This window comes from Silene latifolia, chromosome 6 (assembly GCF_048544455.1).
Source record: "Silene latifolia isolate original U9 population chromosome 6, ASM4854445v1, whole genome shotgun sequence".
Classification (NCBI taxonomy): Eukaryota; Viridiplantae; Streptophyta; class Magnoliopsida; order Caryophyllales; family Caryophyllaceae; genus Silene; species Silene latifolia.
Window position 1 is genome coordinate 43331391 of NC_133531.1, and position 72089 is coordinate 43403479.

The 72089-nt window shown below is 38.2% G+C and overlaps 2 protein-coding genes and 1 long non-coding RNA gene across 6 annotated transcripts; all 3 read right to left on the bottom strand.

The window, feature by feature from the left end:
* Window positions 1-21857: 21857 nt before the first annotated feature.
* Window positions 21858-31379, bottom strand: LOC141588021 (polygalacturonase-like). The gene is made up of 4 exons (XM_074409480.1): window positions 30546-31379; window positions 23271-23494; window positions 22751-22976; window positions 21858-22100 (listed from the first exon to the last, which is right to left on the bottom strand). Exons 1-4 carry the CDS (start codon window positions 30819-30821, stop codon window positions 21858-21860), a joined length of 969 nt encoding a protein of 322 aa, XP_074265581.1. The 5' UTR covers window positions 30822-31379.
* A 22984-nt stretch (window positions 31380-54363) lies between these two features.
* Window positions 54364-56608, bottom strand: LOC141658731 (uncharacterized). 4 transcript variants are annotated; one of them, XM_074465589.1, is made up of 5 exons: window positions 56204-56608; window positions 55885-56087; window positions 55197-55389; window positions 54572-54646; window positions 54364-54484 (listed from the first exon to the last, which is right to left on the bottom strand). In XM_074465589.1, exons 1-3 carry the CDS (start codon window positions 56329-56331, stop codon window positions 55349-55351), a joined length of 372 nt encoding a protein of 123 aa, XP_074321690.1. In that variant the 5' UTR covers window positions 56332-56608; the 3' UTR covers window positions 54364-54484; window positions 54572-54646; window positions 55197-55348. The 4 variants fall into 4 exon arrangements, with proteins under 4 accessions (XP_074321690.1, XP_074321691.1, XP_074321689.1 ...); XM_074465590.1 differs by having other exon boundaries at window positions 54581-54723; XM_074465588.1 differs by having other exon boundaries at window positions 54572-54723.
* Window positions 56606-57932, bottom strand: LOC141658732 (uncharacterized). Its single transcript, XR_012549381.1, has 3 exons — window positions 57873-57932; window positions 57508-57776; window positions 56606-56651 (listed from the first exon to the last, which is right to left on the bottom strand). It is a non-coding gene; the product is annotated as an uncharacterized LOC141658732 (long non-coding RNA).
* Window positions 57933-72089: the final 14157 nt, after the last annotated feature.

Below are 72089 nucleotides of genomic sequence, written 5' to 3' on the forward strand. Positions count from 1 at the left end.
TTGCTAGTTCTCCGGGCATAGAACCCGATACATGTGGGTGGCATGATCACCCGAATTGCCCGCAACATGGACCGTCCGGTTGACCTTTCCACGATGAATTGGATACCCGGGGACACTTACTTGACAAAGCACTACTTGACTACAAAGCTTGAGTGGCTCAAAGAGAACCCCAACGACGGCCTTGAATATTGGCAAATCAATCACAAAAACTCCATCCGGCTTCCAAATGTTACCGCGGTAAAAATTGAAAAGGACAAGGAGTCCTATCTCCTTGATATTGAAGAAGACCCTCCCGCCGACCAACCTCCTCCCAATATTCCACGGGTTTATTCTAGGGACCGTAGACGCGACACTCCCTCCTCCTTACGATACGCCGCGCCGCAAACTCATCAACCTCCACCGTGGCAATTTCAACAAGGTGAGGGGTCCTCCTCGAACCCTCCTTCCTACCCTCCCTTACCACCATCTCTCACCGAGTGGATGGAGAGGATGGACATTGCCACGGCGAAAGCCGCTAGTGAGAGGGACATTTTGGGGCGAAAGTTGGACCGGATATATTATGATCAAGCTACCGGTACTTATCCCATCTATGATGATTTTTGTCGACGGGAATACGTGGGTTATGAGCACCCTCACCCCTCCTACTTCACTTGGCCCGATGGGAACTACTCGAGAGAGGATGGGAGTATGGTCCGCGGAGGTCTTAACCTCCAACCGGACTACTTTGCGCGACCCGTTTTCCCGCCTATGCCCGAGTCTAGACCGGAGGGGCATGAGGCCCAATGGTTTGGGGGAGTTCGGCCCTATTTTGCTAGTGATGCGGGTGCGTCGGGATCCGGTGGTGGTTTCACGGGAGGAGATAGCGGCGTGATGAATATGAGCGGAGATTTCACGGATGGTTTCCCGGGTGTCGGCGGTAGTGGAGGTAATTTCACCTTCAACCCCGATGATTTGATTCAAGGCTCCGACATTAATACCGGAGATAACAATGATGAAGATGATGATGATGAGATGGGGTCTTAGTCCCCGAGTTGATGGTCTTTATCCTCCCTTTTCAATCCAAAGCCTTTGGTATGCTCCTCAAAATCAATCCAAATGACAAGTACGATCCCTCTCTTTTATCCAAATTCTCTCCTTCACGTTTAATTTTCGCATGCATTTAGTCGATAAATCATTTAGTTGCATCATATAGGATTGCATTAGATTTCAATTTTGTAATATATTGTCACATTTAGTAATTGCATTCACTTAGCATAATTTGCATTGTCATTTCAATTATGCATATAGAATAGAGCATGCATTGCATTTTCAAAATAAAAAACCAACTAAAAAATTGAAAAATGACAAAAACCACCAAAAACATGTTATTTTCTTTCACTAAAATGCCCTCCCATGTCTATAAATAAGTGTGGGGAGGGCCTAAAAAAAAAACAACAAAAACATGCTTTTAATTTGAATTCCCTCCACACATTTATTTCCATTTGGAAGTATGTAAATAAATAAGTGTGGGGAGGGAGTTCTCATATCAAAAACCCAAAAATATGTCTTTTTAATTTTTTTCAAAACCAAAAATCACAAAAATATGTTATTTTCCCTTTGAAAAATCAAAAATCAAGAAATATGTTCCCTTTTTTTCTCTTCACTCCCCATGCTTTTGTCCATTGAGGACAATGTACATCTCAAGTGTGGGGAGGGAAATATCACTCTTGTGAATATTTGTTTATAATTGTAAATGTTTATTAAATTAGATAAAACGCCTAAAAATTGAAAAATTTCTGAAAATTCAAAAAATTGCATTGTATATATATGTTTTGTCTAACCTTTTGGCTTGGCACATTGACCACTTGAGGCAAAAAGGAGCTAGAAGACCGCTCGGTATAATCCTTCCTATCTATTGCTCCTTTTACTATTCTTTCTTTTTGGTATCTTTGATATTTTGAAGGAGGATGGGAATTTTGTTGCTTTGGGTGTCTCCTTGGGAGACCGTTTGGAATTTTGGTGTTGATGTGCTGCTAGGTTTAGCCAATTTGTTGCACGTTTCATTTCATGTTTATTTAAATTTCCGCATGCATTTGTTCACATGTAAATACTTGTTGCATTTCTTTCTTTTGCATTGAGTTTGTAAATAAGTTTTTAAGGAAGAACATGGTCAAAGGAAGGGAACCAAGTACCCCCATGATGAACTAACGTGCCCAATAGTGCCTTTCCCCTCCTCGTGACTCGCACCCGTGGCCTCTTAGTTAGCCGAGGAAGGAGGGCTTGACCAATGAGTTTAGACCGATCTTGTGAGACCTAGGGCCGTAGACTAGACCTTTGGCTCGACTTAGCTACTCAAAGGTAAGGGTAGAGCCTCCTAGGGCGGGTACATTCATACCCCGCCCTCATCTAGGTTTGAGAGTAGGTCTCCTCGCGAGGCGTGTCACATCATTACGCATAAGTGTGTCGCATCGTCCTTAGACCATGAAATTGCATTACATTTTTTGTGCATATGACATGAAGCAAAAATCAGTTTTTATGAGCCTCACATAGCCAAATAGCCTTGTTTTCTCCCCTACATTGTTTCCCTTTTTGATTCGCCCCTTTGAGCTTAGCCTTTTCATTTGGCAAACCCACCTAAATAGCTACATTCCCATAACCACCCTTCCTTAATCAAGAATTGGTCGGTTTTTGTAGTTGTGTTGTAGGAGGTGATTTGGGGCATAGTGATGGATAGTGCACATATCCATTTGGGTCGGAATTTGGTATGATTTGGCATTATACATAAATAAGAGGTCCTAAAAAAAAAGAAAAAAAAAAAAAAAAAAAAAATAGAAAAGTGAAAAGTCATGAAAAATCAAAAATGAGTTGTGTTGTATATATTTGTTTGTTGTCAAGAAAAAGAAAAAGGCAAGCAACACCCCTACTCATCATTTAAAGGGGTAGAAAAAGCCGTTGCTAAATAAAAAGGGGCAAATTGATGTTTTTCCAAAATGAGTCGGGTTTACACAATTTTTGCATAACTCGGGAAACCGGGTTTTTGTTAGGGTGTAGACGTTGCCATTTGTTGAAATAAAAGGAGTTTTATCAATTTTTTTCCTACTTGAGTTGAGTTTATGCAATTTTTGCATAGTTTTGGTCATCATAGCTATGTTAGGGCATAGACGTGTCTCATGTGTTGCAATAAGAGTTGGGATGTGATGTGTCGACGATTCTTGATTTGAGCCCCACATGTCCAAGCGGTGCTTGCACCAATCCCGTTTCGACCTTCTCCTTAGCCCCATTGTAACCCTTGCTTCATGTTTTGTGCATCTTTCCCTTTGTTTGCATTTCATTGGACATAGGACGATTTTACACATTAGATTGCGGGCACGTTTTCGCTAGTCGAGTTAGTTGAGTGATTTTGGTTACTCTTTGTCACAAAAATCATCCTGTTCTTTCATTGAGTGACGAGTGAAAACCGTGAGGATGTCGATGCCTTGGTCCCCTTAGTCATGGGTCCTATGGTTGAATCTTGTGTCGGTTTTGTAATTCTCGGCGGACTCGCCTCTCTTCCCTTTCCCCGCTCTTGAATTTGTTTCTTGAGCATTGGTCACACAAGGGTTGCTTTTGTCACATTTAGGGGGTTGGCACCTCAATTGGCACTTCTGAGACGGTACTCCCGACCGAGACCATGTTTTGTTGTTTGAAAAATCCGACCACTTAGATGAGGAAAGTGGGTCATTTTGTTAGATGCATTCTACTTGTTGATTACGTGCTTTCATGATGAATGTGTCGAAAGTTTTGTAGCAAGACCCAACTTGCCTTGCAATAGGGCACTCTCCCCTCATGGGTGTCAAATTGTGAGTTGAAGGGGCGTTGAGTGCGCTAATACTCGATCGGCTTAAGTAGTAGTTTAGTTGAGTGATGCTTATATTGTGCATCCACTCCCTCTATCTATCATAATAATGCTTTGTACATTTGGTTTTGTGACTTACTCGGGGACGAGTAAGGCTTAAGTGTGGGGAGGTTTGATATACGATTAATTTACTTCTAATTCCCTCTTTCTTTTATGCATACCGACTCATAACGAGTCGGTTTCGGGTGTTTTTCCTTGCTTTTTGTGCCCAATGCCCGTACTTGTTACCTTGTGCATCCTTTTGTAGGAAACGACCCGAGTATGGAGAATTTGGGGCAAGAAAGGCACCCCATTGGCTTGACATGAAGAAGAGGTGAAGAAATGCTGAAGAGTGTGTTTTGCCGGCGGACCGGCAGCCGGTCTAGCCACCGGCAAAACACACCCCAGAGAATCACTTAAGGTTTTGAAGAAAAGTTGAGGAATGTGCTTTGCCGGCAGGCCGGCAACCGGCCCACCGGTAAAGCACAACAAATGGAATTAATTGAAGAATTTGGTGAAAAACAAGCTTGACCTCGCTGCCGGTAGGAGCACCGGCAGCCGGTCAACCGGCATTACCCACCATAAAGAAGAAGAAGAAGTCCTGAAGAAGGTGTTTTGCCGGCAGGCCGGCAACCGGCCCACCGGTAAAACACAGATGCCAGACATTTTAAATCTTTGCACGGTTTTGCCGGTAGGAGCACCATTTTGCCGGTGCACTGCAAGAAAAGCAAAAACGAGACGGGATTTGGGCTTTTCTTCCTCTTTTCTTCCTAATCTTGTACAAGCCTATAAATACCCCCTCTTAAACCCTTTTGTACACACAACCCTAGATCCAGAATTTTTACCCTTTCAAGCTTTAAACTTTCTTAATCTCTTTGTTAATCTTTCTTTAATTAGAGAAGTTCTTCAATCAATTAGTGATTGAATTTGGGTTTGTAAGAAGATTGAAGGATTTCCTTCTTTATTAATTCTATCCAAATTCCTCTTTCACTACTTTGTTGGTATTAATTCTCTCCCTATTTTCATTTGTTTACATTTTGTTCTTCTTTTATGTTTGTTAGATTGTTTATGTTAAGATTGTTGGTGTTGTTTGTTTGTTGTTGTTAATTTCATCATTGTTCACCTTTTCATTGTTCATCTTTCCTTTGTTTCTCTTTCATTTGTTCATCCTTGGGTAGTTGTCCTCAAAGACTTAATCTTTGAGTTGATTTGGTTAAAGATTGTGTCTTTAAGTTTAATCACCCTTGTTATTAGATTAAATCATCTTTCCTTACACCTATTGTTAGATTGTTGCATGTTTAGTAGTGAATTTCATCTTCCCACCATGTTTGTGACCAAAGTTTCCATCTTTATTGTCTATTTTGCAATTAGGACCATGATTAGTGAGTAGTCTCCCACTAGGGCTCGGTTTGACCCAACATGAGTAATTTCACTAATTGAATTTCATAAAGGCTAATTAATTGGGGAAATCGGTGAGGGTAGGTTAGAGGAATGACTTGGTTTATGGGTTGACTTTTGGGTAGTGTTGACTTACGACCCTTGACCACCAACGAGAGTTGGTTAGGTTGTGATTTGGATACCCGTGATTTGACCCTATTGTTGACCTTGGTTGAGACCGAAAGGGAGAACCGGGGTAGGACACCTCTAATCTAGCGTTTGAAATCGACCCTCGAGAGAGGGAGTGGGACGACCCGGGAATTGACGGGGCTTAATGACCTTAGCAAATATTGGACTACCTTGGGAATAATGCATGTTTTTGGGGTAGTCGGGTATTGAGTTAGGGATTCCGACCTTCGAACCCGAGAGGGGGGTTGGTGGGTAGCACTAGTGTCCTATTTCGAACCCGAGAGGGGGGTCTTAGGCGAATTAGAGTCGTCACCTCCTCACCTAGCTACCCTTGTAATTAGCCTAGAGATTTGATTGTGTGGAATTACGATCTGTTTGGGAAGAACCGAGTCTTAGGTTTTTAATCATTTGATTTACATCTATTTATTCTATCTTGCTATTTCTCCTATTTCTTCATTTGTTTGTTTTACCTTGTTGTTAGTAGCTCTAGTATAACTTTCCCTCTTTATTGTCGACTTAGCTAAACCATAGAGTTAAAACGATTAGAAGTCTTCCTAGCTCCTTGTGGGATCGACCCTTAATAGTGTACAACGATAAAATCGTGCACTTGCGAGGTATAGCTTGATACCATCACTTATAACAACCTAACTAACTAATTCTATATCTCATAGTAACAATAAAGTCTCTCTTAAGAAATGACTGGTAGAATAGATCTAAAAATATATTCAAAGCATTAATTAAAGCTCGTAACTAACTCGGTATATAGAGTTTTAATTAAATCCATTTTATGCTTATAACCGTCTTAAATAAAAATGGGAATTTCTTCGGCCATATAAGAATGGGTTTGAACTACTTATTCAGATTATGAGCACCACCACTTATAACTTTACCCGCTAAACTAGTTGAAAGATTTTTCAACAACTATTTAAAAGCTACGGTATCCCCTTGGATTTTGATCGTGGTGGGTTGCTTGGCATGTAGTGCAACGAGTCAACGATTACATTTGATATTTTACTTCACAGATCATATTCCTTTCGTCCCGGTCAAATGGTTGTTCTTTGATTTTGGCAAAAAGATCAAAAAAAGAAGAAGGGTCAATTATTAAACGAAAAGTCGACTAAACTGAGTGTAAAGGATCAAATTGCTCATCAAATGCAATACTAAAATAGAAAGGACAATAATTAACGGAAACACCCCAAAATAAAATAGGACAACAAATAACCGGAACGGAGGGAGTAACCTGGAGTAAAGTTGGTTTAGAGTTAATAGTGTACGTATATCTCGTTTTCCTTACTTATTAGCCTGTCTTAACGTTAACGGGATTGTATAATTTGTAATGTAATAATATGTGGATTTTACCCATCTTTTCACGCTAAGATTGTGTACTTGTTTAGTTTTAATTACTCCCTAGTCGCTAATTTTTAAATGTACTAAAAAAAGTAGTACTCCGTAGAAATATTAAAAATTTACTCATATAATATAACATTGTTCATTTTGCTAGTTTTTAAATGTATTAAAAATGATTTAAACTTCCTTTCTGGTTACAAAATTATTTGATTGTCATTATAAATTTTGTTTTTAAAAGGGTAACTGTGTGGTAAACTAAAATGATATAATCAATAATCACCACTTCGTCCATTTGTGCAAACTAATAATATAGTTTAAAACGATATAAAATAAATGCTTCATTATATTATATTACATTATAGTTTGGCAGTAAGGATTATTTGTCCCGCTTTTGTGTCTCATTGTGTGTACCACTTCACTTACCTTTTGACACATCACTTATGGCTAAATAAAATATTGCAACAAATGTATAAACTTGTTGATGTGTTAGAAGGTAAGTGGTGTGGCATATATAATGGGACACCAAATGGGACAGAGGATCCTCACTTATAGTTTGGTTGTTGTAAAAAAGGAAAAGAAGATACCTAATAAAATAATCTTTTATACAAGGAAGTAAAATGAAATTAGATGGTTATATGCCATATATGAGTATATGACGAGTCCATCTTATGTTGTACTCTGTACATGTTACTTAACAATAAAAATAAACGTCGTTATAATTGATTAGTAGCACCAATAATCTAAATGGAAAATGAGATAGCATCGTTAAATTAAAGATTATTAAAACCCCTCCAACGTATTGACAGCTGATTCGTTTTGATCACATTGACCTCGGTAACTTCGCTACGAGTCAGTTGCTTGCAGAAGCCGGTGAACACGGGCGAAATATTCCGGCAACTTCTAATTACATTGTGATTGTTTCTAACAAATTCAAGAAAGTCAACTATGGCGGGGGTATACGTGACGGAATCGCTTTATATAACTAAAGAAATAGCTCAAATAAGATGATTACATGTCGTACAATAAATAATAATAATAATAATAATAATAATAATAATAATTAATAAAATAACCACAAATTCTCATTTATGATGCGTGGTAAGCTTGTGAGTTGTGACAGCTTGTGATGTCTCACAATAGGTAAAATAACATAAAAAGAGGAGGTGATTGTGAGGGGTGAGTAGGTGACAAGATACTTTAGGTCACACAAGCAAGAATTTGCCTAGTATAAAAGCCAAGTCTTTTCTTGGCTTCTGTGGCGGTAGAATTGTAGGGAGTGAATTGGACGTAGGGCCTCCCATGATCATTAAGTAATTAATTAGTCTATCTCCTCCTTTCTCATCCTAATTACTCCCTCCTATTCTGAATAACCGTCCCATTTGCCATTTCCGTCTATTCACATAACTGTCCCATTTGCTATATTTGGACATGTTTTTTGACTTTTCTATCATTAACTCTTTTCTTTATTTACCACCCAAACCATCCCTAAAGCATCATATTCAATACTTTTCATTATTTAACTCCTATATTCTTACTCCTATACAATACTTTTCATTATTTTAACTTCATTCCTTAATTTTCGTGCCATTGTCCAAATGGGACAATTATTCGGAATAGGAGGGAGTATTAGTTAATTTTGCTTTTGTCTTTCACAAATAATTTACAAATATTAAGCTAATAAAAATTCATTCAACGTTAAAAAGTTGCAAATAATTTTTACAAATTATATTAATGATAAGTGCACATCAATTATGTGCCCATAAAAATTAAATTAAATAAAATCTAAATTTACTATGATATAATCCCATTTAAGAATTTATGGCAGTACAATAACTAAAAATAGCATTAAAATTACTGTAAAAATTATTGTGTTTGTTGTGAGAAAAATTAGTGTGTTTGTTGTGAAAAAAACCGTAAACTTTAATTGACATAATAATTAATGTAGAAATCTTTAAATATAACATTAGATTAGTGAGAAAATCTTACCAATTAATCGTGAATCATAAAAAAAAATATAAAGTTCCAATTTTTCTTTAAAATGACTAAATAAATATTGACCAAAAGATTGCATCTAGCAATTATTTAGCAAGATTTAACAACCTTTTTTCGAAAAAAAAGGAATTCTTGAATAAAAAAAATACGAATCAGACAATGCATAAATATAATGATAAAAATGATAGATCTAGCTAAAATTAATGTAAACAATATTTTAAATCATCCAAAAAAATTAAAAAGAATCATGCTTAAAACATACTTACAAATTAAAGCTCTATTTTACTTACAAAAGAATCACTAGATTGACATGCTTGGACACATTTTTTTCGTTACAAAAACAACAATTTTGATACTTGAGAACTGAATTTCAAGCCAAATATGTAAAGACGTTGAGACGGTAGACGAGTTAGAGAGAAGACGGATTGGTAAGGATGAAATAAAGGTTGAGGAAATTTAATGAGAGATGTGTGGAATGACACGATTTTTTTTGTTTCACTTTCTACAGTGCAAATGAAAGATTCCAGTGTGTTAATTAGACTTATTGGAGACTTTAGGGTTTTAATAAGGAGAGTAATAAATTGTATAGGGTAAATTAGCTTCATGTAGTTATGCAACAAGCTGAGTGTATGGGCTTGGGTTTATGCAACGAGTTGGTGAAAATGGGGAATTTTGAAAATTAATTTATATATAACATTCATATTTAATCAATATTCATTTTTTTGTGTTTATACAGAAACACCCATAAAATGTAACTTATCGTTAAATGATAGTATAAACGTCACACAAATTCTCATTTAAGACGACACTATCCGTCTTACGGGTCAAATATCATACCACTTGAGTATATATATAAGAAAAATATGTTTTTTTTTATCCTATGCATTCTTATATACACAAGTGATATGTATTAAACATGTCTTAAGTTTAAGACGTAAAGTGCCGTCTTAAGGAAGATTTATTGTAAAAGTCATATACTCTTTTCATATTACTTAAAACGTTAATTAAATTACATGTACGTTGAATCTCTAATTAAAAACTTATTTATATTGTCACGGTATTTACATTTAATAACGCACATTTATATACTCATATATCCAATAATAGCGCATGTTATTACGCCGTGCATTTTTTGCACGGGTTTAAAACTAGTAGCCGCTATAAAACAAGGACGTTATACAAGAGCAATATTCATAGCAGCGCATCAAGGAGTAGTGGGCAATGTTCGTTCATAGGGATTTTTGGAAGTATTAAAAAATTTACAAAAACTTTAATCTTCAACTAGTTTTAAACCCGTACAGAAAATGCACGGGTCATAATAATAATTAAATGTTCAAATTTCAATGCAATACATAAAAACATATTATCTCGATAATATCGGAACAAACAATCCTAATCTGCTCAAATTACAATTCGGCCGACATTCTCACTGTTATAAAAGCTCATTTGAGTATGATTTATGAAATTACTACTCATTCCGTCCCGATCACTTGTCATCTACATTTATATATTATTCATTTGTTATCTAGTCTATGTTAGCTAAGCTGGTTTTTTTTTTACTAAATAACAAGCAAGCCCACAAATTTTAGAATAAGATGGTCTTATACTGTGAGACGGTCCATTTTAAAAAAAAAAGTATTCATCGAATGCTAATAAACAATTTGTATTTTTAGACATTGAAACCGTCTCACAGGGTAAAATCATCTCGTAAATAGTAATAGCTATCGTCTTACACAAATCATCATTTCAGACGGGCAAGTATTCACTGATTAAAATACTTTTCACAAAAAATAAAAATATAAATAACTTGTGGAGTCTGAGGGAGTAACTATAAATTTAAAATATCGAGTTATTAAAATAATTGTAATTCTTACATAAGAATTTGTGATAAGTGATAACCATATGTTAACAACTGTGACTTATTATGAACGATTCTTCCCATGTTATTTTGAACTTGTTTGATTTTATAGATTGGAGATTTAAATTTTGATTTTTTTTGCAAGGAATATGATTTTATTTTTATATTTTCTATGATTTTGTCAACCAAAAAAGTTAAACTTTTTCCGATTATTTTATTTTATGTTTTCTCAAATATAGATCTAAAGAATAAATGTTGATTTGTATTTATTATGATATATTATCAAGCAAAAAATAAATAGTTCATATTGTAAATATAAATATTTAAATTCATTGATTAGTTATTCATTACATATAATTTTGTAAACCTTGTAATTTTTAGATTTTAAATGTTCTTAATTAACTACTCATCATTGTTAAGATTAAACATTTGAAGTTGATTAATTAGAATATGAATTGAGTTGAGGAGAGAGAGTAATTAATTGACATAGAAAACATGGTAGGGCCCATATGTTAATTATTCTTAAAATCAGCGGTCAATCAAAAGCTAAGAAAAAACTTGGCTTTTATAATATGTAGATTAAAATCATACTTATGATCGAGTTTTTCTTCTATTAATAATATATTTTATTTTAATAAGTTTTTCTTATTACCTTATTTAGTAGATATTTTTTAAAGGGAAAACTAGAATTTTTATTCTCTTAATAGTCATAGTAAGGGGATGTGAATGGGCTACCTGTTGAGCCATTTTTTTTTCGTATTTGCTAAATCCCGCACACCAGTTTAGTAATTCCCACACACTTTGTCTTATTATTCCAATTATACCCTTCATCTAAAACAATTGAAAAAAGTTATCTCCCTTACTTTCCCTCTCAAAACTAAAATATTTTGGTTAATAATTCGATAATTATGGATCTAATTTGCACATATCAAAAGTAATTTAGTTGTTTTATCAACAATTTTATGAATACACCCGTCTTTTAATCGATTGAATGATTTTTTTTCAAAAAGGTTTATGTTCGATTAGGGTTTTATCAAAACTAGAACAAATGCTGAAAAGACAGACAATTAAAATGCAAATTGATAATTGATGATTCAATTCCTGGGAAAGGCTAATGCCATTAGAATGCAAATTTGTCCCATCTTGGAGATAGTCGTGCAAATCAAAGTTTATACAGTTTTAGCGCATCGATATTCATCAATTCGGCATTGTGTTTATCAGAGTACTAATTACTAACAATACCAATTTCACAACCCTCCTCCACCATCCCCGACCACTAATCACCCACCCCGGACCACCCTGAGACGTCCACCAAGCAAACACTCGTGCATCGTCATCGTCATCGTCGACCCGAACAGACTCAATCCCCAGTCACCCAACGACCCATTTCCCTTCCCCCGTTGACCCTTCCTCAACATCCAACGGCCGTCGATCCCATCGCCGTCGACTGTCATTTGCTGACGTCTCATTCCCCTCTCGTCCGTCGATCGTACTTTCTAGGATTTTTTTTTTTTATTTTTTTTGGTTTTTTGGGTTGTATCTCTCTGGGTGGGAGGTGAGAAATGGGAGGGTCAAAATTGGTATAAACGAAAAAATGTGCGGGATTAAGTAAAATTGTGTGCGGGATTTAGCATATCTTTTTTTTTTTTTATCCTTCCCTTTCTTCACCTATGCTCACACAAACAAAATGGAAACGTTTTCTTTTTGAAAGATTTCATCTTTTTACCTTCTTAATCACATTTTTCCCTTTATTATGTTATTAGATTCTTAGGTACTAGAAGTAGAGTATTAATTTTGTTTACCTGGTTTTCTTTTTTTTTTTTTTTTTTTTTTCATGTTTTGCCACCACATTGTTCCTTGTTCGGTTGTTCCCACCTCTTTTCTGTTTGGCGTTGTATCTGCTAATTTGATAAATGGGCATATCCCGGAAACAACGCTGTCAGTCGACAACAATGATGTCGGCTTGGAGCTCCTCTCTGCTTAATGATGTCCATATTATTGATAAAATTGAGTATAATATATAGGAGACTATCTTGGGAAATACTCCAAGATAATATTCTACTAATAATATTATAACTATAATATTCTACTAATAATATATTTTGCTAATAATCTCAAAGATAATATCCTAACTATAATATTCTACTAATAATTGTTTAACATGCACATAGTAAAATTGGTGTATTAATTATTTCGGTATACACATTTTATGTTAATTTTAGTTTTAAGAAATATCTTAGGAAAATGTAATATAAATGATAAATGTATGAATTAGACACGTGAACACAATTATATTTCATATAATTTTTCATAAATTTAAGTTGTCCACTAGTGTTCGGGTGGGGCCGAGCAACAACGGTAGTCGGAAAGAAGATGGAATGACCGCCTTGTATAACAAAAGAAATAGCTCAAATAAGATGATTACATGTCGTACAATAAATAAATAATAAATAATAAATAACAATAATAATTAATAAAAACTACCACAAATTTTCATTTGTGATGGGTGGTAAGCTTGTGACGTCTCACAACGGGTAAAATAACATAAAAAGAGGAGGTGATTGTGAGATGTGACTTGTGAGTCATGTGACAAGATACTTTAGGTCACAGCAAGCAAGAATAGCCGCTATAAAACAAGGACGTTATGCAAGGTCATGTGCCGGAAGAGAAGCAATATTGATAGCAGCGCATCAAGGAGTAGTGGGCAATGTTCGTTGCTGGTTGCCGGGACTGTTCCAACCCCTTTGAAGTCTTGTTACTGACCAGTCTATGTCCTTTGCTACAGGCGTAGTAGTAAACGGTGGTGGTGGGCATCTTTCAGTGAACAACGGTGAAATATTTTGGCAACTGGTGTCGATATGATTACCATACTTTTTAACGAAATAAAGAAAGTCGCGAGACGAAGGTGTTGAGTGGATGAGTTGACACATACAACTGTTCTCTTTATTCTTAGATAACTCCCCCAACTTCTGGCAACAACTTACGGATCTCGGGTCGCATTTACATGATTCTTTATCCAAGCAGCAACCATTGAAAGGGTCTATCAAAGGCAGCGGTGCTTCAACCGCCAAATCACTCTCGTTCATCGGGGACTTCCGCAAGAATGGTATGCAAGTTTCAAAGTTACCTACAAGTCTAGCGACACACATGTCTCGAATCCAGCTCCCGCCCCGCAAGAAATCGTGTCTTTGAGAGAGATTACAGACGGGGCGATTATATAAGCTGCACTTGTCACGCAACGTGTCATTCACAAAGCCGAACACCTGCGTTAGGTTTGTCGATGTTTCGGCCAAAGCATTACATGAACATGACAACCTGTCCAGGTTAGAACAACAACTTTGTTTACCTCGACTCCCAAAGTCATTTTCGGCAGCTGCCTTGACCATGGGTGCACAGGCGTTCTTTGCCTCTCGTAACAACGCATCGCATGGGCTTAGTACCTGAGTATTTGCATTGCCACATAATTCTAATTATAGCATCCTATATACTCCCTCCTATTTACTATATTCTTCCCTATTTCCCTTTTCGGATTATTCGGGTTTTCTTCCCTATTTCCTTTTTTGGGTTGATTTGTGTGGTCCAAATTCAATTGCATGTGGGGTAGTGCATTTTGTGTGGTCCAAATTAACTTTCTTATTTCTTGTGCAAAAAGGAAAGGGGAAGAATATAGTGAATAGGAGGGAGTATGTATGTTCGATAATAAATATCTCTTAAATAATTTCTCACGCAGTTTTCCGGAATACTCCTCAAATCACATACTGTACATAGATATCGACATACCGTCATGAATTATAGAAACACTGCACAGGTAATTTACGAAAAGCCAAAATGCTACTCCGCCAGTTTTCCCTTAAAACCCGCAATTAATAACAAACAACTACAGAAAAATTATGAAAATATTCAGAAACAGGTCGGTCCTATACATTTTGAGATCCTAGGCAAAATTGTAAAATACGGCACTTTTAAAAAGAAAATGAAAGGGCGTCACCGGGTGACACCCAATTTGGGCGTCACCCTCTCACATGGGGTGAGTGGGGACCCCTTCAATTAAAAATGATTGTGAGAGGGTGACACCCAATTTGGGCGTCTTTCAATACAATTCAATCTTTAGTGACATTGATTAAAAAATGTGTATGTCGCACCAATCGTTTTTTATATTCAAGTGGTGATCCTACAAGACGGTTAAAACTTAAAATCTACATATGTGTTTAGTTATTCAGTAAAGTTCTTAAAAAAAAAATGAACTTACAAGACCATAACTTAAAATCTACATATGTGTTTAGTTATTCATTAACTAAAATGATGAATTTACAAGACCATAACTTAAAATCTACATATGTGTTTAGTTATTCATTAACTAAAATGATGAACTTACAAGACCATAACTTAAAATCTACATATGTGTTTAGTTATTCATTAACTAAAATGATGAACTTACAAGACCATAACTTAAAATCTACATGTGTTTAGTTATTCATTAACTTAAAGTCTTAAAATGATGAAATGTAGCCAAGGATAGAACAAAAGACCACCTACAATTTGGTAAGATGGTTACCACTAGACTACTTTCCTAATTGTGAGTTCTATATGCAATAATTCTAATTTACAAAAAGCGTCCGACTATAGCCTATACAGTGGACTTCTAGTTTCGCAATTTGGCACTATCAGATATGGGCCCTTGTCAAAAAAAAAAAACCAACAAACAGACCTCAGGGCCGGCCCTGTTCAGAAATAGTAGTCAATGAGTCAGTACAGGCATGAAATGGAACTTTTTATCGAATTGGGGTTATTTACCAAACTATTTCTCGCTTTAGGGCTCATTTGAAACTATTTCTTCCAAATGGGTCCACGTCATCACTTAATTTTTTTTCACTGTTCTCCCACAAAGCCGTTGCCCTCGGTAGCGTTTTCATATGATTTTCTTGATCTGAAGTTGAACATCCAGTACCTGCTGTAAATTTTGCCTCCCATATTTCTACAAAAGCCGTGACCCTTACCCACGGCTTTCCCTACTCAACAGAAAACCGCTACTTTTTTTAAAAAAAATAACACAACTTTAATGTGGGCAGAAGCTTCCTATTGCGCAGCTTTCTCCTGTAAGTTTTAAAAAAACAGCAATAGACGATAATTACATGACCACATTCCATCAAGGATAAACTTAATTGCCCCATTGCTGCAACAGAAACACACTTGAAGTTCCACTACACTTAAATTGGGTTACACATTTCAAGTTCCATTAAAATCCAAACTCTTACCCACTTAAATTATTCCACTCAATTATCACTAATTAAAAGAAATAAGTCTTACATTGTTCTAAATGTCATAAACATGCTTAACATCCTAGTTTCTTTCGGAACGGCCTCTTTTAGTCCTTCGTTGTGATGTCGAACTGTCGGGCATGTCTTCATCTTGGGATGGAGTTGCTTTATGCTCCAAATGCCGGAAGTCATAGTGAGGGATCACATTGTGTTGGAGAGTATTCTTCCGCTTCCTCTTCCTCTTCATTTTCGTCTTGTTGTTCTTGATGAATGAGATGCCCTTGCCTAGTGTTTTGGAGAGATTGGAGGGACATCTTTTTCATCTCATATATTATTTTGATTGAGTCATTGAAGCATCATCTGGTAAAGAGGCAAGTAATGAAGAAGCATGATTGTTGTTGAATACACTTGCTTGTGTCTGCAAAAAGTTTTCTTTGGTGAGAGAGCTTGTGAATGATAAATGTCGGTTTTTTTTTATATATATTAAGTTGTAAGGCTGTAAGCCGTGGTCAAGCCCAGCGGTTTTCTGTCGAGTAGGGAAGGCCGTGGGTAAAGGTCACGGCTTTTGTAGAAATATGGGATGCAAGTTTTACAACAGGTAAGTTTCAAGAAAATCCTATAAAACCGCTACCGAGAGCAATGGCTTTGTGAGAGAGTAGTGAAAAAAAATTAAGTGATGACGTGGACCCATTTGGAAGAAATAGTTTCAAATGAGCCCTAAAGCGAGAAATAGTTTGGTAAATAACCCCAATTCGATAAAAAGTTCCATGAAATGATAAAACAATAATGAGAGACTTACTGCTCGAAAAGCGGTGTCGCAATCCTCGTTAATACCGCATGATTTTGCAAGTTCTTTATCACTGTCTAAAGCATTTAAAACCTTTAGCAGCGGGTTCTCCTTCCAATAACTGCCACCAGCTTTACTTCCGAACAAATCTTGAGCCTTACATTTACATAAAACCAAATCACGCCCCGAGAGCGTTCTATTCGGAACAAAGTAACAATGCTCTCTCACACTGTTCCCCGGGGAAAAGGCGGTTGCGGAAACGTAAAGCTCACCTAACGCTCTACGGCACTTAGAATCCATCTCATCCGTTGAGGCAGCTTCACAATGGTGATCTTGGATCGCATTTACACGATTCATCATCCAAACAGCAACCCGAGAAAGGGTCTATTAAAGGCGACGCCAAACCACTCGCTTGTATCCCCGACTTTTCCATGAGCGGACCGCAAATATCCATGATCCGTATATCTCTAAACAAACACGCTCTTGGAAAATCCAGGCCCAACTTGAAATATTCGTCGCCTAGAGACACCTCACAGGCGGGCCCATTATCGGAGTATAACTCATCGGGCAAGCCGCACTCGTCACGCAACGTGTCGTTCACAAAGTGGAGGAACTCTTCTAGCCTGGTGGAGTTTGCAGGATTCTGCTTGTACTTAACCGTGTAGCTGCTGCATGTACATCTCCCCACATTCCCAAATTTTGGGCCGTAACGAACATTCGCCCTCTTCAGCATAGAACAGCAATATTGTCCACGTCGATTCCCCAGGTCTTTTTCGGTAGCTGCCTTTACCATGGGTGCGCATGTCTTCATTGCCTCTCGTACCTCCGCCTCGCATGGGGTCAGTACCTGTACGTGTATTTGCGACATATATAATTCAAATTATTGAATCATATATGTTCGATAATAATCATTTCGCAGTAGCGCGTTTTGGAATACGACTCACATCACAATTCACACATTAATGAACCTGGGAGTACTACATGTAAAAAATGATGTTCATTCGGTGCGTCCTAATCAATAATTTACAGTATAATATTATCCATCACAAAAAATAAAAAGGGTAAATAAATAATTTAGATGAACGGAAAGATTAAAACAAAGAAGGTGAGAGTGTGAATGACTTACAGATCGAAAAGCGGCGTCGCAATCGGTTTCATTAAAACCGCATGAGTTTGCAAATTCTTTATCAGCGTCTAACCCTTTTAAAATCTTTATGGCGGGAGTCTCCACTCTCTTACCGCCAATATTATCTTGAACCTTACATTTACATAAAAACAAATCACGCCCCGATAACTCAGTTTTCGGAACATTAAGGCAACGTTTTCGGATACTAGCCTTTGGGTTCAAAATAAACGACCCGTTTGGAGCGCGGACAAAGTTGGGTCTACCCTCTTCATTATCTATCATCTCATCTACGATCTTTAGTAGCGAACTAGCGCACTTATAATCTATCTCCTCCGACAAGGCGGCTTCACAATGGAGGTTGTTGTTGGACACCGTCATGGTGTATAACATGAATATGGCTAGCAGGTAAAACACACTAGCCATTGAATTTTATGATGATGAGTCGGGAATTATACTTGGGTGGTTTGATTTAACGTTTACGATTACTAGACTAGTTATTTATAGTGAATGTATATGTATATGTCTAGTGATCGTGCATTCGTGCCGTCCTCGACACTATTAGTCGTGCTATCCACAGACCCACTCTCTCGCCGGCACTATTTGAATATCTGATCTTCAATGTGCAATAGTATGTATGTATTATTTGATTATATGTGTTTTAATTTTTCTAATCAGTTGACTGGTTAATTATTCTGTTTTATTTTATATTATACTCCTGTGCTTGCCGTCTGAAGATTTTTAAGGGATTCTGTGGCACAAATACTATCCTACAACCAGTTGTATTATAGCATTATACAACTGCCTCAAAGTTGTTGAGCTCTTGCATAAAGTTGTTGAGTTATTTTACAAGTTATTGAGCTATTTTACGAAGTTATTGAGCGTAATAATTATTCTGTTAATCTCAATAACTTTGTATCATAGCTCGATAATTTTGTTAATAGAGCTCGACAATTTTGTAGCAATGCTCAATTACATTGACTAAGTTGTATATACAACCAGTTGTATAATACATTAATTGATTCTGTGGGTGGTAGTTGAATACGTACATTTAGTTGGTACGTAAATACATATATTCATTTGTTAACAAGAATTTGTTGGATATAACTGGTGTATTTGATAGACTCGCCATTGAATCGTAAAATTTAGTTTAGTTTAATTTAATTTATGTTTCTGATAATTTAGTTTAGTTAAGTTTAGTTATTTAAAGCGAATGTATAGGTGAAATGCTAATGATTGTGCATTCGTACCGTCCTCGATACTATCATGGCGTCCCACCCATAAACACACTCGTTCGCCTCAATCTTCTATATGATCTTTCATGTGTGATTGTATGTACGTATGTATGACAAGTATTTGATTAAATGTGCTTTTCTAAATAAATGGTTGACCGATCAACTGTGTTTTATATTCCTGTGCTTGTTGTCTGAAGATTTTTAATGGATTATGCTAATAGTAGTTGAATTGGTTTAGTTGGTTAATTGTGTTTTATACTCCATTACTTGTTCACCTAAGATTTTTAATGGAGTTCGCGGATATTAGTCGAATCAGCAGTTCTCCAAGAGACGGTTCTATAACATGGTATTAGGCCCAACAGAAGAGTAACCCAAATTACCATTTCTCTTAGATTTAATCATATTTGTTTAATGATGAATTTGAAGAATTAATGGTGAAATTGAAAGGCTTGTTAGGGATGTTTGATATTGGGGAAAACGGGAATAAATGAAAGCAGAGGAAATAGATGGAGATCAAAGAAGATGAAAATGATGTTGAGGCCAAATCGCTATTTGTCAAAGCGATTTGCCACTTTTTCCCAATTTACAATTGGGATTAATGAAAAAGTATCAAATCGCTATTTGGTATAGTGATTTAGCTTAAATCTTGTAAAAAAAATGAAAAAGGATGACGTGGATTCATTGGGGAGAAATTGTTTAAAACCGGCCCTAAAACGAGAAATACTTTGCTAAATAACCCTATTTTGAAAAAAAATTTCTCACAAAGTCACAAGTAGTGTAGCTATTTCTTTTATTTTGTTTTTCCTTTTTTCTTTTTGGTTTGTGTCCCCATACATTTATACACAAAATCTCATTTGTGACGGCACGTATCCGTCACTTTGGAGTGACGGATACCATTTTCTCTCACAAATGACCCAATTAGAGGAGAGAGGGAAGCACATGGAGATGCCCCCACCTTGTCCCCCTATTCGTTTTGTGAGTGCAATTACCCGTCACTTGCTCCGACCCGTCTTCACCAAGACTAATTGTCTCATTTATTGGTATCAATTTCTTCCCTCTCCTTTTCTTGTTGTTATTTAATTATTATTGTTATGTTTTTAAGTAGTTTAATCTCTTTAATTAGTTAAAGTTTGTCTTTATTAGTATTAGCATGCTTAGTGTTAATTTATTCTCACTAGATTAGTTAAAGTTTCAATATTTATCACTTTATTTCATTTAATACCATGTTTAGAATAATTATAAATGTATTTAGTTTTAGATTAGTAATGATTAGTGAGTAATATTTTCACTAGGGTGCGATTAGACCCTAACATGAGTAATTTATCTAATTGAGTTTCATTAAATTAGTTGTTGAGGAGGGGTTGTTGGGTTTAAACAAAGGAATTGAATTGTTGTGTCTATTTGGGAGTAATTGTCGGTTTTGACCCTTGTCCACCAACGGGAGTTGGTTAATGGTTAGGTTGGGATTGATTACATTACCCCTTTTTGGTCGTGTGCCGACTTGGGTTGAGCCCGGGAGGGAGAACCCAAGTGGGGTGCCTTTGTTTTTCGGTTTGAAGTTCACCTTCGGGAGAAGGGTAGGGATGACCGGGAGTTTATCGCGGGCTTAAGCCCTTGATCTTGATGAGAGGTGAGCTGAGTGGGCCCACTTTGGTGAGCCTTGAGTCTTGAGTCGGGGGAAATCGAGTCATGAGCCCGGGAGGGAGTTGATTCGGTATCACTAGTGTCCCACCATGAGCCCGGGAGGGAGTTGGTGGGCGAATTAGAGGCGTCTCCACCCAATACACTCCCCCCTTAACAACTAGTTGAAGGAACTCATGATTTATTACGAATGTCGGTGGTTTAGTCGTGTCCTAGGCCTTAATTAACTTGAGTAAATCGTATTTAATAGCTTGCTTTCTCGTTCTATAGTTTAATTAGTTTAATTTATTTCTTGTTATTTAGTTTAGTCCTTTAGATAATCATTCATCCTTGTTTTATCCGACTTAGCTAAGCATAAGAATTTAGACAATTAATAATCACCCTTGCTCCTTGTGGTTCGACCTCGACTACCCTTTACTAGTTGAGAATTTGTTTGATCGGGTACGACGACCTCTACCCGCATATCAGTGGACTTTCTAGTGATCGTGCATTTGCGACACCCTCGACACTATCGATCAGTCGTGCCATCCACACAACCATTCTATCGTCGGCACTATATGAAGATGATCCATATATCAGCTGTAATTGTATGTATTATTTAATAAAATGTGCTTTTTAATTCAAAGAAATAAGTTGACTGGTTGATTATTGTGTTTATTTATAATAATGTGCTTACGGTCCGAATAAGTTTACTTGGTTAATTGTGTTTTCTACTCCTATGCTTGCTGTCCTAATAAGATTTCCAGCGATTCCGCCGATGTTAGTTGAATGAGCAACTCTCTTGTAGAAAGATTCAATAGTGAGCTACATACAATTGTCAAATAAGAATTTTCAGCAACATCGCTTTTAAGCTACGCACCCTTAATGGTGAGCTACATACAATTGTGGCTTGAATTGGCCCACTTCTCATATATCGACCAATAGAAAGAAAGCTAGATATGTTCAAGCTTGTAGCTACAGTAGCTTTCAAGCGGGTTATAAATTTCATACTCCAATGGTGAACAACATGCTTAAAATGTTTTTAAAATTGCAAGCAAGTCCTTTATAAATTTCATACTCCAATGGTGAGCAACATGCTTAAAATGTTTTTAAAATTGCAAGCAAGTCCTTTTTAGAAATCATTGGAGATGCTCTTACAGGAAACGTCCATAGGACCAAAAATTTAATGTTGGTAGATTAGACATATATTAATTTTGATTATATAGTTAAGGCTTTGACGATCAAAAACAACTCTTTAGGTTGAACCATGCCAAGTGCTTGTCCTTTGACATTACTGCAAGTTGATAGAGCCTCTTGATCGAGGAAAGTTATGTTCACATTTTCAAGTTTGATTCCTGAGCATGGAGAAAGAGTGCTACAATTGAATGTCATGGCGATTTCTGTCGACGATGTTCCATGTATTTTCTTGTATGTTACATCAGTGACTTTTACTCCGGATTCCTGTAATACGCGACAAATAATATATTACAAATTAAAGACGGTGCATAATATTATGAAAAAATGAACATAAATGTCCGTAAGATACTATTTCAAGTACACTCCCCTTGAATGTAGTAACCGTTAGGCCTCAAAGTACATCGGTGTACCAAGTCATCGTAAACCAAACCAGTGAAAATGAAATATTTTATTGCATTTAGAGAAAAATTACAAGATATATCGGCTATTTATATTATGTTAAGTTGAATTGTTCTCGAGTGTCCGAGGAGTGTTCAGACTTTAAATATAGTAATAAAATATTGGACACGGTTTATGAAGTGTCTAACACGTATTTCGGGGTATTGTGCATGTGTCGGTGTCCGACACGAACATAGGAGATGATAGAAGTGTGCTTGCTACCTAAATTGGTTGGTCTATGACTCACAATTCAATAAAAAGAACAGTTAGTCTTGCTGAAGACGGGTCGGAGTAAGTGACGGGTAATGCCACTTACAAAACGAATAGAGGGGACAAGGTGGGGGCACCTCCATGTGCTTCCCTCTCTCCTCTATTTGGGTCATTTATGAGAGAAAATGGTATCCATCACTCCAAAATGACGGATACGTACCGTCTTCAATGAGATTTTGTGTAAAAAGAAATTGCATTTCCTTTACCTGACGAGGGCACTGGTTGTTAGGACAATAGTATTGGTCCACAATGATTGGGTTTTCAACATTTCGAAATGTAACATTTTGGTAAAGAATAGTTTGAACGAATCCTGTACTGGGCCTGGCCCATGACTTAATTCTCAGCCAATTTGTTGTGTTACTGATAATAACTGATTTAACCGTTACATTTTGTACTCCTGCTTCTTTTTTCTCCCACCCTAAGCTTCCTATGCTGCATACCAATCATTAACAAGAAGTTATTATGCTCATCAATGAATTACGTTTTTTTTAACGTGCGCCCTAAAGGCATACATGATATTCTCAATGATTATGATACAAATGAGTTTATACTTGAATTCCTGATGTGAGTCATGCCTTATTTATATTATTAATGTGTGCACTCTGGGTACACGTTAAAAAAATCTTTAATGTTATATTATTGTATTAACAAAAAAACTTGTTCAATGAGAATTTGTGATTGACATTACCGGATCTACTCCACTTCAGCCTATAGTAGTAGTTTTACCTGATTCCATGACCAGGGCCACATAAGACACCCTCAATGTGAACGTTCTTGACACCGGGACCAGTAGATATACAATCGTCTCCTGTCCGCATGGTGGAGTCGAGGATAGCAACTTGTGTTGATGATTGAACATGAATGCCATCGGTATTGGGACTGTCAGCTGATGCTATAATGTCCACTCCTTCAATGTGCACGTTTTGGCACCCTGTTATTGCAATGTGGAACTAGTAACGCGGGTAGAGGTCGTCGTATCCGATCAAACAATTTAACTCAACTAGTAAGGGTAGTCGAGGTCGAACCACAAGGAGATCAAGGATTAAATACTAATTTTGTCTTAAATTATGAGTTAGCTACGTGAATCAAGAAGTTGAGAGATATAGTAAACTAAATGACTAAACTAAATTAACTAACTAAGACTACTAAACTAAATAAACAAGTAAAGAAATAAAGATTTAAGCAATAAGGAAAGCCTAGGGTCCGATTTATCCACTAACATGCTCATCTACCATCATAAATCCCGTTAATTAATCGTTAGGGTAATAGTGAAGGGGAAAACGCCTCTAATTCGCCTATTAACTCCCTCCCGGGCTCATAATAGGACACTAGTAGTATCGACTCAACTCCCTCCCGGGCTCATGACTCGATTTCCCCAACTCAAATATTGGTCAAGGTCATTAAGACTACGATAGATTCCCGGTCATCCCACTCCCTCTCCCAAGGGTCGATTTCAAACCGAAAATTAAAGGCACCCTTCTCAAGTTCTCCCTCCCGGGTTCAACTCAAGTTGGCAACTAGTTTAAGTGAGGTGAGCCGACTCCCAACCTAGCCAACTCCCGTTGACGGTCAAGGATCAAAAGTCAACAACAATCCCAAATAAAACATTACAAGTCAAGTCCTTTAATTAACCCAAACTAATTACCCAACAACTAATCAAAATGGAATTTAATTATGTAAACATGGCATGTTAGGGATTAATCAAACCCTAGTGAAAATACTACTCACTAATCATTACTAATCTAACACTAAATACATTTATAATTACTCTAAACATAACATTAAACAAAATAAGGTGATAAAGATTGAAACTTTGACTAATCTACGAATTAAACATAAATAAATTAACACTAAACATACCAAGAGTAATAAAGACTAAAACTTTAACTAATTAAAGTAATTACACTAACTAAAAACATGACAATAATTAAATAACAATAAGAAAAGGAATGAGAGAAAATATTACCAACTTGAATTAAAAAGGAATTGAAAAGATAGATCTTCATACAATGTTGTGAATTAAGACGATAATCTAAATCTAGACTAAGGAACAATCAAGAAATTGTGAATGTTTGATATTTTGGAAGAACAAAATTGTAACCGTCCTAAACTATTCTACTTGCTCCTGTTTTCCTATTCTCTCGCTTTCGTCCGCCTTAACCCCGGACACAAAAAAATCAAGTCGCTTCTCCGAAATGTGATGCTCGCCCTTTCTATATGTAACACGTGACTACCCTTTTTGAATGGGGGCTGATTTATATCGACGACGTTTTAGTAAATATCGACGACGTTTTTCATAAAAAAGACGATGAATGCCCTTTTGACTTTATCTCTCTAAAAAAAATTCTCTCAAATTCAACTAAATAAAAAACAAAAAACAACAACAACAACAACAACAATTAACAATATGTCGGATCTCGATTCAACGGTATGTAAACAACTTAATCATTTGCTTAATTTTTCAATTTTTTTTTGCGCATCGTTCATTCTATTCGATAGTTGAATTAATTGACGTATTAACTTAATAGTAGCGAATGTTAGAATTTGTTGCGTAATCTCAAAAAATGTCCCCGAAAGATGAACCATGGCCAAAGTTGGAAACCAACGTTAGGACCACGGTCCAAACGTTGGAAACCAACGTTTGCCCGCGGACCAAACATTGATTTCCAACGTTTGGCCATGGTCCAACATTGGATTTCAACGTTTGGCCATGGTCCAACGTTGGATTTCAATGTTTGGCCGTGGTCAAACGTTGGAATTCAATGTTTGGCCGTGGTCAAACGTTGGATTTCGTTGTTTGGCCGTGGTCAAATGTTGATTTTCATTGTTTGGCCGCGGATTAAAGTTGGTTTTCGTTGTTCGTCCGCGGTTGATCGATGAAAAGTAATGTTTTGCCGCGGTCGTTTATTGAGTCTCGTTGGAATTCAATGTTTTAGGCATGAATTACTCGTTTTTACATGTTTTTCTTTCGTTTTACGCAACTTATGTTGTTTATTAATCCTTTTTATTGTCTTACTATAGTCCTTATTGCTTGTAACAGGAATCGTGGGAGGATTTTGGCGAGAATCCAATTGATTACAACCCGTTGTTCGAGACTAATAAAGATTTCAAACGCGTGACGATGCTTTCAATTGGGCTCGAAAAAATCGCATTCGAGAATGGGTTTGCTTTGGTTAAAGCAAATAACGGAGCTAAAAATAGGAAAAAGAACGGGTTGTTGGCAAGTTATTTTCGATGTAAAAGACATGGTAAACCAAAAGAAACGGACGATCTTGAAAAGCCAAGGAGGTCGCAGAAGTGTTCATGCAAGTTTCGTATTCGTGCCGTTCAAAATTTCGTGTCTAAAAATGATAAAGAGACGGTGGTGTGGAACATTCTAACCTCCGAGGGTGGTGGACTACACAACCACAACGTAGCCGTTTATAAGGACGGGGATCGGCACTTTGCGGGATTGGATGCGGAAGAGAAGGCATATGTTAGGCAACAAACATTGGCCGGGGTTCAACCGAGGGATATTAAAAATGGTCTTCATTTGAGATCCCCCGATAAACCTCAACCGTCAAGCACCCAACTGTATAATGAAACAAGGAAAATTAAGAAAGAAGAAATGGGTGAAAGAAACACCGCTCAAAGAAATGTTGGCTCTAGCGGTGGCGGCGAAAAAATACGTCCACTTCTACGAGATTTCTTCCGAGGAGTCAAAAGAGTTGACTCACATTTTCATGGCTCATCCTGAAGCGATTAAGTTGTTCCGGGCTTATCCTTATGTGGTCCTCATGGATTCGACTTATAAAACAAACATTTACCAGAATCCACTCATTGAGATGGTTGGTGTGACACCCACGGGATCGTCCTTCTTAATTGCATGTGCGATGATTCCTAATGAGAATGACGTGAATTACCGGTGGTCATTGAGAGAAAGTTAGGCTGCGATTTTAGATGCCACCGGAGTTGCGTCCCCCGCCGTATTTGTCACCGACCGGGAATTGGGTTTGATCGGCGCTCTTGAGCAAGTATTTCCCAGGCCGAGCATTTGTTGTGTAGATGGCATGTGAACAAAGCCGTCAATGCAAAAGCCTTGACAACATACAAAACTGAAAGTATGAGGAAATTTGTCATCTCAAATGATGAAGATGGTTGGTTTAAGGTGATCAATTCTACCACCGAGGAATCGTTTCAGCGTGCGTGGCAGTGTTTCCAACGTAAGTGGCCAAAAATGGTGGATTATGTACGGACAGCATGGGGTCCACACGCAGGGAAGTTCGTTTTATGCTATACAAACGAGGTCTTACATTTTGGTAACACGGCAACTTCCCGTGTTGAGTCGGACATTCTCTATTGAAGGCTTGGTTGAAGTCAAAGCATCTCACACTTGACTCCATGTGGTCCCGTATCCACGGCATGCTTGAAAGTCAACACTCGAAGATTAAGAAAGAACTCGAAGATGAAATGAGTAAACCTAGGAGAACATCTCGTACTTTCTCCTTATTACAAGGAAACGTGTCTACTAAGGCCATAGAGTTAATGGAGAAAGAACTTACTAGAGGCCTTGGTTTGGGTATCGGATTGAATAATCGTTGCCGACACGTGATGCGAACGACTCATGGATTACCTTGTGCATGCAATTTGGTATCTTTGCACGGAAAAGGTAGGAGGGTCCATCTCGAGGATATTCATGTCTTTTGGAAGACATTGGTGTATGATATTCCTCAACAAATGCCGAAAAATGACGGTGATTTATGGGATGAATTAGCGAATGATATGAGGCAAAGTGACCCGGTTAAACTAAGGGCGGCCATAGACTTGTTGCGTGATTTCCAGCACCCGGAGGACCAAGAGATTTTGCCACCCCCTATTAATGAGCACCCGAAAGGTCGTCCAAGAGGTTCAACCACTAGAAACAGGTCGGGTTTTGAGCATGCGAGAAGGAAGTTCGGGACACCAAGTACTCACTGTTCAACAAATGCAGAGGTTCAACAAAGAATTGGTGATTTCGAATCAGGAACTCCCGGTGCTCCTTTGGGAATGAACTTTACCATTGGCTTTATATCAACATGGGTCAAACGGTGGGGTATACCTGAGGTTTTGTGGGGCCACTTCGATGGTTGGGTGGATGTTGGAGATGACGGTCATTGTGGATTCCGGGTAATATCGCACGCCCAGCGAGGCCGAGAGACAGATTATATAGTTATGCGGGAATGGTGTTCGAGGGAGATGAGGTCCGACTCTATCTACGCAGAGTTATATGGAGGTTTTCTATCACCACTCAGCGGTATGTCAGGGTTAGATTTAGCAGTTCGACGAGTTGAGTTTTTTCAGCAGATTGGTTGTGGGCAGGACCATTGGATGTGTAGCGACGATTTGCTAGTTTTTGCAACGATGTTCAACTGGACGATATGTGTGATTGGTCATACACTGCGAGACGGGAAGAATGTTTGGGAAGGAAGTTGCAAAACTATCATGCCATTGAAGACCCGAGTTGAAGGCCGACTACCGTGTGGTATTTTGTGGTTTGTCCTACATCATAGCCATTGGATGCGGTTGCATTCTAGCAGCCCCCTTGAGAGTCTCCCTATGCCGCCACTTGATCCCTCTTGGTTGACCTTCCGAGATCCCAAATGTCGTTCACCTAGAGACTTTGTACCAACATAACATTGAGATTTGGCAAGCGTTCATGTTAGAAACTCCGAGAACACGTCGTAGAAGTCGGTGTCCGATAGTGCGGCGCTTATCTCGATTAGTAGTTGTTCGCATTGAAAAAACTATTAAGTTCACTTGTGTAATGTAATATATTAATGAAAATCATAACAATTACTAATTCAAATGTTACCGTTATAATTCAAATGTTACCGTTATAATTCAAATGTTACCGTTATAATTCAAAATAACCGTTATAATTCAAATGTTACCGTTATAATTCAAATGTTACCGTTATAATTCAAAATAACCGTTATAATTCAAAATAACCGTTATAATTCAAAAATAGCCGTTACAATTAATAAATAGCCGTTACAATTACTAGCTTATAAATAGGCCATTCTATTTCAATTTCAATCACAACATCCAATTCTAATCACAACATCCAATTCTATTCACAACATCCAATTCTAATCACAACATCCAATTCTATTCACAACATACAATTCTAAAATGGATCTCACAAATGCACAAAAAACCAGAGTTTATCAAATAAGAATCGACCTAATTGTTCAAAATTTACCAATTCTAATTGAGCGTCTTGAATCGGTGCTTCCCGTGCCACACGTATGGCACATGCTTGAAGAGCCTCCAATTGGTAGCCTTTGTATAATTTTACAAGGAAACCGAGAAGATGTGCTAACTCCAGCAATTACAGATGAGGTTGTCTCTGATGAAGCATTAACCGAGAAGATGTGGGAGTTTCGTAGGTTAAAAAGTGACATCTTAACATATTTTGAGCGCATTCTCACCGTGATCGATTACCCAAGACTATCAGACTTATGTCTTTGGTAGAGTCTTAGACCAAGGAATTCTATATCTCTACTTGAATGATTTGTTGATCAAATATATGTCTACCCAACCTGAAGAAATTGAGGTTCATGACCATGAAGAAGATAAGGAATCGTCGTCTTCATCATCGGAAGATAATTAAGTTCGATAGTTATTTAATTATGTTATGTTTTAAGTAATAATCGTTTATGGTTTGGGGTTTAGGGTTTAGGGTATGGGGTTTAGGGTTTAGGGTATGGGGTTTAGGGTTTAGGGTATGGGGTTTAGGGTTTAGGGTATGGGGTGTTGTTGTTAGTTTTAAATTTATGTTTTAAGTGATTTATGTTTTAATCATATTTTTAAGTGCTTTATGTAATGTCCTTGTATTTCAATTAATGAATGTTTTAATTAAATTATGTTTAAAGTCATTTAATTAAATATCGTTGCATTTACTTAAATACCGTCTCCAAACAATAATAAAAATAAAACATAAAAATTATCCATACAAAGACACTAAAAAAACCATAAAAACATCATCCAAACATACATAATCCAACGAAATAGAAAAACATAAGAAAATGAAAAGAAACTAGTCATCATACACGTCTGCATAGTAAGGACGCAACCCCTCAAACAAATCCTCTAGAGTCTCTCTCTCGGTCTCCTCATCATCTTCTTTGGAAGACCGTCTTCAACTTACGACTAACAACTAGGGCGACTTCCGGCTCCTCATGAAACTCGACAGGCCGAAAATGGACGCGGTGTGAGGGGGGATAAAAGTAGGGGTGTGAATGCTCTACATACCAAGTCATGTATCCCTTAGTACACTCGAAAGGCATATATGCCTTCTTTGACAGGTGTCGGAGTTGTATGATGGATATCTCGGACATCCATGTCCTATCGGGCTCTTGCCCGAAATCCGACTGTAAGACCCGTTCGCGGGCCGAGACTCCTTCACCGCAATAGGCATCGAGGCGGACATCCTGACGGTACCCAAATCGACGCATGCATCGATCCGGGCTGGTGCGGCTCTACTATATCAAGATGTCCGATAAAACCCGAGTAAAGCGATACTCTGCAAGCTCACGAGGACGGTTCCGTAAGGCAACCATCGGACATGCTCTGCCGTAAGATCGTCCAAACTATGACGATACAACCGAAAAAAGTACGAGACTCGCCCTTACTCCGAGGCAAGTTGGCCCAACCCTCAACAAGAGGACGGTCCTCAAAATGTAATCCAAAGACCGGGTCGGAACACAGGGAAAGTACTCGTATATCCACGCCTGGAGTAACGGTAGACACCCACTAACACCCAAACTATCTCGCGCGATGCCATCCCTAGTCAGCTTTGTCGGTACAAGTAAGCCAAACAAGCCGCACCCCAAGCATATGAACCAACCCGCTCAAGACTATCAAACAAGGGCAACAACTGAGCGGACACCCTATCACCACTCTTATCCATGAAAAGAGTGTGACCCGAAGTAACATCAAGAGGTAAGCCCGTAACGAGTCATGCTCGTTCCCTAGGTAAACAACACGACTCAACTCCGATGTTAGTAAACCGCCATTCTTGTAGAGCGGTGGTACAACATCGGACTCAGGAACTCCATAAAACCTCGCAATCTTGCCCCGCAAACCACTGTCATCATCCTCGCCCGAACCGGCCACAAGAACCCGATCACCACTAACGGGTATCCCAAGAATATCTTTGGACATCATGGAGCATGATACTAATCTCTCCAAAAGGCATATGGAAAGTGTTAGTATCCGGGTGCCACCTCTCGATAAAAGCACTAAGGAGGTTATCATCTAGACCGGTGGTAAAACACCCCTTCAAAACCCCAAGCCCGCTCGCCTCTACCCTAGCTGCAACACCCTCAGTGAGAACCATGTGCCTAATCTCCCTCGCAGCTTTCGGCCTCTCGTAGAGCTTGATCCACGACCTCATATTCTCCGGGTTAGGGTCCGACCAACTGTTGAACGCAACGTGACCACCAAAACTCCGTAGGGTGCTAATGTTCCTAGGACCACCAGGAACGGGCTCTCTCAGGACCCAAGAACTATCCCTACTCGGCCTCCTCGACCTATCGGTGCTAGAGGACTCTCTAACACTCGAGTAACGTCCTCTACTATCCCGGCCCAACTTCAGACTCAACACTCTCGGCGGTGCCGGGTTCGGTTGGACCACATACTCTCCAGCGTCCTCCTCCTCCTCCCCAGAACCGTCATCCGACGGCTCATCATCTCTATCATGCTGGTAACTACCAGCAACCTCCCGAGACCTCGCCTCCTCCGACTCGCTAACGACGTGACCGGGAGTAGGCATCATAACCATACCAGACGTCTCTCGAAGTGGGGGTGGCTGCTTGTGGGCACAGCTTAACTCATGAAACGACGCTTGAGCCAGTAACATAACGCCCGGCAGACGGTCGTGTATGTTAGGCGGAGCATTCATGATTGCCTTTCCTCTCTCATTTCGATCTGCCATCTGCATTAGGAAATTGGAAGTTGTTAGAAAACACGTTAATCGACTAAATATCATATAAAGTAACAAAAATCGGCAAATAATAGCATAAAACACGGTTTTTTTAAAAAAAAAATAATTTACCGCGGACAAACATTTTTTTTTTTTTTTTTTTTTTTTGGACCGCGGTTGAACAAAAAAATCCCTTACTTGACGGTGGCTAAACATTTTTTTTTTTTTTTTTACCGCGGGCAAACATTTTTTTTTTTTTTTTAACCGCGGCCAAACAACGAAAATGGATGTTTGACCACGGCCAAACCTCCAAAACCAACGTTTGACCACGGTCAAACGTGAGAATTAAACGTTTGACCGCGGCCAAACCTCCAAATCCCACGTTCCACTGCCCTTTAACGTTGGAATTCAACGTTTCACCACGGCCCAAACATCCATTTCCAACGTTTGGCCGTGGTGACGGCCACAAAACGCATCAAATTCGCTCCCAATCCGATTAACAACAACTAATTTCGACTCAAAAATCAATCCCAATCAACTATATTTCGCAAACAACATATAACAATACCAAAATTTACATAATAACAACTAATTAACATGAATTTTAATAGAAAAACTAACAAATTCTAAACTAATTCAATTAATTTTAATAAAAAGCTAACACATAACCTAATTTAGTCTTTACTAACTAATTCATTTCTAAAACAAAATCCAATCAATTTAATCGATTTACAATAACAATAAGGGAAAGAAAACTATTTAATTTCAATTTCTAAACTAATTTAACAAAAAAAAAAAAAAAAAATACCTTTGTCACCGGGCGGGTGAGTGGTGTCGGCGGCGGGGTGTCGGCGGCGAGTCGGGTGTCGGCGGTAGGGCGATGGTGGTAGAAGCGGCGGGGGTGTGGTAGTGGTGGTGGGTGAATGGATTGAATGTTGGTGGAAGTTGAATGTTGTTGAAGGTGAGTTTGGAGTTAGAGAGAATAGAGAGAAATGGTGAAGTGAGATAGCAGGGGCAAGGTCGTCTTTTTTTTGAAAAACGTCGTCGACGTTTACTAAAACGTCGTCGATATAAACGAATCCGGTTTTGAATCCACTGCCTTCCGTCTTTTGTTCAATGACCAAAGGGATCAAAAATTGGGATTATGGGCTTCTTTCATTACATGCCCATGTGAAAACTTATGGCATCATCAATAAACCAAGAGGCCCACATTTAAAGAAAGTTGGCTGCCAAATATACACAATCCGGCACATGACTGACGAGTGACGAGAAAGTTATTCGTGACCCGTCTTGATTCGCTATTGATCCGTCTTGTCTCGTTTTATTCAATCCGATTCTTTTTTTCTTGGTACCTACAAAATAAAATATCGAATCACAGTACCAATATTCCAAAAACTAACATGAAATAACTTTATTCAAAACTATTCGGTTAATGTATAATTTAACACGAAAATGGGTCGATAAAGCTAACTCGGGTTATTAAGTTGATCAAATAAGATATAAAATGCGGGTCAATAATACGTAAAATAAAGCGTTATCAGGAACTCTTGGCAATTTAGGTACGTTAATCCTCTTATTGATATATTGTTCGAATACACGATGCGCAAACTCTGAAATAATTACACACACAACACATAAGTATTATGTAAATGACTAATGAAACATATTGTTCTGAAATAGGAAGTGTTAGGGCGTCACCGGGTGTTACCGAAACTCGGTAATACCCTAATTAAAAAAAATGATAAGAAGATAAAATTTTTAATTTTGCGCCAAATTACGAAGGTTATAAATGTAATTTAGAGTATCTGATACATTTCGGAAGCATTTCATCTAAATCTGCCTAATTAGCCTGTCTTAACGTTAACGGGATTGTATAATTTGTAATGTAATAATATGTGGATTTTATCCATCTTTTCACTCTAAGATTGTGTACTTGTTTAGTTTTAATTACTCCGTAGTTGCTAATTTTTAAATGTACTAAAAAAAGTAGTACTCCGACGTATTGGCAGCTGATTCGTGTTGATCACATTGACCTCGGGAACTTCGCTACGAGTCAGTTGCTTGCAGAAGCCGGTGAACATGGGCGAAATATTCCGGCAACTTCTAATTACATTTTGATTGTTTCTAACAAATTTAAGAAAGTCAACGATGGCGGGGGTATTACGTGACGGGACCGCCTTGTATAACTAAAGAAATAGCACAAATAAGATGATTACGTGTTGTATAATAAATAATAATAATAATAATAATAATTAATAAAACAAATTCTCATTACAAATTCTCATTTGTGATGCGTGGTAAGCTTGTGACGTCTCACAACGGGTAAAATAACATAAAAAGAGGAGGTGATTGTGAGATGTGACAAGATACGTTAGGTCACAAGCAAGAATAGCTATAAAACATGGACGTTATACAAAGTCATGTATGTGCCGGAAGAGAAGCAATATTGATAGCAGCGCATCAAGGAGTAGTGGGCAATGTTCGTTGCTGGTTGCCGGGACTGTTCCAACCCCTTTGAAGTCTTGTTACTGACCAGTCTATGTCCTTTGCTACAGGCGTAGTAGTAAACGGTGGTGGTGGGCATCTTTCAGTGAACAACGGTGAAATATTTTGGCAACTGGTGTCGATATGATTACCATACTTTTTAACGAAATAAAGAAAGTCGCGAGACGAAGGTGTTGAGTGGATGAGTTGACACATACAACTGTTCTCTTTATTCTTAGATAACTCCCCCAACTTCTGGCAACAACTTACGGATCTCGGGTCGCATTTACATGATTCTTTATCCAAGCAGCAACCATTGAAAGGGTCTATCAAAGGCAGCGGTGCTTCAACCGCCAAATCATTCTCGTTCATCGGGGACTTCCGCAAGAATGGTATGCAAGTTTCAAAGTTACCTACAAGTCTAGCGACACACATGTCTCGAATCCAGCTCCCGCCCCGCAAGAAATCGTGTCTTTGAGAGAGATTACAGACGGGGCGATTATATAAGCTGCACTTGTCACGCAACGTGTCATTCACAAAGCCGAACACCTGCGTTAGGTTTGTCGATGTTTCGGCCAAAGCATTACATGAACATGACAACCTGTCCAGGTTAGAACAACAACTTTGTTTACCTCGACTCCCAAAGTCATTTTCGGCAGCTGCCTTGACCATGGGTGCACAGGCGTTCTTTGCCTCTCGTAACAACGCATCGCATGGGCTTAGTACCTGAGTATTTGCATTGCCACATAATTCTAATTATAGCATCCTATATACTCCCTCCTATTTACTATATTCTTCCCTATTTCCCTTTTCGGATTATTCGGGTTTTCTTCCCTATTTCCTTTTTTGGGTTGATTTGTGTGGTCCAAATTCAATTGCATGTGGGGTAGTGCATTTTGTGTGGTCCAAATTAACTTTCTTATTTCTTGTGCAAAAAGGAAAGGGGAAGAATATAGTGAATAGGAGGGAGTATGTATGTTCGATAATAAATATCTCTTAAATAATTTCTCACGCAGTTTTCCGGAATACTCCTCAAATCACATACTGTACATAGATATCGACATACCGTCATGAATTATAGAAACACTGCACAGGTAATTTACGAAAAGCCAAAATGCTACTCCGCCAGTTACCCTTAAAACCCGCAATTAATAACAAACAACTACAGAAAAATTATGAAAATATTCAGAAACAGGTCGGTCCTATACATTTTGAGATCCTAGGCAAAATTGTAAAATACGGCACTTTTAAAAAGAAAATGAAAGGGCGTCACCGGGTGACACCCAATTTGGGCGTCACCCTCTCACATGGGGTGAGTGGGGACCCCTTCAATTAAAAATGATTGTGAGAGGGTGACACCCAATTTGGGCGTCATTCGGTGGCGCCCTATCACTATCCCTTTTAAAATTTTTGTTCAAGTAATTCACGACTTCACGTGTCATTTTTCAATACAATTCAATCTTTAGTGACATTGATTAAAAAATGTGTATGTCGCACCAATCGTTTTTTATATTCAAGTGGTGACCCTACAAGACGGTTAAAACTTAAAATCTACATATGTGTTTAGTTATTCAGTAAAGTTCTTAAAAAAAAAAAATGAACTTACAAGACCATAACTTAAAATCTACATATGTGTTTAGTTATTCATTAACTAAAATGATGAATTTACAAGACCATAACTTAAAATCTACATATGTGTTTAGTTATTCATTAACTAAAATGATGAACTTACAAGACCATAACTTAAAATCTACATATGTGTTTAGTTATTCATTAACTAAAATGATGAACTTACAAGACCATAACTTAAAATCTACATATGTGTTTAGTTATTCATTAACTTAAAGTCTTAAAATGATGAAATGTAGCCAAGGATAGAACAAAAGACCACCTACAATTTGGTAAGATGGTTACCATTAGACTACTTTCCTAATTGTGAGTTCTATATGCAATAATTCTAATTTACAAAAAGCTTTCGCCGCTAGGTTCCAACCGATCAGACTCCTGGCCTCAGCCGAATCCACCCTCATGGCCGTCAACGGCCACACCACAGCCTCTGTCCCACACGGCAAGCCAGAGATCATGTCGTAGTCCTCCAACGTGACCCCAACCTCGCCGAAAGGCATGTGAAAGGTCGAGGTCGTGTCCCAGAACCTATAAAGAAAGGCTCAAATCAGGCAAAGGTTAGCCCGAATCTTCCTCCCCTTGATCTCCCTCCACGCTCGCACCAAGGCCCCAAATGCTCCCAGCTCGATGATGGTCTGCTCCTCCGCCGACAGTGTCCCTTAAGCCTCTATCATCGTCGTGTAGCCGGAAAAGGATCTCATGTTCCCGGCCTCCTATTTTGATTCAACGCAAAGCTATATTTAGCTCAAATGAAAGAGAGAAGAAATGACAAATGAATGGCAAAAGAAGATAAGCAAGAGAATAATGAATTCATTTTACCAAGCTCTTCACTGTCCTTTAAGACAGGTGACTCTCCGCTGCCCAGATGAGATGTCGACTATCCCATCTCTCAGCCCAATCGGGTGCTCCCCTCAGCTTACGACCACCTCGTCCGACGTTGGCCCGCCTCGGGGCCTCCTCCTCAACAGCCTTCTCCTCGACGATCTCCTCCTCGGCCGCCACCGCAGCGAAAGCCTCCTCTATCGCCTCCTCGAACGTGAGAGAAGGGTTGAAACCAGTATCCACGTCCATGGGAGCCCTCCCTGATGTAGAAGCCTCGTCACCAGCAAAATTAGAGCAAATTAGGCTGCGTCAAGTGACAGCGAGCCTTAGTTAAGGGATTTTCAAGCTTTCAATGCTCCGAAATCGCTCCTTTTTTGCCATATTTGACCTTTTCTCCCAAAACCCGACCGCTCATTTGGTAATATGGGTCAAGTCAAGTCTAAGTTCAAGCCTAGTCATGGATTTAAGTCGAAATTTCGGCAGCATTTCGTTATAACGGCGATTATGCCCTAGAAAAGTGTCCTGAAAAAGCCGTCACAAATCAAAAATCCGAGATGGTTGGAAGTTTAACCATCACACAAGGATCCCAAATATCAAGTTTCGTCACAAATGGGCAATCCTAAGGCTATTTTCGAAGCAATTTACGACTCAGCTGTGAAACCGTCTCAATTTCACTCAAATACTCAATACTCAATGAAAATTCGAAATGAACACATGGTTATGATCCTTATACTACCAATTGTCCATTTTTAAAGTCAATTTCACAAGATAAATTCATTTGGGGGAAAAGCCCCAAATTTTCGACAATTAGGGTCGAAAAACCTAAATTTGTCGGCTCAAATTAAGCAAATGCGGAAGTTTAATGCAAAAGTAAGACACATACCTTGATTAGTCATGATTAATGCAAACTTTTGATCAGATTTTGGCGGAATATCGACGGAATTTGAGAGAGTTTTTGACGAATTTGTGTTTTATGTTTATGAAATAAAACACGGTTCTGTCGAGTTTTTACTCGGACAGGGACAAACCCCGGAAAGGACGCAGCAGGTGCTGCGCCTCTTCCAAGAGTCGCAACTCTTGTTGCGCCTCTTACTCAGCTTCCCTCCAATTTGATTCTCAAAAATTCGTTAGAAGTTCGTTATTTGTGGGCCCATCTTTGGTGCGCCTCTTCCTCAACACCATATATCGTATATTTGGTCCGTTTAATGTTTATTCTTTGCCCGGACCCGTATTTTCGAGTAGGCTGTGAATTGTCGCAGTACTTTATCAAGACTTCGCTTGCAACAACGAGCGAATATTCTCTGACAGGTGTTTTGACACACCTCAATTATGTTCCCCCAGCGAGAGTTCATGACAGCCGATTGTTCCTCTCGAGACATGGAGTTCAACCTCAACCTCAAGACGTCGCTTGCAACAACGAGCGGATTTTCTCTGACGGTGTTTCGACACACCTCAACTATTTTCCCAGCGAGAGTACATGACAGCCGATTGCACTTCTCGAGACATGGAGTTCAAGATTTTTGCCGGAGTTCGCTTGAGACCGACGCGAGCAGATTCCACCCAGCAGTTTCTACCGACATCCTGCTGTCTTTCAATATTATGTTTTATTTATCCCCAAAGAAAGGAGTCTCAGGTATGGTTTCTTCTTATGGCTGGCGAGCTTCCTTACATAGTCTAATGGACTTTAAACGACCCTCCCCGATAGTTGACAGACTCTAAAATGTTCCCGACGACAGGTCCTTGGCTCAGACCCCTTGAGCCGCCTAACATCGCCATAGTCGTCAGGTTGTAATCTTCGATTGACCTGATGGCTATACTTTGACTTTTGCCTTGTCCAAGCCTCAGTCAAAGTGGGGGCTCTGTAGATACCCCATTTCTGCACCTCCCGCAAACCACCCGGTGATGATTGGGCCGCATGTTTGGTACACGGAACGATTTATGATAATTCGTAAGTTTATCGTCAAGTGATAGCTCAAATACTTGTGTCTATCCCTTGGTCGTCATCTATGCGCCAGTACGGTCGTTTTGACAGTAATTAGAGTACAGTTGGAGTCCGGGTCAAAAACCGTCTTCATTTTCTAATAACCGTTTAAAATACCGAGTTAGAATATTCTGGAATATTCCGGATATTTCTATTCCATATTTCAATCTTTTAATCTTTTGGCAAAATATTTCCCGAAATTATATTTTAAATAATAAGGAAATTGAGATCAACCGCAATTCCATAATAGAAACGCGGAAAATCTTTCTTCCGCAGGAGGAAAACCCTGGGGAAAGGACGCAGCACCTGCTGTGCCTCTTCCCAGAGCCGCAGTGGTTGCTGCGCCTCTTCTCCAGCTCCTTTTTGCGTATTTTCAAATCTTTTCGAGATTTATTTCCAAAGTTTTACCGAAACCCTAATTCCTTCGTGTGATTAGTATAAATAGGGACCTTCGTTCCTCCTATTTCTCACGCGAGTGTCCGCCCTTCTCTTATCCCTTTGCATTCTAAGACCACGCTCTTGCTTATTGGCGCCTACGTGCTTGAACTATCGACCACGTAAGCTCGGATCCTTCCGAGTACCAGCCTCGTTTTGCATGACCGACCAATTTGACCAACTCCACTCAATCAACTTAATCAATTTAGTTTAATTCCTCTTACGAGGGCACTTTCGTCATACATTCGAGTCGAGAAATCACTAATCGTTAACTTAGTCAATCTCGTTTCGTCAAACATGTAAGTCTGAGGGTGTAAATCCCATCTTTTATTATTGTATTTTATTTCTGTATCACTCATTGTAAGATTTACGTCGAAAGCATGTTTAAAATCGATTTATAAAACTCTTTTATTCAAACCTTTTTACGGATTAACGGGAGACAGATGTCGAGAAGGAATGCAAAGAATCAGCTGCTGCGCCTCTTTCGACGGCCGCATCACTCGCGCGCCTCTTCCCGAGGGGCCAGCTTCTCGCTTTCCTTCTTCTTCCTTCGTCCTCTGTCAATTCGTCTATTTTATTTCGTCTTTTCTTGTTTATTTCTTATTTCGTGCGTATGATAATTCTAGTACGTAGTTCATTAATAATTCATCGCTTTTAATTCTCGACTTAAATCCCAAGTAATTAATATTTGCGGGCTTTTGTCACTAGAATCAAATCCGGGTTTTAGAGACTTGATTCATCCATGTCAAGTCTCTGGAATTCGACCTTGGTACATTTTTTCATCTGTTTATCGTCATCATCACCAGTAGTTTAACATTAATTAACCTTAATTAGTTAATTTTAATCATGTACCTGAGGAGGAGAAAATAGCATCAGTAACAATAACACACCCTCAACAAGTCATCAAAAACAGTTTCAATTAAACTATATACTCGTGACACAATACCTAACCAAATTTACACCTTGAGCATTGATACGTGCATTTTATATAGTCCTTTTTGGCCTTTTTATGCACGTATTTCTATGCTATTATCGTAGTTTTATGCTACGAAATGCCCCGAATATGCTACTTTGGTTTGTTTTGTTCTATTTGCGGGAATGGACCAGAAAATAGTGAAATCGAACCTTTTACCGTCCATTTAGCATGAATTTGGAGGAAGAGTGAATTTGGAGCGGGAATGTAGCTGTCTTGAGATGCGCAAAGAAGTAAGATAGCTAGGCGAGCAAAGGAAGAACTTCAAATTGCTAGTGCCTACTTTGAAGAGCCATATCTCGAGTTCAACAACTTATTTTCAGGTGATTCTAATTGGAGATGAAAGCTTCTCCTCTTAGCTTTCCAACGCCACCGGAATCACTCTGTTTTCCCAAGTAACGAAGAAATGGCAGCCATTTGAAGTTCAGTGCGCGAAGCAGGAATTGTGCGCTGGAAAGTACTCGATCGAGTACAACTATGCTCGATCGACTCCTTTTTCTACTCGATCGAGTAGTTGCATTTTAGGGTTTACTCGATCGAGTATTTATTTCACTCGATCGAGTGGATTGACTTTAATTTTACTCGATCGAGTGGTTTAAAATCACTCGGTCGAGTGGTTTGCTATTGGGCTCGGGCTTTTTAGTCTTATTTCACTATTAGGTCAAATAAGAATTCTATTTCTTATAAATAGGAAGCATCAGACGTTATTTGTACTCTCTCTTATCATCTGATACTACACTATACGATACTTTACTCTACTCTTTTCTCTGTAAACTGCTTTCCTCTCTTTTCCGGATCTTTTCTCTGTAATTTTCTCTCTTTTCCCTTTTCTCTTTATTCAATGTTTACTATTTCTCTTTCCTTTATTTTTGCTCTTCCCTTTATCATGTCTAGCTAATTTCTCCCTGCTAGGATTAGGGGAGTCAATGAACCGATGTTAATTGTTAATTAGTTTGCAGATTGTCGTTGTTGTTTTTGTCTATGTTGTTAATCACTGCTTTAATTGTATCCTGCTAGTTGAATCGATGCAATTAGCCTTTTAATTTTGGTAAGCCTTGACCTGGACCGGAAGGTTGGAAGGGGTGAGACCCGCAGTGAACAATAGGATGCTTTAGTGAGGGCGGAAGCTAAGCTAATAGTATTTTAGGGTGAATTGAGACCGGAAGGAGATATTCATTGCCCCTTAGACAGACACATCGACTAATCTGTGACCTTAACTGCGATTAACTGACGTTCATTGATGACCCGACATCCTAGTTTTCTCTCTTTCTTGTTAATTCCTCTTATCCTTATTTCTCTTACCTTTAATCTTGTTTAGTTAAGTCAAACAACTCAAAACCCCCAATTGTGACGTAGACAGACCAAGTTGACAAGTAGATAGTGACCGCCTCCCTGTGGAGATCGACCCTACTTACTGCTAGCTTCTGTTTGTGTAACTAGGTATTTTATTTTTGGTACCTGACGACGGTATCAAATTTTGGCGCCGTTGCCGGGGAGGCAACTACTTTATTTATTTGTTTAATTCTGTTTGTTTTTAGCCTCAAGGGATTTTTCCCTTGAGGTCGTTCTAATCTTTTGATTTAGTGCTGTTTAAATAGGCCCTACAGGTCCTACCTAGACAGTTCTAGGTAAAAGATCGTCAAAGGGAAGGCTTGAGTACCTTTGACCCGTCACCTATGTTCCATTATATGGCGCAGCAGGTGATTTACTGCGAGAGATGTGGTGCTGCTGGGCACAATGCAGCTGTTTGCCCAGCTGAGAACGACGAGGTGTACGCATTCAAGCAGCATAGACGAGCTAGTTAACCTCCTGTAGTTGTGCCACCACATCCACTCTATCAGCGAGGCTATCAAAAGCCTCCATTTATCTGGCCACCACGACAAGAAGCTCCTCCTCCTGATAAGCGGAAAGAAGAGTTTGCCGAGTTGAAGTCTTTGGTGAAGGCACTTGCATTCAAAGTGCAAGAACATGATAGACGATTTTTTTGCGCAATTTGATGAGCTCGAGTCCGACATAGCTCAGCTAGCTGCTGAGTCAGAAATAAGGCAACTAGAGGAAGCATGCGTTACCTACGCAGAGAGCGGTTTTTCCCATGAAGAAACCGTGTTGCCTAATGCTGATGATGATTTTTATAACTCGGATTACGAAGTTCTATCAGATAATGATGCCTTACACGAGGATTTTAGCACTGTACAGCAAGAATCACTCGATCGAGTGACATATATTAGTCGATCGAGTGAAATACCTGAAGAATCGTTCGATCGAACACTTTATTCCACTCGATCGAACTGCTGCTTAGAGGAACTACTCGATCGAGCTGTTTCATGCACTCGATCGAGTGAAAATCAAGAGGAGAGTCTTCGATTGAGTAACATTTCTACTCGATCGACTGAATTGGCCAGTGTGAACAATACAACGTCATGTGGGTTTGTTCTAGATGACGATTTTGCTGAAGATAATGGTTACGGTGAATCTCCCCTTTTCAAGGCCGAGCTGGATGCGCTCGAGGCTGCGATTTACGGGATGGTTTACACATAGGAGGATGACGAGGCAGCTGAGTCGGTAATTGCTCCTAGCACGGAAGAGATAATATCTTCCTTTGTCGATAATTCTATCACTAAGAGCGACCAAACCGAGGTAGTTAACGATAATTATATTATTGTTTGTTTAAATAGTACATTGCCTCATTTGACTCATGCTTCATATTTTAATGCCATACCCCCTCCTAGCTGGACAAGTAATTTAATAGTTTTTCACCGTACTTATCGTCACAAACTTGTTAATCTGAAACGGAGCCTTAAACTATTGTTAATTGCTCCTGAGCTCCTTTATTTTGTGGACAAATTTAGGAGTTGTCATAGGAAATTTGTTAGGCTTAAACAGTTGTACATTTTTATTTCCTATATCTTTATTCCACTGTGGTGCTACTTACATTTTTGTGTAGCACATGCGCAAAATGTTTGATCGGTTCTTCGCGCGCTTTGAGCTGTTTTGACCAGGCTAATTATAGAGGCTCGAAGAAAAGAAGGTCGAGCTGGGACCTGTCTGAAACTAGCGCTACCCGGGAGGCAACCCGGAGATTTTTATTTTCAGTTGTTTTTCGAACATTAAATTTCTTTTTAGTTGCAATAATTGGTCTTCGTACCATAGACTACTTCAGTTATGCTTGTTTTGTTAGTTTTGCGTGCTTTTTATTGCGTCTTTGCAGGAATTTATTAAGGATGGCTCGATCGAGTACTTTTTGTACTCGATCGAATCCTTTTGCTGCTGAATCTACTCGATCGAGCATTTATGTTACTCGATCGAGTACCTGCCAAGGAGAAACAACTCGATCGACCACTATTCTTCTTCGATCGAGCAGTTTAGTATGCCCAGTTCATTCGATCGAGTATCATTCTCTCTTGATCGAGTGCCTTTGGATGCCTTTTGCTTGGATTAGCCTCCTGTGATGATGTCTTGCAGCTGTTTATGACCTCCCATGTTGCTGGCTGGTTTGGGGAGGTCCCTACTTCGCGTTATCTTGTAAGTTTTCCGCATCTCCACTCTCTCCTTTTTAGTTTGCATTTTCTTTCCTTATCTGTGAGTACAATGAGGGCATTGTATGGTTTGGTTTGGATTGGTTATGCATCCATATATGTGTCTGCATGTTGTCTTTACTGCATTGTTGTTATCACGTTTAATTTCTGTTTGCATTGTTGTTTATTTTCATAAAATCAAAAATCCCATAAAAAATTTAAAAAATTTCAAAAATTCAAAAAATTCACGTTTCATTTAGCATATAGGTTGAGTCGGAACGGTAGATTTCCGTGATGAAATTGCACTGCAATTGTCTTTTTGCTTAAGTCTTGCATAAACTAAATATCTTTTAGCTTTGTCATTTTGCATATCTACGAGTTCATGTTAAAATTTAGCTGAACAAATAGACTTGACCTGAAAATTTTGGCAAACTACTTATAATTTCTAAGTTTTAGAGCCTTATAAACTGGTGTCATTTCTGACCGGTTTCATGTAGGATTGTGAGTAGTTACTCCTTGCATAACATGTAACATTAATTTGCACAAGTATGAAATTCAATTGATTTTTGCCTACATACATTCGGGTTAGTGGTTGGTGTCACATGCAGAGAGGTGCTTACAATTTCCCTTTCTTTCATTTTTACCCATAAACTCCACATTAGCCAAATTTGCCTGTTGACCCTTAACTACATTCCAAATTTAGCCTGCCTTGTCAAGCTAGTTTAGATAGTTTTGCGGTATGTAATTTATTGTGCCGAGTTTGGCTTGTATCCATTGGTTTGGAGTTGGTATTTAATGAACAAAAGGAGGATGAAAAAAAAGAAGGAAAAAACGTGAAAAAGGAAAAAAAAGAATTCGAAAGAAGGAAAAAACGTGAAAAAGAAAAAAAAACGATGATGCAAGAAACCGTGATGAAATAGAAGAAGAAAAAAAAGATGTTGTTTGATGAGACGGTTTCGCTCCTATGCTTTACTTATATCATTTGAGGAGTAAGTTCAGTTTGGTTTGGTGAGTTTTGTGCCAAATGAAGGGCATTGTGCTTAATTCTATAATTGAGTGAGGACTGGATGTTGTCATATGGTTTTGTTTAGGTACTAGCTTGGCCGCCTATACCTCCACATTCCCATAAATGTTTTGCCTTTTCTTACCCATTGCCTCACTTTACCATATTTTTGTAAGCCCTCGGCTGTGACAGGACCTTGTTTGGTTGGAATGTATGTATGGTGATTAGAATTGTCTATCATATTAGTTGCATGCATGTTTATGTGGGTCGTAGTCTAGGTGAGCGACTATTTTTCTTTCTCTCTTATATATATATGTTCACCCTTTGCTTCATGAGAGAAGAGTGACCCGTGAGAGTCCATTATTAAAGGTCTTGCAAGGTCGACGGTTCAGTTTTATTATAAACATCTTACAACTCGTTTGCATTTGACTGTTTGCTATAAGTGTTAGTTTGCTTGCATTAAATTGGTTTAAGTGGGCATTTGTAGCTAGCTCTGAGTTATCTTTTCCGTTCCATTAGTTTGCATTTAGTTTACTCGAGGACGAGTAAAGGTTTGGTTTCGGGAGATTTGATACGTGCATTTTATATAGTCCTTTTTGGCCTTTTTATGCACGTATTTCTATGCTATTATCGTAGTTTTATGCTACGAAATGCCCCGAATATGCTACTTTGTTTTGTTCTATTTGCAGGAATGGACCAGAAAATAGTGAAATCGAGCCTTTTACCGTCCGTTTAGCATGCATTTGGAGGAAGAGTGAATTTGGAGCGGGAATGTAGCTGTCTTGAGATGCGCAAATTGCTAGTGCCTACTTTGAAGAGCCATATCTCGAGTTCTACAACTTATTTTCAGGGGATTATAATTGAAGATGAAAACTTGTCCTCTTAGTTTTCCAACGCCACTGGAATCGCCCTGTTTGCCCAAGTAACGAAGAAATGGCAGCCGTTTGAAGTTCAGTGCGCGAAGCAGGAATTGTGCGCTGGAAAGTACTCGATCGAGTACAACTATGCTCGATCGACTCCTTTTTCTAATCGATCGAGTAGTTTCATTTTAGGGTTTACTCGATCGAGTATTTATTTCACTCGATCGAGTGGTTTGACCTTAATTTTACTCGATCGAGTGGTTTAAAATCACTCGGTCGAGTGGTTTGCTATTGGGCTCGGGCTTTTTAGTCTTATTTCGCTATTAGGTCAAATAAGAATCCTATTTCTTATAAATAGGAAGCATCAGACGTTATTTGTACTCTCTCTTATCATCTGATACTACACTATACGATACTTTACTATACTCTTTTCTCTGTAAACTGCTTTCCTCTCTTTTCCGGATCTTTTCTCTGTAATTTTCTCTCTTTTCCCTTTTCTCTTTATTCAATGTTTACTATTTCTCTTTCCTTTATTTTTGCTCTTCCCTTTATCATGTCTAGCTAATTTCTCCCTGCTAGGATTAGGGGAGTCAATGAACCGATGTTAATTGTTAATTAGTTTGCAGATTGTCGTTGTTGTTTTTGTCTATGATGTTAATCACTGCTTTAATTGTATCCTGCTAGTTGCATCGATGCAATTAGCCTTTTAGGTTTGGTAAGCCTTGACCTGGACCGGAAGGTTGGAAGGGGTGAGACCCGCAGTGAACAATAGGATGCTTTAGTGAGGGCGGAAGCTAAGCTAATAGTATTTTAGGGCGAATTGAGACCGGAAGGAGATATTCGTTGCCCCTTAGACCGACACATCGACTAATCCGTGACCTTAACTGCGATTAACTGACGTTCATTGATGACCCGACATCCTAGTTTTCTCTCTTTCATGTTAATTCCTCTTATCCTTATTTCTCTTACCTTTAATCTTGTTTAGTTTAGTCAAATAACTCAAAACCCCCAATTGTGACGTAGACAGACCAAGTTGACAAGTAGATAGTGACTGCCTCCCTGTGGAGATCGACCCTACTTACTGCTAGCTTCTGTTAGTGTAACTAGGTATTTTATTTTTGGTACCTGACGACGGTATCAAGCATCTAGGTTATGCATTAAAGTTTTAGGTGCAAAGATCATGACACAATACCAAACCAAATTTACACCTTGAGCATGTAATACTCCGTATTTATAAGTCTTGGGGTACTCTATCGAGTAGGCCTTACTCTGTCGAGTGAGGGTAAGTTGCATTTTAGAAAAGTTTCTGACCTGTAGGGTACTCTATCAAGTAGCCTTAGGTACTCGATAGAGTAAGGGGGTACTCTATCAAGTAGCCTTAGGTACTCGATAGAGTAAGGGGGTACTCTATCAAGTAGCCTTAGGTACTCGATAGAGTAAGGGGGTACTCTATCGAGTAGCCTTAGGTACTCGATAGAGTAAGGGGGGGTACTCGATCGAGTAGCCTTGGGTACTCGATCGAGTAGCCGGTTTTACGGGGAGTTTTCTCGGGTTTTGTTAATTATGCGATTAAGGTATATAAGCTTTGTCGTCATTATTCTAAATCACTTTTGCAAAACCTAAATTACTGTTTAAGAGAGAAAGCAAGCAAGTTCTTCATCCTAATCGCATTATTAGCAATACCCGGAGTTTGGAAGGTCAGTTCTGAGCGTTAATTATACCGTTGAGTTCCTTGCGTCGAGGGTAAGATCTATGTACCCTTTTTATTGTCTTTCCTTTAAGTTGGTTAAACCCTAATCTAGGGATTTGGGGGTTTTTGAGTAGTTTGTGATTTGGTAGCATTTGTATGTTGTATGATAGGAGGAGGTTTCGTAGAAGAGCCTTTTGAGACAAATGTAGAGACCGTCTGATAGTTGTGCTTTCCAGGTAGGATTTCCTACTCAGTATTAGTCCCATAATGGGATGATTGTTGATGTGTTGAGATTGATTGTTTAATATCGTAGTTGCATTGTGACGGTTGTGATTGTGATTGTGATTGTGATTGTGATTGGTTGTCTCGGTTCTCGAGATGATTCTCGGTGAGTGGAGTCACTTGCAGGAGTGGCTTCACGCCCTAGTTTCGCCCTTCGTGGAACCCGCCATGGAAGGGGATGTGCACATTAATGGACAGGGTTATCGCTCACTATGTGGAGCGGGGATTTGGTGGGTACGGCCGCGGTCCCCCATCGGCGGTAGTCCAAAGGTGGACGGTCGGTGATTGAGATTGTTGGGATTGGTGTGGTTGTGTGTGTGATGGTTAAGTCATGTCTGTTTATCTTATTGTTGGATTATATAAATTGTGAGATTAGTACGACCCGTTTAAATGTTTTAAAAACTGTGGTGATCCATTCGGGAGTGGTGAGCAGTTATTGAGCATGTATGATATGACGCGTATGGGATAGCTGGGATGAGTCATCACGTGGCAGTTAGAAGTCTTCCGCTGTGTCAGACGATGTTTTATAGCTTTGATAGTTCTAGCAAAGAGACCGTCCGAGAATCTTGTATTTCTTTTTATCTGTTTGGAATTGCTATGTAATCACTTTAAACTTTATTTACTTTTAAAGTTGTTTCGTTATTGTCTTATGAATATCATGCCTCGGAGTAACCGAGATGGTGGCATCTTTATACCCGAGTGGTCCTGGTAAGGCACTTGGAGTATGGGGGTGTTACAAATGGTATCGTGAGCGACGATCCCGAAACCCGTAACTAATGAATCTAATGAACATAGGGAGTCAAATAAAATGAACCCGGGGTAAAAGTTGTAGGAGCTAATGCAAAGGCTTGGGAGACGTCCTAAAGTCGCGAACTCGCCCTACAATTTTGAACCGGTCACATGGGATATGAGTCGGGATCGCTATGTGTTTACCTTGTATATTGTGTATCTATATAGTAATGTGTGGTATGAACCAAAGAATGTATGATTGTGGAGAATGGGGAATGTGTAGAGAAAGATGGTGACGATGTGATTTTGTATATGGTTGGTTGAAAGCATGTTGCATGATAATTGGTTTACATGTTGGTTGGAATCGTTGGAAAAGTATATGAGAATGATGAATGATGTGGTAGAAAAAGGAGGTAGTTCATATATGATAATATGTGACGAATAATGATGTTGCAGGATGAATGATTTATAATGTGGCAATCCTAGTAACATGTGATTAGGGGGTGTGATAAGATTTGTCTTCATCATTTCGTTTGCGTAAACTTATATAAAAAGTTCATACAATTGTCTACTATTGTATCATATGCGCTTGTTAGATGAAGTATGTGATTGAACTAGATGAATTAATTGGAAAAGATGAAGTGGCAATTTCATGAGAATATGAATTTCTTGAGTATGAAAGTGTTTATGTGATGAAGTGGATTTGTAATATTGTTGTATTAGCAACATGGAAATAGGATTTGTAATGTATGGGTGTGTTTTGTGTTACGAAAAGTTATAAAATTTAAAGCATGCGGTTAGTACATGACTAATGAGTTAAATAATATATGTGCATGATGGATGTTGTTGCTTGATTTTTGAAGATGGTAACATGAGATTAGCAATACTGGTTTTCTGAGTACTGGGTCGTTTTGTCTACCTTGTTGTTGTTTAAGTCGTTTGGAAAGTAAAAATCAATAGTTGTGTTTTTCGATGATAAAGAGGTTGTCTTTAAACTGTTATAACTTGAGATGCATAAATGATTTTGATGTGATTCCAATTGGAGGTGATAGCTTGTCCTTTTACGATTCTAACGATAGGTCACACGTCCAAAACGACCAATAAATGAGTGATTTATGACTGTTTTACGAAAACTGGACAGTGCTGAGAAATGCGTAGGTACTCGATCGAGTAGCCTTGGTACTCGATCGAGTAGGGGGGTACTCGATCGAGTACGTCACTTACTCGATCGAGTGGCCCTGGTAATTTGTTTTACGTGCTTCTGATCTTCACCTACTCGATCGAGTAAGTCACTTACTCGATCGAGTGGCCTGTACTCGATCTAGTGACCCTTGTTTTGGGTCATATGCTTATCTTTTGACATTCGTTGCATATTATGTTTAATTCAAAATTGTTATTTTACTTCTTTATGCATTGTTTTACATGTAAGTTGGTCTTGATACGTAAGTTACCCAATCTTATGGGGTGGTGAGTGGCACCTTATGGTGAGTATGAGTTTGGTGGGAGGAGATTAGCTATATGTGGTTGTGCTGAGAAGTGGAAAAAGAAAAAGAATATTGATGAGCTGATTGAGGCATGGTGCAAGTTTTGGTGAGACGTGGTGAGTGATTTATTCGCGAAATTGGGTGATGTAAAAGTAAGTGAAAGTGAGTAAGGGATGATGTGGGTCTAAGGAACGTGAGAATGAAAAGATTGAAAGGAAGGATGTGAATAGTAGCAACCTGAGATATATAACGAATTATGGAGGGAGATGGTTAGAAATTGAGTTGAGTAAGAATATATGTAATGAAAGGTCGTTTTAGAGGGATTGAGAAGAGTGGTATATAGTTAACTTAATGGAGACATGTCGCGACGTGGATTTGTAGACAGTGACTGAGTTTGGAAATTTGTGTTATCGAGAGACGAAACTAATGTGTGATTTCCTTGGGTAATTAACGGTATAAAAGAATTTTGATTTCTAGAGATGTAAAAAGGGAGATGTAATTGTTTGAACATTAAACGTTGATTTTTATGGATCAAAGGCAAGGGTGATTAATGGCATAATAAGAGAACATTTTATGGTAAGGAAGAGTGAGATAATATCGATAAGAAATAACGGGATTGGAATTGTGGAGCAATGAGAAAGTGATCGGAGCACTAAAGAGTTAGGAAGAAGTAATAAGGAGTTGAATGGTTAATTGTTTTAGTCGAGTGTAAAAAAAAAAAAAAAAAAAAAAAAAAAAAAAAAAAAAAACGGGAGTAAAACTAAGAAAATGTTCACCAGAGTTGTGTGATATAAAAGTAAGGAATCGTCAAGATGCATGATACTATCATGAGGAATTGAATTAATGGTTATATAGGAGTTTCGGAATAACATGATTAGTCTTGAGTTTTGAGGAATTAAGGAAAGTAAGAAGTTGGTAGAATATCTGCAGGATATGAGATTTTGGTGGAGAGTTAAATGATGATACAATTAAGAATAGTATTTGGAATTATGTTGAGGTAATTTTGGTTGATGGATTTGATGCTCGTTATTGGGGATGGTAACCAAAGATAGGGAAGAAACGGTGATGTTTAGAGATGAGTGTAAGAAGTTGATGTACGAACGGTAGTTGTGTGGAGGAGTTGTCTCTAGTGGTTAAGGTTAATGATAAATAGGAAAGATGGCAATTCTAAAGAGGCTGATTTTGTAGAGATTAAATTGATAGGTATGGTTGTGAGGAAGTATAAGACATAGTCTTAGGAGGCGGTTTCTCCTAGTGAGTGTTAGCTGTATAGTTAAGTGTGGCAGAAGGTGAGGGTTATGCGAATGGAAGAATGTGATGAGGGGCATGCGACTTAAACTCGGGCGACAGGTAACCTTTGTTGAGTGGTAACTTACGTGATCAGGATTGACTGGTTGGATGTGATTATGGGTCTATGTCATATATAAATGTTTGTGTGAGGTTCCGACCTCACAAAAAAAATGGTATGGTGTGATAATTATAAAGTTGTTATCTCAATTTTCGTAATACATGTTGGATACGAGAACGTAATGGAATGATGTTTAAAAAGGTAATAATTTGACTGTTTTGGCATGACTAGTTATGCTTGTCCGTATTCATGGTACATGTCAATCTGTGATATGGTAAGGGGATGATATTCACGAGGTAATTATCCTTTTAATTCATAAAATATGTTGTGTTATGATTTAGTAAAGCGGATTTAAGTAAGTTTTTCTTGTCCGAGAAATTATTCCGAGTCGTATTTATGGGAGTTGTATGCGGTTGTGATGTCTATCGATGTGGTTGTTGTGCCTCGGGTGGTAATCCGGCACGGTACATAGTCTTTGTGATGCGGGTATTTTCGCACTGCGGTGTGGTCATTGGTGGCGGTGTTGTGATGCCGTCACCGGTTGTGGTGGAGTAGGCGGGATGATTATGATTCGAGTTTCCAAAGTACATACCAGTCATACATAGATTGTTGTTTTGTTTGATGTTGCTTCCTGTGAGTTTCGGTTTGTACGACATACACGTTGTTTTGTTATTGATGTTTCTTACCAGGTTAAGTTGGGAATGAGGGTAGAATATGATATGAAATAGAGTGGTATATGTTTTCGCTTGTTGTCATGGTATAGTGATATTCTCGTTGATGGGACACGGTTGTGAGAGGTTGTTACAAATAATTTTAATCTTGTTCTAGATAAGGCTTTAGTGGACATGGTAATGGCAAGTGATTCGTAGAACATGTGTAGTAATGATCGATATATGCAGGTGGTTCATAATCCTTTGTTGAGACAAAGGAGTGTAGGGCGTTGAGTAATTAGTGTCGTGTTAAGTTATGTATGAGGCTTGCGGTAATAAAAGAAAGGAACTTGAGGATCTAGTGTGAGTGTACGTAACAAGTGTGGATCGTGAGTTATTCTTTTTCATGTAAAAGTTTTATGTAGTTTATATAGAGAGGTGTGTCATGTTGCGGTAATAGAGAACAAGTGAAGTTTTGGGTTAAATTAAGGATTTTGTGGTATAGGTTAGGTGGTGTGACGAGAGAAGTGAAGTATGAGAGTTGTTTAAGTAAGTGAGCCTTGGGTAGGTGCATGGCGAGTGTTTAGATTATAGGTGGTTATCTTTGACATGCGATGGTGATGAGGATTACGAAAAGATATATCTAGGATTTAGTATTAGTGAGTTACGAGGACGTAACATTTATCTTAAGAGGAGTAGGAGGCGATAAAAGAGAGTTTCATGGTGGTGCATGTTGTAATATAATTGGAAGTAGAGTGTTAGCGTAGTGTAAAGGAGGGATTTGTTTTGTGGATAATACTTATAAAAGGCCATGGCCGTGCTTGTAGTAGTGTGATGCTTCGGAGTATGAGAATATTTTATATAATGTTGACAGTTGGAAGATGATGTTATGAGTGCGAGTAAACTTCGAGGACGAAGTTCCTTTTAAGGGTGGTAGAATATAACATTCCGTTTGATGTCTATGAGTGTCTTGATTTTGGATTTGATAGTGGATGATATTATGGAGCTAGCAGTGTTAGTGGATGGTGGTTGGTTATGTATGAAGTTGGTGTCGTGAGAGATATATATGTGGTGGATACGATATCGTGAGTCATGTTAAGGAAGTAAACATAGTTGGTGGAGTGGGTGTTAAGAGTTCATGTTTTATGTTTGGTCGAGTTTTTGAGTTCTTAGTTATGTTGTTGTGTCTTGGTCGAGTTAGTATGGTTGTTTTTAGAGTATGGGTTGAACTTCGGGGACGAAGTTCTTTTTAAGGAGGGAAGACTGTAATACTCCGTATTTATAAGTCTTGGGGTACTCTATCGAGTAGGCCTTACTCGTCGAGTAAGGGTAAGTTGCGTTTAGAAAAGTTTCGACAGAGGGTACTCTATCAAGTAGCCTTAGGTACTCGATAGAGTAAGGGGGTACTCTATCAAGTAGCCTTAGGTACTCGATAGAGTAAGGGGGCACTTGTATCAAGTAGCCTTAGGTACTCGATAGAGTAAGGGGTACTCTATCGAGTAGCCTTAGGTACTCGATAGAGTAAGGGGGTACTCGATCGAGTAGCCTTGGGTACTCGATCGAGTAGCCGTTTTACGGGGAGTTTTCTCGGGTTTTGTTAATTATGCGATTAAGGTATATAAGCTTTGTCGTCATTATTCTAAATCACTTTTGCAAAACCTAAATTACTGTTTAAGAGAGAAAGCAAGCAAGTTCTTCATCCTAATCGCATTATTAGCAATACCCGGAGTTTGGAAGGTCAGTTCTGAGCGTTAATTATACCGTTGAGTTCCTTGCGTCGAGGGTAAGATCTATGTACCCTTTTTATTGTCTTTCCTTTAAGTTGGTTAAACCCTAATCTAGGGATTTGGGGGTTTTTGAGTAGTTTGTGATTTGGTAGCATTTGTATGTTGTATGATAGGAGGAGGTTTCGTAGAAGAGCCTTTTTGAGACAGTGTTGTAGAGACCGGCCCGATAGTTGTGCTTTCCAGGTAGGATTTCCTACTCAGTATTAGTCCCATAATGGGATGATTGTTGATGTGTTGAGATTGATTGTTTAATATCGTAGTTTCATTGTGACGGTTGTGATTGTGATTGTGATTGTGATTGTGATTGGTTGTCTCTGGTTCTCGAGATGATTCTCGGCTGAGTGGAGTCACTTGCGGGAGTGGCTTCACGCCCTAGTTTCGCCCTTCGTGGAACCCGCCACGGAAGGGGATGTGCACATTAATGGACAGGGGTTATCGCTCACTATGTGGAGCGGGGATTTGGTGGGTACGGCTGCGGTCCCCCATCGGCGGGTAATGGTCCAAAGGGATGATCGGTGATTGAGATTGTTGGGATTGGTGTGGTTGTGTGTGTGTGATGGTTAAGTCGTCTGTTTATCTTATTGTTGGATTATATAAATTGTGAGATTAGTATCGACCCGTTTAAATGTTTTAAAAATCGTGGTGATCCATTCGGAGGTGGTGAGCGATTATTGAGCAGTATGATATGACGCGTATGGGATAGCTGGGATGAGTCATCACGTGGCAGTTAAAAGTCTTCCGCTGTGTCAGACGATGTTTTATAGCTTTGATAGTTCTAGCAGTAGACCGTCTGAGAATCTTGTATTTCTTTTTATCAGTTTGGAATTGCTATGTAATCACTTTAATTTTTATTTACTTTTAAAGTTGTTTCGTTATTGTCTTATGAATATCATGCCTCGGGTAACCGAGATGGTGGCATCTTTATACCTGAGTGGTCCTGGTAAGGCACTTGGAGTATGGGGGTGTTACAGAGCATTTAGGTTATGCATTAAATTTTTAGGTGCAAAGATGACGTGGATATGTTCATCAACTATTATGTTTTATCATGGCAATAGTAGGCAGCATCCACAGAATAGTTCTTGAAAAAAAATCCATAAAAGGTTACAAAATCAATTATTGAATAAGCAGATAGATATAATAACTCTCAATAGAAAAATTGGATAGATATACCAACATAAGATTTCAAGTCATTTGAGATTTTACTATCAGCAGTATTTTCCATCAGCTCGACCATTTCGGGAAAAAGAATCTTTCGGCTTGCCAGGATTTAATTTCTGATTCTCTTGAAAAGCTTTATGGTGCTCCTTCCTCATAAGTTCAAATTAAGCTGAATGAAAGGTAATAAATCAAACTCTTAAAATCTTAGGGCTGATATATAAGACAAAAAGTAAGGTGGAAGTGTGGAACTACTAACAATCTAAACCTAAAATCTGCGGAACTGGATTGACCACTTTGCTTCTGTTCCTCTTCAACTCTATCCTCAGCATTACTATCAGATAAGCCAAACGTCTCATCATTAAACGAGCCCTTAGTTTCCCCCGGGAATAAGGGGGAATAAGGACCTTCCTGGAGAAGTACGCATATGTTTTATATCAAGTGAAGATAACTAATTAGAAGATTTGCATTGTGAGCTCACAAACTTTGGCGTTGACCCTTTATTAAGATCAACGAACAATGACGACAACAACAACATTAAAATAATGCCTAAGGGCTACCGCCTACGTTCTTCGCCACTTCATATGGGCTCATGTACCATGGGACATGGTAAGACACTCTGACATTATTTTAGACCCAAAGCTTGACAATTTTTCATGAAATAGCCGAGGCCGACTATCGGGTACGTACCCGTGTCTGAATCTTCTAACCCAGTCTAAGTAACATAGGGCTGACGCAAATGATAGGCTAAAGGGTTAGATGTAAGCAGTGTTTCCATGTGATAACAACATAATTAGTTTGTATCCGAATGACCCGCAAACGAATTAAATCAAAATTCAAGCTATTTAAAGATTAACGAGATGAATAATGGCCAAAAACCTTACCTTATATGGACGAGGAGGGTTATGTGGCTAATTGCTCTTGCTAAGCTGAAGGTTCTCAGTAGGACGAAACCTTGGACTGCACTGCCAGCTGCATATCCAGGTGGTCTAGTTAATGAACCACTTCCAAGCAGGCCATCACGTTCAGGGTTCTGTCAAGTTCCCCTTTTTTGGCTTCCATAACGCCTTCCGGACTCTAATTGAATAAGAGTTCGTTAAATTGCATAATCCTAGAACTTACTCCAATTTCAAACAAATTGTCATAACGAGAATTGATCAATGTATCAAAAGATAAAGGCTAAAAGATTAACATCATGGTATCCCTCTTATTGCATAAAGTTCAATGCCCTCTCCCTTATCCCACACCAGACAAATCATATCATTCATCATATTCATATGATTCACATTATTCCGATTCCAATATTATGCCCAAAATTTTCAGATTTGAACATAAAATCTTTTTCCGGCTTCCGAGGCCTTCACAATTTAAAATCCCCACTTCATGATGAATATATATATATATATATATATATATGTTTATACCTCAATGCACAAAATCATTCTGACTGATTTAAGTACCGCAAAAACAAAAGTAGCAAAAGGTAACAAAACAACGGGTGTCAAACAAACCGGAAAGTGCCATTTGCAACTAACAAGAAAAGCACTAATCACTGGAAAAAAAAACACATACCTGAATAAGTTGAATCTGAATCACCCTCACTTTTTCCACTCGAACGACTGTCCCACCTCTGGATCCCTCTAGAATAGGTACCTGAGTCCCCTCTAGCTGGCAGTGATGATCCATAATCAGTCCGTCTGAAACCTTGTAAAGGTGAACTTCCTAAAGCTCTAGGTCGGTCTTGAGGGCCACCGTAAGATGTATCACAGAATTTACTGATCCACCATGAATTCCGGATTAATAATGCAGAAAAATAAAATAAAAATCCAAACTAAGGGGATTGTCAGTTGTCAACCAATAATCTTCACAACTCGAAAAATGAGTCTATTACCTTAAAAGTGACTCATCAAAACCATCGGGTAGCTTCTTACAAACATCAAGCTCACTCAACGATAAAAGAAACTCTTTCGTATACGATCTTGAAGGCTTCGTGCAGGAGCAAACCAAGTGACATACCATTTAGATCAACAAACACAAACATCACAAGATGAACTGATAAATCATCAAGGACAAATAAATGCTTGAAACATCCTCCTGCTGCACCACAGTGACCTATTCTTCGATTTCAGCACTCATGCTTGAGAAGGGAAATGATAAACTTCAATTATATACAAAATAACAATCAACCAAATCCTAACCCTCAATCAAATGCACCTCTCGAAACTGAATCCTGCATTCGTAAACACTGGTCCAATCCCAAATTCTCGATTGCACAATACCCTTTCGGCCAAGTTTCCCTTTTGCACAAAAGTTCAACCCTTTTTACTCCCAATTCTACTCTGTAAGCATAAAAACGTGGAATTTCAATAGAAACCCCACAGAAAAAACCTACAAAAGCATCGTCATAGCACACCCTGATATCAAATTTTGTTTGAAGAATACTCAATTCGATATATTATCAATCAAACCCTAAACACTCAAATTCAATACTTCATGATCTACTCTAATCCCAAACCACACATCAACAAAACCCTAGATTCTCTTTCAATTCAGCTCAACACAATCAATCATACACACACAAAATCTTATTCAAATCCCAACACTTCAACGCACACAATAAACAAAATCAAATCTTTTCACAAACCCACATCAAATTCCACAACTTCAAACCTAATTCCAAACTTAATTGAAAATTAAGCAAAGAAAACACAAATTCTAGGGTTTTGCATAGTGTAAATTATCTCTTTTTTCTTCCCCAAATTTACATTTTTTAAGCAAATATTACAATGTTTAGTGCTTCAAATGTTTATAAATTTGGAATTAAGAGTGAAAATCGATTGTAAAAATAATGAAGTACCTGAAGAAATCAAAAGATTTGTTCGATCTTCATAGTTTTTTTTGTTGTTCAATTGTTTTTTCTTACCTCACGTATTTTGGGATCGTTTGGGAACGGAAGAAGTCAGGACACCACCACCAACAACAACAACAACAACAATACTAATAATTATAATAACTATTCACATCCCCAGTAATAAGCCAGAGTAAAGTCGTAATCAAATGCGCCCAAGCATAACAAACATGATGAGATAATCAATCTCACACGACACCAACAACAACCAATAGCCAGAAATGAATCATTAAAATAAAAAAGAAATTGATTTGAAATAACTTTAAAAAAAAAATCAGAGAAAATACCTTTGAGAATATTTGCTAGGGTTGGCAGAAGGAGTTGTGTCAAGGAGTGAGGAGAGAGAGCTGGATGAGAATGAACGGATTAGAATGACAGAAAGAAAAGATAAGAGGGTGGCTGTGAGCGAAGTAGTAAAGGAAGGCTTAGATGTAAAAGGGGAATCTTACAGTGGGACGATCACTTGCTTCCACACATAGATTCAAGCTCCAGGGCTCTCACCCACAGCACCCTCATGGCCCCTGAACACGTATACAAAGAGTAGTCACCCACCAAACTAAAGAAATCACAAGTAAAAGTTCAAGTTTAAAAGTCTACAAGTAAGAAAACATACGTAAACAGATTAAGAATAGCAATAAGAATCACCAGAAACCTGAATGAGGCACATAAATTTCAGTGCTAGGGCCCTAACCAAAAGAACCCTCATGGCCCCTGAACACGTATCAAATGAGTACAGTCAGCCGCCAAACTAAAGAAATCACAAGTAAGTTCAGATTTGATTAAATACTATAAGCAAGAAAACATACGTAAACAGATTACGAATAGCAACAAGAAACGGCAGAAACCTGAAAGCGGCACATAAATTCCAAGCCCAGAGCTCTCACCCACAGCATCCCCCATGTCCTCCCCATGTCCCCTGCACACGTATCCAATGACTACAATCAGCGAGCAAACTAAAGATACCACAAGTACAAGTTAAGGTTAAAAATACCACAAGCAAGAAAACATACGTAGACAGATTAAGAATAGCAACAAGAATCAGCAGGAACCTGAAAGTCTGCTATGAAATCTGCAGCGCTCAGAAGCAGAAAATCCAAACCTAAGAGGTGCATCAAGACGCTGGAAGCTGGCTAGAACGCGGCCTAGCAATTTGCAAGGTAACCAAAAAGTGTTAAAAAGAAAGTGTAGAAGGGCTGCCGGATAGCCTTTGAGCAGTAGCTTAGAGGAAAAGACATAGCTAAGCAAACTGAAGGGAATTTGAATGCCTAAATGGTGTAGTTGTACATAAATCGAAAGTAATGAAACGAATAAGATCTCCAACATGATTGATAGCAATAATGAAGATATATGATTAAGAACTCAGAATGCAAAGATCAAAACACGAATAAAGAGAGAACGGTAAACAAAGATGAAATAATAAACCATGAAAAGAAGAAAGACGTCAATGAAAATAACAAACCCAAACAAAACCGGCAAAATTAATTAGTAGTAACTAAACCAATGAACAGGCAACACTAAAAAAAAAACCCTAAAACTGAATAGAACCACTTTAAGTTGAACAAAACTAGGTTGATCATACCTCGGAAATCCAAAATCGATGGACGCGGCTGATTTGATTGAAATTCGGCGAGGCATATTGAAAGACGAAAGCTGAAGAAATAATTAATAGAGAAGGTAAACAAAAAAGAAGAACGCAGAGGGAGAAGGGAGAATGATGTATAGCAATAACGAAGAGGACCGAGAAGGCGGAATGTGTGAGAATGCACCGCATAATTCTCGCCTGGAGGGCCCTCAACAACGACACCACGCGCCCCGTGACCGCTAATACACAGGATACTGCCAGGAAAAGAGAAGTAAGATGGATTTAAAAATTACAACACTATCAGCACTCACCAAATTAAACAGTTGAGTTCAGGCCAAAGAAATCAGAACTTGTGGTTTGCCTTTGCCGATTCAATCAGCAATCTCAAAGCGGTGCAAAGAACAGATCATCGTTCCTCTCCAGGTGCGCCGAAACTGTAATGCCTAGCACCCCTGAATTCAAACCGGGAGAGTTAGATCAAAATAAAAATCAGCAATAAGAATGAAAAACATATATAAACAAATTAAGACAATCAACCAGCAGCTTCAGGGCACTACAAGCAAGTAAATGTTCGGCTTGAAGGTACCATAAGTAAGTAAACATACGTAAACAAATTAACACAATCAACGAAAAGAACAAAAAACCTTTATGATTGCGCTATGAAGATACCATAGATAAGTAAACATAAGTTAAAGAGAAAGTCAAAACCCATAAATAAGTAAACACAACGAACTACAAGTGACTGCCTCCTTACGAACATTTGCTTTCCTTTAACGATTTCTCAGGGTGTACCAAAGTGATCACGGCTATCAATTACAAACAAAATCCTATATTTTGAGTTCCCTTTGATTATCTCAATACAACAACAATACTTTAATGACTTAGTCCCAACATGGTTTGCAGACAATTTACAGGATTCGTTGTTTGAACCCGTCAATGTGATTTGGTATTCTCAATAAATTAGAGCATAAGATCAAACCAATACAATCATTTAAGGAACTACATGGTCATCTCAAATTCTCAATAAAAAAATGAGCAAAATTAAAGCAACATAAGCTCATACTAAGATAACGAGCAACAACTAACAGCACAATAAAAACAGCCTGCTCATACAACCCCATCAAACATAACAGAAACCCAATTCAATTAAACATTAGAGTGATCCGCTCGATAATCTGATAGCCGAAGTTTGAAACTTTCTGAATGATTCTTAAAATAGTCAATGAGTAAACTTCAAGCAGCAAGCACCAGCACAAATGCACATTTCAGCAGCTCATCTGCTCATACACAACCCCATCGAACAAACTAACAGAAACCCATTTCAATTGAACATAAAATGATCCGATTTTCTTCAATCCGATAGTCCAAGTTTCAAAATTTCTCAATGATCCTTCAAACAGTAAATAAGCAAAATTCAAGCAGCATAAGATCATACAAAGGCTCATCAAAACCAATTGTGCAAAACAGCGAAAAAAATTTACCCGGACAATAAATGAAATACGCCACAGAAGAAGGGCTAACAATTTATGACACGTAAGAGTCGTAACACCGTATAAATGAAAACCGCAACCACAATCAGAATCCTAGTCCAAACTAGAGTAAATTTTTATCAAGACAACCATTCCCTCTACACATCCATACACCATAGTACCAACATTTAAAAGAATAATTCACATCACACCAACCTCGCAGGATAATAAGTGCACAATAACAAAGAATCCATACTACATATAAAAGAAGGGTTTACATCTAAGCAGGTGATCTTGAAGGATGTGAACATTATGAGTTTATGACTGAAGCAAGTAGATACTTCTAACCCATGCATGAATAAGGATTGAACGTCAAATTGAGAAAACCTCCATATTACTACTTTTTATTACTATGTAAGAACGTAACTTTCAACATATACTCCCTGATCGACCAATCTAGTTTATCCTCCACTGCACTTTTCAACCAGGATATCTCTGAGCAAGTCAAGTGACTGTAAAATAATTTCATGCCAAAAAGTTGTGCCTGAGAACTACCTCTACACAAGTACACAACCATAAAATGTTGGCCTAAATACAGTCATACAGTCATTCATCTACTTTCCATCCTTAACACAAATGAAAAAAGCGCATTTGAATTGTTGCCAAGTCATTTCATCTAAATATTTCTACCATCACAGGAAGATCCACACATGCCTACATCAAAATCAACACAACACAGCATATTGTAAAACAAAATTAAGATTGACGTTTTGGTACCAAGGCACACGATCGGTCTGACGCCTGACGGTCCATGAACATTCAAGATTCATGGTGCTCCGGAGCTTGAGCTAGGAACATATACACTTCTTACAGGCAGAAAAATGTATGACAAATATTTTTTACTCATTTTTTATCATCCCAAATTCTTGTTTAAGACGGAACTATCATACTCCGTATCATTTAATTCACATACAGTAAATAAAGAAAGATAGGGATTACGATTGACGTTTGAAAATGTGAACACACAAGTATAGTGAAAATATGTGAAAATCACGACACGAGAACGGAGATCAAATATTGTACTCGACAGAATGCAACCAACAAAACAGAATAGTGAAGAAGAGCCAAACCTACGAAATAGTAAACACCTTTGAGTTTCGACATAAGACAGACGCCAGACACCAGCTCCGAATTGATCCGCAACAAAACCCTAAAATTCCAGCACCTTCGATTGATCCGCAACAAAACCCTACAACACCAGCAACTCCGATTGATCCGCAATAAAACCTTATAATCTGATTAGCAATACAAAACAATCGAAATCCCAAATTTAATTGTGAACCATAGTCCATAACCCTAATTCGTCATATTTAAGTGATCTGGGAAATTAGGTTAATTCAAGTGATGAATTTTAGATGGAACCAGATTATTTGAAGCCATTTGTGTGAGATTTGTGAAGGTTTATTAGAGGAGAAGTGAATTTGGGAAGGATTAGGAGAGTAGTATTTTATGAGAGAAGCAAATGAGTGTCGAAAGAGGACGAAAAGAGTGTTGTTGGAGGGTGAGACAGTGAGAGTGATGGAGGGAAGAGGAAGGATAGGTTAAGTTAGAATGGAAGGATGAGATTGAGGGTGAGAGATCGACGGTGTATATTTGGCAGCTACTATTCATCGCTACAGTTACTCCACTTCTCTCTTTTTAAAGGGTAGGGATTATATAGATATAAATTCTTAAACATACACCAAACTGCAAATACAACCCAAGAAACCAACAAGGCAACCATAGCTAACTTCTCGCTTTTCTTATGTTTCCTGATTTCAATATTTAATTCTATAACAACTATCTTCAACTTTTCATTCTTTATCTTCAGATTCTTCATTTTCTCTAGCAAGTCGTTCTTCTTATTTAAATCCCCACTTTCCGTCAATATATCAATTAATTGAAAAAGCCCGCAACCATTGCGCTGCACGTGTTGAACAACAAGGAAATGATTACACAAGATATAATCAAATTAAATTACAAAAATAAATTAACAAACAAGAAATGAAGTCAAATAATTATACCGGCCAAAGAGTGTTGGAAAATGTGTCCTCAATAATAGTGCGATCACATGATTCAATATCATAATTAAATCTCATATCAAGAATACAAAAGGGATGATTCTTTATACAATCAACTGATCATCATTAATCGATAATGATTGGCCAACTAGAGTTTGACATTACTGTCGTGTGACGGTGGTGGTCAGTTGATCCCTTTAGGTCACACCTATAGGATGAGGCCCAAATAGATATTTAATTAATTGTATGCGATACAGATTAATTAATTCTTTAATTATGGGAGTGTGATTTTGCGTCTTATTGTAATGTGATTAAATAAGATTTAATTTAGTATTTAAGTGTTAAATTGCTAAATTAGTTGAGGTTTTATATAAGTTTTGAGGTAGAGGTAATTGGTTATTTAAAGTTACAAGAAGTTGTAATTTTAACTAACTAGCAATTATAGGACCCATTATATATTGATATAATGGTAGTATACTACTCAAAAGTGGAGTGTATATTATATTATTAATTGTAATATTTAAGTGTTAAATGATTACATTAATAATTAATTATGTAAGATAGTTAAACATATGACTTATAAGCATTTGTGGGACAAATGATAAAAGACAATAATAGAGCAAAAGATGCTCCCTTTTGACTTTTGTTTATTTTGGTTAGAGTGTGATAGTGACATATCACATAAGCTTTAATTATGCTACATCTTACATAAATGTTTCCTACACCCTACCTATCCTATACAAACAAGTAAAAACAAGAGGAAAAGATTCCCCCTTGTAAGATGAGCACCGGTTTTGTGCTCTTAAATATGAGCATTTGTTGCTCATTTTTCCTTAATTTTTAGCTTGTTTTCTCTCATACTTTCCTCACATGCAAAATCCTCCAAATACTTTCAAATACTAATACTCTCCAACTATTACTAGAAGTAGTAATACTAGAAATATTAGTAATATTAAGGAAGCATTTCTACTACATATCTAGTTAATATTAGTAGGAATTTTTGGGTTAAATCTTGGGTGCAACTTATTGGAGTGTCTTCTATACTTGGAGTCTTAGGAGGATCATCCATCATATTAAGCTCAAGAACAAGTGAAGGAAGGTGACCTTACTTGTGCCCATATTTTCGAACCAAGCATCAATGTAAGGGACATTGTTTTCTTATAAATCTTTCCTTTTATTATGCATGCACTAGATCTAAAGAACAAATAATTAACAAGTTAATTAGTTCACTATTAAAGGAGTCTAATAATAGGTATATGAACCTAACAAGTGGTATCAGAGCATAAGGATGTTGCATGCATAATCGGTTATTGTTTTTCCGAGTTAAAAGGTTAACATATAAAACTAAAAATTTTTGATTTATAAGTATAAGCCACGAAATCATCATGCATGTTATATATTCTGATCCTAAAATGTTTTTAGGTCATTTTTATGATTTATGAAAATTTATAGCTCATTATAATGATTTTAAGTGATTTTATTACATTTTTATGATTAAAATGAATTTTTATTCACTAAAATAAGTTAACCTTCACTACTAGCCATGGTATTTTAGTATGACCTCACATGAATATTTTATGTATTGCATGTAAAATATCATATTAATGTGATTAATATTTCACGATTTATGAATTTTTAGTGTAAAAAAGGCATAAATGGAGGTTAAAATGACTAAAAATGGTTAAACGTACTGTCTGACCTTGAAAATTTTATATGGCCTCACATGCATATTTTAAAAGTTGTGTGTAAAATCTCGTATTAATTGGATTAATATTGCATGATTTATGATTTTTATGAGATAAAAATGGATTAAAAGAGGTAAAATGGTTAGAAATAGTTAAACTTTGAATTGGGCCATGAAACTTTAATATGTTGTCACATGCATAATTTACAGAGTGTATGTAAATTTCGAGATGAAATGATCTCATTTAGCATGATTTATGAATTTTTAGAGTAAAAATGGCATAAATAGTGACTATTTTAGCATAAATAGCTAAAACGAATTGCATGGCATGAGAAAATTATTTTAAGTTGCATAAATATTCCAAATTATCAGATCTAAAGTTGTAAAATTAATGGGAGTAATTTTTGGATATTTAGATGTTTTATGAGATAAAACCGATAAAATGCAACTATATTTTCTCAAAATTAATTCGAAAATTTTAACCATGATTTTTGACATTATGAGTGTCATGGAAATATTCCAGAATGTTCAAAAATTTAAAACTCAAAATTTGAAATTATTGTAATTTAATTTGGATTTATTTCATAAATGTTATGATTTTAAGGTCAAAAATGAGCATAAAACTTAAATCAAGTTGAATTATTGTCAAAAATTGAGTGATGACTAATTTTTGAGTCCTAAAAGAGTGTTAGGATAATTAACTTGAGCTTAGATGTGATTTAAGTGTTAAATTGTGATTTTAAGAAGTTACGATCACGCATTTCCATAAAACCGGATTATATAAACGATACAAGTTAAATAGGGCGATTTGGTACATAATTTGGCATGATAGGTACATATTAGAATGCTGCATATTTCAATTGTTGAATGTCTTTTATTTATATAATTTTGAATTATGTAATTTTATCTTAGTATGGCCTTAGTTTTAATCGATATTACCCGTAATGAAAGGGAATATTGATTCGGTTGTAATTTAATGTGATCTCGTATCACTTTTATTTTATTAGTTTTTCCATTTTACAAATGTATAATAGGAATAGTTTTGTATTTTTATTATTATTTGTAATTATGGAATTTCTTCAAGACGGTGTCATTCGGAAAGGTGTTCCAACAAAGACGGTATTCTTGGGAGGCGTGCCACTTGAAGATTCAAGGGACCAAAGGAGTTGGTTTCCGAATATGTAATAGATTATTTGATTTTCTATTTTAGGAAGGCCATACTAGGAATTTTATTATTGCTTTGCATTTCTTTAATATGTTACATGCATTGCCAAATCGCCATAACAACAACATACATTTCATATCGAGTCATCGACCGTGTCAATTATAATTATCGTAGTTCACCGCTTTAGTTCACTTAAAACGTGATAGATAATAAATTGACAAGACCTCTCACATATAATAATTGAGAAATAGCCTTACCAAATAGTAGAAACCATGAATCCCATTTCATAAGGGAGTTAAGCCGGCTTCACCGTAGTACAAACTTTGTTACGTTGGGTAAGTGGGTAATAAAATGTTATTACATCGAAATTTGGATTGAGCTCAACGGAAGTATTCGTGACCGTAGTCGCATGTGTTCCGGGCTAAAGATGAAAATTAGAGTAATTTTTATCAACCGAGAGTTCTAAAAGTAGAATCGATTAAGAGGTTAATCCACCGAGTTATATTAATAAGGGATGACTCGGCTCACCGTACCCATATTAATATGAATTTGGATCTCGGAATCATTTATGTTAGTTGGGTGGAGGTCATTACATAGATGCTTAAATACTTGTAGTTATATTTACGAGTATTATCAAAACGATATATGTTAATTAATTCCTTCACTTCGTATTTTGTAGTCAAAATCGTTTTATCAATCGCAATGGCAACTCCAATCACATACGCAACCACTAGCTCAACACGCTCACCAATGTGTCATGGCTCCGATCCTTCATGGATCGTTGTAAGTTAGAAAAGAATGGGTCCAATTTCGCCGATTGGGACGCGCAACTTCGCTTGGCCGCGGAGGGTGACGACAAGCTTCGTTACCTTACCGAGGCATCTCCCACCGAACCTAATGCTATGTCCACCGCCGCCGCTAGGCAAGCCTATGAGGTTTACCAAAAGGAGTCGGCCGCGATCAAAAATGTGTTGATCTTTGCTATGGAGGCCGAACTCCAAAGAAGTGCTATAAAGATTAGCACCGCTCATGAGATCTACATGAAACTAGTGAACATGTTTTCACGAGCTCCGAGGGTCATACAATATGAAGCGGCTTCCGCATTCTTTGATCTCAACATTAAGGAGGGCCAAAAAGTTAGCCCTCATGTTCTCAAGTTGATGGAGCATGTTGAGACCTTGAAAATGCATAAGGTGGAAATTCCCGATGAACTCGTAATTGATCGAATTCTTCATTCCCTCAACAAAATCAAAGCATATGTTCAATTCCGGGTGAATTTTAATATGCAAGATAAGAAAGTTTCCCTTGATGAGTTGCACAAAATGTTTGTGCAAGCCGAAAGGGACATGGGGCTAAGTGTTAGCACCACCAAAGATGTGCTCAATGTCAATCATAAGAGCAAGGGAACCTTCAAGAAAGGCGGGAAAAAGGAAAAGAAGCGAACTCCCAACAGGAATAAAGTTAAGACTTATGAAGCAAGCTCCTCCAAGCCCAAGTACAGTGCCTCCTCTGGGGACAAGTGCCACTACTGTTGTGGTGTTGGGCATTGGAAGAGAAATTGTTCCAAATATCTTGGCGACATCAAAGCTGGAAAGGTTATTCCAGTAGGTATATGACTATCCATATCTTTTATGTTTCAATCTCAACCTTGGTATGATGATACAAGTTGTGATGATTACCCTTTTTATTGTAAATAGGGGCTCCTAGTAAGGACAAAGGCAAGGAGAAGCAAGCTTAGAGGATCATGAGGGAAGCTAGAGTAGCCGACCGTTGAGATGGATCTATGGAAGCTTAGCTTTAATTTACTTTGCCTTTAATTTTATGATGTATTTGAAGTTTTTAGAACTATTTTGATTTCCTTGTGTGACTTGGAAATTTGTTTGTATCCTTTAAACAATTGTTGTGCTTTGGATATTTATGGTTTGGTTTTCAACCCAAATCACTTGTTTTATTATATCACTTGTTCTAAAATTATCATCATATACTACTTGCGTAGGGAAACATTAGATTGGCAACTCAAATTGATCAAATAGACGATTATGATGATTAGATCATTATATATCCATAAGCTATGAATTTGATTCTCCTTATGTCATTATTACTAAAAGTAACAACTTACTTATGTAAGATCAATTATAAAGTTGTAATGAGCTATTGAACTCATAAAGTAGGGAATTTACGATACCATACGGACACATTATTCTAAACGGATGGTCAACCATGAGATACCTAGAATAGAGAGTCTATTAAACAGATGACATGGATAAGACTCATAATCAAACTGCCATGTTAGGGATGGCCTTTTGATAGCTAATACATAGTCTAGATAGACTCCTAATATTCCACAATATATATGTGTGAGGTAATATCCGTATAAAACCCCTTAAAATTAAGGACTATAACGTAATTTGTCATGTGATTAATGGTCATAAACGAAAAACAAGAGAAACGATAAAAGAATAAGAATCAACCTCGGGTCCTATGAGAATTCGGCCTAAGAACAGAAATCAAAGTAGATTTCCTCCTAATCGTTGCACCAAAGATCGTCTGAGACTATGCCCCTTGTGCTAGAAATTGCTCTCTGATTGCCTTGCAATATTGAGAGAGCCTTTTGTGAGTTTTCTGATGTGAGATCTAGGATTTCAGAGAGAATGCTCCAAAACCCTAATTTTTCTACAAATGAGAAGGATTAGGTCAAAAGGAGAGAAGGACTCTCCTTTTGTTCATCTCGGCCAAACCGTGTACCCAGGGAGGGAGTGGGCTTTCACTTTCTCCTTATTTAACTCGTGGTCCGACTCGTTTTGCTAAATGTATATGACGGGTTTTAATTATAAATCGTCACTCGTTATCGGATAATAAAACATCGACTAGTAACATGAATTAGTCGACATATTAATACTTGTCCGACAATGACAATATTGTATAATTAATTAATTCAATATACATTAATTAAATATAATCGTTTATATTCAATTTACGAATTAACTGCTTAATTCACCTTAGCCATTATTATTTAATCCGTATCAAATAATTATCTCAACATCGCGTTCGACTAATTATTAGTCAATAACTCCGACTAATCGCTTAGTCATATTAGGCATCAACATGACTGTATTTTCATACCGTCACATCTCTCAAACGTATCCTATAGGTGTGACTTTTAGGGACCAGTTGATCACCGCCATCTGTATGACAATAACGTCAAACTTATCTAGCAAGCCAACCGTTATTGATAAACGTGGACCAACTGATAATAATACAAAAGTATACCCTTTGATCCTTTTAGAGATTTATATGTCATTGCACTAACTGTGGAGGACACCAGTCCCAACAAGCTCCCACTTGTCCGTACAAGTGTACGTGCAATAACGTTATCCGCACTAACTGGAGGACACCGGCTCCAACAAACTCCCACTTGTCCGTACAAGTGTATGTGCGATAACCGATTCTCATATCCATTTAAAATTTCTCCCACTCAATGTAAAACAATTTGCAGATCCGTATCCGCAAAGGTCGTATTTTACAATCGATCTGTATCAAGAGTGGTTTCCCCGACTAGAGAGTAACTTAACCGATAAAACGAATCCGTATTCGAGCATGGCCATGCATTTCGATTCTGACTCCTCGAGTGGCCCCGAGAAATATCGAGTACCTGATAAAGGCTGAATATTTCCTTCAACTCGACTCTGCCGATCTAAGCACAAAGATGAAATGACCCGAAAAAATCTACTTGGCCCCTGTTACGGATGACCGTGAGAAAGAAACCAAAGTCACCCAAAATCTGCCTTAATCTCAAGAGACAGTCGATAGTCAAAAGAATCGACTCTTAGGATCACCATGGAGGTCCTATCCACGACCTGGCACCGAATGTTATAAAACATTTAGGACTCCACGTCGTTGCCACAATTGTGTCCTACGAGATATCCGTATAACTCGCCTCTGTGATTGGTCAGTCAACCGTTTGACTTATGGCTCGTTGAACCCACCATCAACCAACGTCACAAAATAATTGCCAGAGTTATCAGCTCACATGGGCAATTAAGGACCATAATATAATGTTTGTTCAGTTCACTTTGTGGTGTTCAAAAATTGTCGTACAACTTCACATGAAAAACAAAATATATAAATATCAAAACGATGATGTCGTATAGAGTACACAAGAAAATGAATCTAATCCATAAAAGAGTACTACAACTCAGGAACACGTTTAATTCTCATGGAATTAACATGCCCTTCATGCTTATCTTGTCGTAATGGTTTAGTGAGAGGATCTGCTATATTATCATCTGTAGCAATCTTTTCTATCACTACCTCCTTTTGCTCCACGTAATCTCGGATTAGATGAGCTTTCCGTTGTACATGTCTAGACTTGTTGCTAGACTTAGGCTCCTTAGCCTGGAAGATGGCACCTCTATTGTCGCAATAGATGGTGATCGGGTCATTCGAACTAGGCACTACAGATAGTCCTTGTAAGAATTGACGCATCCATATATCGCTTCCTTTGCAGCTTCAGACGCGGCATAGTACTCGGACTCAGTCGTAGAATCTGCTGTAACACTTTGTTTGGAACTCTTCCAGCTGACTGCAGCGCCATTAAGAGTAAAAACTTATCCAGACTGAGATTTCGAGTCATCTCGATCCGTTTGGAAGCTAGCATCTGCGTAACCGGTTGCGCATAGCTTTTGTTCGCCTCCATAAGTCAATGCCCAATCTTTAGTCCTCCGTAGGTACTTAAGAATGTTCTTGACACCATCCAATGTGATTCACCTGGATGCTTTGTTGAATCGACTTGTCATACTCAATGCATATGCCACGTCCGGACGTGTGCATATCATGGCATACATGATTGATCCTATAGCCGAAGCATAAGGAATCCGGGTCATGCGCTCTTTCTCTTCCGGTGTCTCTGGTGCCTGAGACTTGCTCAAATGCACCCCTGGAGCCATAGGAAGAAACCCCTTTTTTGAGTTAGTCATGCTGAATCTCTCTAGAATCTTGTCTATATAAGACTCCCGACTCGAGAGATAACATCCGACGTGATCTATCTCGATAGATACGGATGCCCAAAATTCTTTGTGCCTCACCCAGATCTTTCATCTGGAAATGGTTCTTCAACCATACTTTTACCGAAGTTAAGAGAGGTATGTCATTCCCAATCAGGAGTATGTCATCAACATACAATATTAGGAAGACAATCTTACTCCCACTCGACTTGATATATAGACATGGTTCCTCGACCGATCGAGTAAATCCATTTTCTTTTATCACTTGGTCGAAACGATGATTCCAACTCCGAGAAGCTTGCTTAAGTCCATAAATGGAACGCTTAAGCTTGCACACTTTCTTAGGATGTTCTGGATCGATGAAACCTTCGGGTTGTACCATGTACAACTCTTCCTCCAAATAATCTTTTAAGAAGGCGGTTTTCACATCCATCCGCCAAATTTCATAGTCATGAAAAGCGGCAATCGCTAAGAATAAGATAATCCGAATGGAACGCAAAGATGACTACGGGTGCAAAAATTTCATCGTAGTGCAAACCTGGCACTTGGGTGAAACCTTTAGCAACTAGTCGTGCTTTATAGATATCTTGTTGACCTTCCACAGAATGCTTTATCTTGTAAAGCCATTTGCATTGAAGGGGATGAACCTTAGCAGGCAAGTCAACAAGATCCCATACGTTGTTCTCATACATGCAGTCCATCTCGGATTGCATGGCCTCAAGCCATAGCTTTGAGTCGGAACTAGTCATGGCACCTTTATAGGTTGCGGGTTCACTACTCGTTAAGAGCAGAATGTCATCTATGTCATGTTCCTCGACCATACCAATGTATCTGTCCGGAGGAATAAAGACTCTACCCGACCTCCTAGGTTCCTCAGGAATATTAACCGCAGTCGGGATTGAAGGAACTGGTTCCTCCAATGGTTGCTCGGCATTTGGTTCTGGAATCTCCGACAGCTCGAAGGTTCTATTACTCTTCGCGTTCTCGAGAAACTCCTTCTCTAAGAATGTCGCACTAGCCGCAACAAATACACGTTGTTCGGTTGGCGAATAGAAGTAATGACCAAATGTTCCTTTAGGATAACCTATAAAGTATGTCTTGACCGATCGCAGTAGAGCTTATCCTCGTGTCTCCACTTGACATAAGCCTCGCAGCCCCAAACCCGTATAAAGGACAAGTTAGGGACCGTTCCCTTCCATAGTTCATATGGAGTCTTGTCAACGACTTTAGACGGACTTCGGTTAAGTATTAGAAATGCTAACGAGAAGAGCATAACCCCACAATGAATCAGGCAATACGGTGTGACTCATCATGGATCGAACCATATCAAGTAGTGTTCGATTTCTCCGTTCGGACACACCATTCAACCGTGGTGTTCCAGTGGAGTTAATCGTAAGACAATTCCACAAATCCTTAAGGTGTTGATCAAACTCGTGTGAAAGATACTCGCCACCACGGTCTGATCGTAGTGTTTTAATCTTTCTACCCAATTGGTTACGCCACTGTTCGGTATTCTTTGAATTTCTCAAAGGACTCACTTTTATGCTTCATTAAGTAGACATAGCCATATCTACTTAAATCGTCCGTGAAAGTGATGAAATACCTATAGCCTTCTCGTGCGGTGATTGACATAGGTCCACACACATCCGTATGTATGAGTCCTAATAGGTCAGCAGCGCGCATTCCAACACCTTTGAAGGAAATTCGAGTCATCTTGCCAATGAGACATGATTCACACGTGCCAAATGATTCAAAATCAAAGGCCGAGATAGCTCCATTCTGTATGAGCTGTTTAACGCGTTTCTCATTAATGTGTCCCATACGGCAGTGCCATAGATAAGTTTGATCTTTGTCACCTACCTTTAACTTCTTATTCATTACGTGCAATATTTCGGTGGTCTGATCT

Excerpts from the sequence above, each read along its gene's own strand:
- LOC141588021 (XM_074409480.1), bottom strand. The coding sequence starts at position 30,821 with ATGATAACCTCCTTAGTGCTTTTATCGAGAGGTGGCACCCGGATACTA. Across the intron at positions 22,977-23,270 it reads GGCCCTGGTCATGGAATCAG|CATAGGAAGCTTAGGGTGGG; the intron begins GTAAAACTACTA and ends ATTGGTATGCAG. Across the intron at positions 22,101-22,750 it reads ACAACCAGTGCCCTCGTCAG|GAATCCGGAGTAAAAGTCAC; the intron begins GTAAAGGAAATG and ends CGCGTATTACAG.
- LOC141658731 (XM_074465591.1), bottom strand. The coding sequence starts at position 56,331 with ATGGTATGTCACTTGGTTTGCTCCTGCACGAAGCCTTCAAGATCGTAT. Across the intron at positions 56,088-56,203 it reads TTTGATGAGTCACTTTTAAG|TAAATTCTGTGATACATCTT; the intron begins GTAATAGACTCA and ends ATGGTGGATCAG. Across the intron at positions 55,390-55,884 it reads TTCAGATTCAACTTATTCAG|AGTCCGGAAGGCGTTATGGA; the intron begins GTATGTGTTTTT and ends TTATTCAATTAG.